The sequence below is a fragment of the Haliotis rubra genome, unplaced genomic scaffold (assembly GCF_003918875.1).
Source record: "Haliotis rubra isolate DU_JTF1 unplaced genomic scaffold, ASM391887v1 Scf314, whole genome shotgun sequence".
Taxonomy (NCBI): domain Eukaryota; kingdom Metazoa; phylum Mollusca; class Gastropoda; order Lepetellida; family Haliotidae; genus Haliotis; species Haliotis rubra.
Genome location: NW_025766985.1, coordinates 379,748 through 451,836, shown reverse-complemented (window position 1 = coordinate 451,836; position 72,089 = coordinate 379,748). Strand labels below are relative to the sequence as shown.

General features: G+C 39.3%; 2 protein-coding genes across 7 annotated transcripts; both read right to left on the bottom strand.

The window, feature by feature from the left end:
* Positions 1 to 28,360: 28,360 nt before the first annotated feature.
* On the bottom strand, positions 28,361 to 35,791 carry LOC124283381. 3 transcript variants are annotated; one of them, XM_046719430.1, is made up of 6 exons: positions 35,525 to 35,791; positions 32,776 to 32,813; positions 32,150 to 32,270; positions 31,108 to 31,870; positions 30,459 to 30,589; positions 28,361 to 28,440 (listed from the first exon to the last, which is right to left on the bottom strand). In XM_046719430.1, the coding sequence occupies exons 2-6, from the start codon at positions 32,788 to 32,790 to the stop codon at positions 28,430 to 28,432; spliced, it is 1,041 nt and encodes a 346-aa protein (XP_046575386.1). In that variant the 5' UTR covers positions 32,791 to 32,813; positions 35,525 to 35,791; the 3' UTR covers positions 28,361 to 28,429. The 3 variants fall into 3 exon arrangements, with proteins under 3 accessions (XP_046575386.1, XP_046575387.1, XP_046575388.1); XM_046719431.1 differs by having other exon boundaries at positions 32,150 to 32,264; XM_046719432.1 differs by having other exon boundaries at positions 32,150 to 32,258.
* A 5,974-nt stretch (positions 35,792 to 41,765) lies between these two features.
* LOC124283380 lies at positions 41,766 to 71,858 on the bottom strand. 4 transcript variants are annotated; one of them, XM_046719426.1, is made up of 27 exons: positions 71,635 to 71,853; positions 63,548 to 63,644; positions 61,925 to 63,254; positions 61,330 to 61,368; positions 58,032 to 58,152; positions 56,751 to 57,525; positions 56,229 to 56,359; positions 55,764 to 55,810; positions 55,172 to 55,214; positions 54,952 to 55,049; positions 54,127 to 54,193; positions 52,879 to 52,970; positions 52,640 to 52,703; positions 52,382 to 52,434; positions 51,110 to 51,155; positions 50,406 to 50,515; positions 49,982 to 50,063; positions 49,605 to 49,654; positions 49,395 to 49,437; positions 48,688 to 48,773; positions 48,317 to 48,383; positions 47,126 to 47,187; positions 46,154 to 46,202; positions 45,634 to 45,743; positions 44,761 to 44,824; positions 44,360 to 44,422; positions 41,766 to 44,117 (listed from the first exon to the last, which is right to left on the bottom strand). In XM_046719426.1, exons 3-27 carry the CDS (start codon positions 61,940 to 61,942, stop codon positions 43,435 to 43,437), a joined length of 3,063 nt encoding a protein of 1,020 aa, XP_046575382.1. In that variant the 5' UTR covers positions 61,943 to 63,254; positions 63,548 to 63,644; positions 71,635 to 71,853; the 3' UTR covers positions 41,766 to 43,434. The 4 variants fall into 4 exon arrangements, with proteins under 4 accessions (XP_046575382.1, XP_046575383.1, XP_046575384.1 ...); XM_046719427.1 differs by having other exon boundaries at positions 54,967 to 55,049; positions 71,635 to 71,851; XM_046719428.1 differs by lacking the exon at positions 61,330 to 61,368 and having other exon boundaries at positions 71,635 to 71,854.
* Between the last annotated feature and the right edge of the window lie 231 nt (positions 71,859 to 72,089).

The following is a 72,089-nucleotide window of genomic DNA, read 5'->3' as shown; positions in this document are numbered from 1 at the left end:
AACATGTCTAAATTCCGCCCCCTAATTTGCATTACACTAATGAGTTCGCTTGTTCCTCCAAGAATATATATTGCTGAATAGTGATAAATGTAGGGAATACGTGCTAAGATAATTAACTTGTGATATGTAAACTATTGTGTTCAGTGTAATTCGCTTGAAATTAAGACTTCTATGCTTCGCGTCTAGCTCATAGCAAACGTCAGCCATATTGTCATTACAAAGTACTTGCTCCTGATTGGTCAGTTCCTGGGGAGGACCGCCCTTTTAACCTCTGACCCGATATTCCTTGCATATTAATTAGCTAGCTGACGTTTACTAATGGCTAGACTTGGCATTGGTTTCTGAAGCCGCGAAACTTATACTTTCCAAAACTCCGAAACGTTTGGAACAACAACTAGAAACTTTGTATAAAAACGTACAAGATGTATTTCAACAACAAGAATAATTTATTAATACTGTAACATACCTACACTTAAAAAGACACTTAGAAAAAGACTCAAAGTCGGTGCATCCCGATCGTGACTATCTACATAGTACCAACTGACTGTTAATCCTAATTAGAAATTCCCCAAATTCATTATAAGTCCTGGTTGACATTTACAAATTACTTATATAAAATATACTGAGTCCTGGTGACTGTTCTGCCATCCTCACCTCTTTACTTGTTATCAAGTCCTGCGTATTAGGTGAAAAGCTGCTTATGCTTCCAAGAAAATGCAGGCAGTTTTACGGTAGCGTCTCACTTTTATACCTAATTACAATGACGTCACAATCGAAATGCACCCGCTGCAGTGACCTCGTGACCATGCGAGAGATTCGTAAACAAAGATGGCGGCACCCATAAAACAACCTGTCATCCCTACGCTGTTTGACGATTCTAACAACTATAGGGCTTACGCACATATGGTATTCTGACAGTAAGGTAATAAATGTATTCTCTATATACTTGAGAAATAGTTTAACGATGTACAATCGCTTCCTAAAGTCATAATCTAACCTAGGACTCTACCGGAAGTATGAAGGACATTCGATTCGACAGTTACGTGCAGAATGACGTTATGACCAGTACGTTTTAAAATAATCTAATGATACCCTATTGCGCTTCAACATGTTAAAATATACATGTATGCTCATGTACTACCGTTGGTGGCGTTGATGAGTGAGAATAAAATGATGAATGAATTAAACGTGGATAAACATCCGGAATAATGAGACTGGTTGCAAAAATGCTCATTCTCTTGCGGAAGGACGAAGTCTATAAGCAGGATGGGAAAGCAGAAACCACTTACCTTCAATCTCATCGTTTTAACAAGGTTGTGTCTGCTGTATGCTCCTGTGCCCATCAGCTGTCCGATGATGTTCTGGATTTGAAGGCTCCCTCAAACTGCATCAAGTTAGGGTATTAATTGTAGAGACTTGTATGTGTGAAGCAAGCATGTGCCATAAAGAGAGAGAAATGTGCACAGGCGGGAAGAATTTAGAGGCTTCTTTCACCTCATGAACACTGATGGAGTAACAAATGCAGCTCGTCTCCTACTCAATGAAAGAAGAATTTAACTGAATCCAAAGACCTGCAAAAACTGAACTGCTACCTGAAAACAGAACTAAGGGACTTGCTTTTGGATGAAGCAAACCCAACATTTGATGTATATAGAGAGGCTGGCACACTTGTTGAAGCAAAACATATTTCCTACTAGAGGAGGAGATCAGGCGAGGTGCAAGCAATCAAGTAAGTTGTATACGTAATTCAGCATTTGAAATTGATAATATTTTCAGTGTTGCTTTGGATAGCCTTCGATATGCACATACGAGTACAAGAAAACGTGAAATTGAATATACAGCTAATTACCTCTTGTCACTTTTCACTCGTGAGTATAGTATATTATGCCATCAGGTATCACCATTTCAGTTCCTGCTTGTATGTTTAGCCATCATCCCCGTGCTCTGATCTTTCTTTAAATATACATCTAAACGTTAATTAAGCACCACCCACTTTTTCAGAAAAGTTCAACATTCAAATCATGGAAAGTGCAAATTCATGTCTGACTCAATGTAAAGAGGATTGATTTTGCTGAAGGGATGTCCTGCACTATCACTACACAGAAAACGAAGCCGATGATTATCTTTGATACCAATTTATTGGAGTTATGCGAATAAGCGTCAAAACGACCATTTCATTAGGCCTGAAAAGTATCACTGTCCAGTCCATACTGGTATCTGCAATGTCAAACGTTCAACTTAAATATGCTTGTTGTCATCATGTCTATCTCTAGAAACTGTTTAGTCAGTATCAGGAGTATCCACCTCTAACACGAATCACATTTTCAAGACGCCTTCTCATGCTTGAAATGAGACGTCTGATTCTAAGCATCGGGATTCTCTGCCACTCCTCGTGAAGAGCCTTTTGCAGTTCATCCATATTCTGCACAAGAGGATCTCTGGCTCTCATTTGGCGCCCAAGATAATCCCATAAATGCTCTATGGGATTAAGATCCGGGCTTTTGGCTGGCCACGGAATAGTGTCAATAGCATTGTTCCTCAAATGATCGACTACTGCTCTGGCACGATGAGGCCTGGCGTTATCATCCATGAACAGGGGACGACTGGCAAATGTGTGATTGTCAAAATGGGGTATTACGGCAACATCCAAGATGTCACGTTGATAACGTTGTCCGTTTAACGTTCCCGGTACTGTGATTAGGTCCAGCTTGCAGTCGTAGGACACACAACCCCACACCATCACTGAGCCACCGCCAAAGGGGCCCGTTGGTTCAATCATTTCCGGGTTATAAGCTTCATTGCGGCGGCGCCAGACACGGCTGCGGCCGTCAGTGAAAAGGTAACGACTTTCGTCCGACCAGTGGACGGAGTATCGGAGATTGTGGTTTTGCCTTAACCTGCACCACGCCAGGCGTTCTTGCATGTGTCTGTCAGTGAGAAATGGACGTCTGACTGGTCTACGTGCACGCAATCCTGCAGCTCTTAACCTCTTTCGGACGGTATTCGTGGACAGTCTGACGCCCACTCGCCATTGTCTACGGAGGTCTTCAGCATGGGTCTTTGGATTGCGTCTGGCTAAGCGAATTAAGGCCCTGTCATCACGAGCACTAGTTTTTCTTGGACGTCCAGGTCTGGGTCGGTCTTTGACGTCTCCAGTTTGCACGTGCTTTCGTATCAGTCAGCTAACAATGGTGTGATTGAGATTCAAATTGATACCAATGTGACGGCATGATAAACCGGTTTCATGCATGCCAATGATTCTCCATCGTAGGTTCTCGGATAGCCTACGTCTCGGCATGTTGTATTGGAACAGTACAATAACATCTGTTGCTTCAACGTTCAAATTTCAGTCACCAAGTATCAAACAACAATACTGTGTTTTCAGTTGAAAGACCCCGTGCATGTGTATCGAGCACGTGCATCTTCTGTATTGCGCAGTTTATGTCTGCGATACGTGTGATGCACGGGCAATACAGGCATATAGCATACTGTGAAATTTCATTATCCTTACTTGACACTAATTGATAATATTTATTTTTGAATTTGGTGGTGCTTAATTAACGTTTAGCTGTATATATTATATATTTTTTTAGATATTTACTGCCAAATTCAACGAGCGTCTGAACTGGGGTGGACTGGAACCCGTCATCGCCATGTAGGTTATACATAGACCATAGATCTACACGCACGTCATATATATAAATAGAGAAAAGTAGCAGCTGCTGCCATCTTGGATTGTCGTGCCGAGATCGACTCGTTCCGATTTCAGGCCGAAATTTACGCTAAGAATTGGGTGACATTCAAAACTGTACACACGTACCTCTCAATCATACATTTCGCCACACATCCTGCCTGATTTCCACGACATGTCACCCTGACCGATTTTATTAACATTAATACGTCCTCAAACTCGCAAATCGAACGTTATCCCACACTCGCTACCTCTTGAGTGATTTGATTGGTCCGCTGAGTGGAAATATTTTTTTAAATAATCGCGCAAAATTTAAAAATTGTTTTTTATTGAAGCATAACATTTTTCAAGCCAACATAAGAATATGGATTCGAAGGATTATTTATTTTGGTAGGTATGGATATGTTTGCTCTATATTTCATGACTAACCATGTTGAGACAGCTACAGTATGCCTATTGAACAATATAGATTCAATAATTATATCTTTTGATTTCATTTTCCTTTAAGCAAAATTATCATTAGCACAGATTCGTGATTTTTTTCACAAATATTGAAACAAAATTTAATACACCTTTGATTTCTATGAGTGTGACAAAAGATAAAGTGAGTGGGTGTGGTTTTACGACACTTTTTTAAAACCTTTTTTTCACAAATACATTCTAAGTATATGATAATTGTTATTTTAGGCTGCAATTCAAAATGGTGCTGATGGGGTGGTTGACATTCATTTTCATGGACTTTCTTCTGATGTGTTTGCAATATTAAGCTGGAATAAATACATGGAGAAAAAACAATGCAGCTTAATATTACATCTGAATAATGCCAGCAACTATTTTACAACATTAAAATAACTATGAACATACTAAACTATGCAAGCAATTGTGGTTTGTTTTCAAATGGATATCAATGTATAAGCAAAATATATATTAAAAACAAGAACAAATTGTGCTACTGACAATACAGGGAGAAGAAAATAAATTTGATGTACCAAACTTCAGCTCTGTAAGAAAAACAGGCAGAATATCTGAATTATATGATCTTCTAATAGGTATGCAATAAGTATTTTATTATGATATATATTGAAAGTTCTATTTAGGAGATTCAAATGAAATTTAGAGACTATCAATTCGGTCCAACATTCATCTAATTTCCAAACACAGTATGTTTATCTCCATTCTACCATAACCGATTTAACATCGAACTTCCTCGTCCTGCAGAAGACACTGCGTAATCCCGCATGGGACGAGAGGCGAATTGAACTCGTCTATGAAGGGAGTGGTATGTGCCGTTCGTATTGTTTTTTTAACATTGCAACATAAAAAAGAAGTCTGTGCAAAGAAAGCAAACTACTGTTTATTCAATGCAATAATGTGTCACCTAAGAGCTTGGTCTTTATAATCATAACTCCAAACGACCGAAACCAGCCTGTTTTGTGTGTCGAGTTACTGTACCCCCCCTGGCCACACTATGAGGGAATCGTCTGACCTACTTATTTTCTTGGAAGTAGACAGTTACGCAGCAGTTTGAAATGGCGGACGAGCCAATGTTTACATTTTGCGAGAGGTTGAAATTCGAAGTGACGGTGGAAAATACTTGACTGACTGTAGAATCTGAACCCTGCAGAATCGAAGAATGCATCCTTTTTTGATCGACCTATGACCTGTAACTCATCAAAGACTGTTGATTTTTTATGACTGGCGAGTGTCGATCATGATTTCACGTACGTGCCTCCACCCCGGCATGCGACGAAAGAGTGACAGTGCTGCTTTGTGTACATGCCAGGGCTCCAGATAATTTTTCAACATCAGGAGTACGTACTCCTTATTTTTTTCAATATAGGAGTACTGGATAAACTTAAGAGTACATTTTGAGTACTGAATGGAATTAAATGGCGTATTAGGAATCTTGTGTTTCGTTTCATATATGCACCACAACATTGCTAGTCTTGTGTAAACAGGTCAATAAACAATAAATCAATACTTTTTCAGATAAATACCCAAGACTGTACGCCATTGCTGTGGTGCGTATGTGTTACGTTTTCTAAATTATTTCCTACCGCATCGTGCATATTACTCCAAGATGTGAAAATTACTGTATAAGTATAAATATGTCGCTATACCTACTTGGGTTGTAAGTCAAGCCGTGATGAGGTAATTTTACCACGATGTCGTATTGGCCACATGTGTGTCTCTTGCGATGAGGTTTTCACCATTAAGCATATAAGTCATTCCACAAATAGAGACCCAAACACAGTCCATGGTGTTAAGCACTATGTAAAAATTTAATAATTTATAAAAAAGTGATGTTTCGGCTGAAATGAAAGATGTTTATACATCCTTCAGTATGATATATACAAAAGGTAATTGAGAATAAGTTTTAAAATGATATAGTTTGAAAATTATTGATTGAAGTATGTATAATTTCTCATGTCCCAAGCACAGATCAAGCATTTTCACAAGTCCATAAATTCAACATATCAAGTTAAAGAATTTAAAAAGTGATATATGGACATTTCTGTATACCCAGTTTATGCACTGACTGGTTTATAGGTGTAGAAAAAAACAAATTTAATTTAAGAATTTACATTTTCACAGTTTAAAATTAATGTCCTGAGAAACCCTGTCATTACCATCACAACATCTAAAAATAGAAATTCCTGACACAAGGGAGGTCAATCTCACTGGCCTCCTCATCCTCTGGAAAAGCAACATGGCTACTATCATGACAAGACAATCTTAGAGGGTAAGGTTTTTGTCTAAATAGCAACAAATATAAAATGCATTGCACATATATGGCGAGTATTTTTTATTCCATGTCATTACCAAACGCTACTTATTGACAAAAGTAACTACTATTTTGCAAAAATAATGGTATATGTCAGTAAAACCACATCTTCATTTGCCATGTGCTCATGAGACACACCGATTTTGAATTTATATTTTACTGTAGCTTCTTTTCAAATATTGAAATGTCACTACCGTCACAGGTCATTACTGTCACATGAAGAAAGTGATGGTAATGACACGTTGTGACGGTAGTGACATTTCTTTACAAGGAAGTTTTAAAATCCACATTAAATAAACATTTTCATATTATGTGTGATAAAACCAATAATGATAATAACAGTGTGTTTACGACAATGATGTGTTGTAAAGTCTATATGGTTCTAGGTCGTATTTCTTTCTTTATTGATCTTCAGATGCGAGAACTGAATCATGAAAAAAGACTTTTATTGGTCCTAGAAAAAGACCTGACTGAAACTAGAGAGAGGTTTGACTATTTCCTACATTTCCATCCAAGAGATAGTGCTGTGCGTGGGCTAAAAGAATTGTAGATTTGTATGAAAAAAAACAAATTACTAAGGAAAGAATTCATCAGATTATGAAAGAACAAAGGAAGGACAGAGAAAATGGCTATGAATGCAGCAGAAAGGGCGAGGAAGTATAGAGAAAGGATAAATGGTGACCCCGAAAAGAGAGCAGCCTATCTAAACAAAGAAAAGTTAAGAGAAAGAAAATGGCATAATCAAACCAATATCTGAACATTCATCACGGAGTCAACGTAATCAAAGAAGGAGATGGAGGGAAAATCAACAAAAAGTGAGAGAAAAACAGCGGAAACAGAAGAGACTCACACAGAACCTGTTGACACCGCCTGGGTCTCCCGTGGAAGAAGCTGTAGGCAGAGCTGGATGTGATCAGGATGGACGAACGACACGTGGTCGTAAGAAGGTGCATAGAATGAGGAGTGCAGCTTACAGAGAGATTTTGAAACTGAAAGTACAGTTATCAAATACCAGGAGTCAAAAGGAAAAATACAGGAAACAGATTTACAGGCTTAAAACAGCAGCAAAACATAACGACTCGCCACAGAAGAAAATTATAAGAACTCCTTAAAGGCCAGAAAGTTTCAAGTAGAGTACAAGTCCTGAAAAGTAGAAGCAATTGTTTTCACAAATGTTTTCTGAAGCAATTCTCAATAAATACAGGTTCAAATCAAATGCTGCAGCATCTCTTTCATTCTCAAGCAAAAGTTTCAAAAACAATAGGACAAAAGGACCAATAAAATACAACAGCCACCATCTTACAGTTCTTTGTGCGGGATGACAACAGCAGGCCAACATCCGGGAAGGACACGATAACCAAGCTCAAAGGTAAACGTCAAAAGAGATACCTGAATGATACTCTAAAAAACCTTCACTCAAAATTCCTGTCAAAAAAACCCTAAAGTAAAGGTATCCTATTCACTCTTTGCCAACCTAAGACCATTTTATGTGCTAATACCTAGAGCATGAGACAGGGAAACATGCATTTGTATAATACGTGATAACCTGCAATTGAAGGCAGATACACTGTGTCAGCTTGGCGTTTTAGGAACATGTGATCTTGTGAAGATTGCTGCAGAAATCTGTTGTTCAGTTGAAGATAAGAAATATGTGTTTAGGGAATGCTATGAATGCTGCAGAAAGTAAATCCAGAAACACAGTTTTGATGAGGGAAGTCAGACCTTTTGGTATGAGTGGCAGAGGAGTTTGAGAGAAGGTAACTGCTGGCAAGCAAGAGACCATAAATGTTCAACTCACAAGAAAAGAAAAAGTAATGGGAACTGTGGCATCCTTAGTGGATGACTTTGAGGAGAGTCTGAAAGTGTCTTGCAGACATCTTTATACTGTATTGCACCAGTACCTTGCCATCCACAAATTGAAAAAGAACCTAAACATGAATGACTGCATCTTTTACTTGGACTTCTCAGAAAATTATGCCTGTAAATGTGCCTCAAGCTTCTCTTCACACAGGTCTTGTCTATACCCATGAAAAGTATGACAATCTGCCTTTCTGTACCATTTCGCCATCATTCAGACATGATCCTCCTGCTATATGGGCTCATATGAGGCCATTCTTCATGCATATCAAGGGTAAATACCCAGACATTGACACTGTCCACTTCGTAAGTGATGGGCCTACTACTCAGTATAAGCAGAAGAAAAAATTCTCAATGTTTGTGAACAGACTGGATGCATATGGATTTGTAAAATCAACATGGAACTTTCTGGCTGCCGGACACGGCAAAGGACCAGCTGATGGCAAAGGTGCTGTTTTGAAAAGGACAGCTGACAGACTGGTAGCTCATGGTAAGGATATTCCAGATGCCAAAACTCTATTTGACACCTTACATGGAGAGACCTCAGTTTGTATTTTCTTCACCTCACCCACATATTGAGGGGGAAGACAAATATATTCCTCCAGACATAACAGTCATACCTGGGACAATAAAGATCCATCAAATGTCAACCAATGAGAAGGGGACATTAAGCTACAGACTACTCAGCTGTTTCTGTTCCTATCCTGATCAATGTGTATGATGGGTTGCCTTATCCAGGAATTATCCAAGATACAGGCGAAAATGAAATTGAAGTCATGGTCATGCACAGAGTTGGAGACAATCGTTTCTTCTGGCCATCTTTGATGGATGATATCCTCTGGTACAGACGTGATGATGTAATAACTCTCATCTCACCACCAAAACCAGTAACCAAGCGTCATCACCAGATTGACAAAATTATTTCGAAAGCTATCACTGAGAAACTGTATCTCTAAGGATCCTTACACATCAACAAAACTTTAATCAGTGACATTTCATGTTAGCTATTAATGAGTTAGATGTTACTGTTTAACCTATCCGTGAGAGACAGTGTTGAATTGTTTCAAGTCTGTAGTCAGCACATATCAATTTCCTTCAGGCTTTATTTTGAGAGTTTGTGTTAGGTTTGGACAGTATATATTTGAAGTTGGTTTGACTTTAACTGTTCACTTCATAGTTGCTGTTAGAATAAATGTTATAGGTTTCAGGGTTCATACTACCTGGTAAATATGTTTTGAACGATGTTTAGGGAGATAGCCATCAACCTTTCATTAAATGATTAAGATTGATGACTGACGTTTCTTAGTTTGTTCAGAAACATGAAAGTGTAATAAATAACGCTAAAATGATAAAGATGTCATAACAAATTGTCATTACCATATCAGTCTGTCATTACCGTAACATGCCAAGATATTGTTAAAAAAATATGATAGATTATCAGGTTATTGAAAAGACCTTAAATGTACTAAAAGAAAGGTAACAGTCTTATTAGTTAACAGAATTAACTTTCGAATACACTTTGTTTTAATGATTGTGCTATTAACTTCATAATTACTGAAAGTCACATTTTATGGACAAAGTCAATGTCACAAATGAATTTCATAGACTTGGACCTATAAATGAAAATGGTAATGTATTATTTTGTTGACACACTTTTGTCATTGAAGACCTATGACGTTAATAAGAAGGATTTGGTTTAACTGAAGTATTTATGTTGTTAATGGACAAAAGGTTTGTGTGACGGTAATGACACATTATAAAGAGGACATACATTTCTTAATTGAAGATACAGAGTATAAAAATGCGTCAAGAATACGACCACTACTTGTTCTGATAATATTAAACACTTAAAAATGATAATATTGCCAAAAAGATTCCACAACTGAATGTTTAATTTTCAACATTGCTAAAAAGTTCGTTGGGCCTCTATTTGTGGAATTACCCATATTCTGCTTGACTGTGTGGACTTGTCGTCTGCAAGGGACTCACATTATGATGCAACAAATCTGAAAGATCTGTTCTCCCGCGTGAGCGTACATCTGATAGTGAACTACCTGAGGGAAGTTGATCTGTATCATAAATTGTAACTGTGTAATGTGACTTACGAATTGCCTGCTTTTAAATTTGGTGCTATGACTTTTTCTGTTTATAAATGACAATGTAATGAATATATGTTTTTGAAATAAAACGCATTCTGGCTCTGTACTTACAATGTTTATTTATGCAAACTTGTTCTCGTCACTATATGGCTGGAATAATGCTGATGTGACGTAAAGCCCAACTCAACTCAACTCTTTGTCCTTTAGGTACGCGATCAGATCTAGTTTGTTTTTTAGAATAATCAATCATTGGCATTTTTCTTTTTCACAACTGGTGTAGATGTCTGTGTTTCTGATGATTTCAGTATGCTTGTGAGGAAGATTGACTTGGTTTAGGAGAAGTCAGATCATGAACGCGCATAGGTTTCTGTGCATACATCCATGTAAGGTCGCAGGAAGCAAATGTACTGTAAGTCCCCATGGTCACAAGTATGGTCTGTTGGCGATATATAGCCTATTTTTATATTGTGTTGTCACCTATAGTTCATATATTTTAGATTTAATTACTAGTTTTACATGTCTCACTGTGATATTCTAGTTGTTTTATTGTCCTTCGTCGGCAGTTTTTTATGATATAGATGTATTTCGTTTCAATATCAAATGTTCTCGTCACGATATGGCTGAAATATTGCCGATGTGACGTTAAATATTAACTCTCTCACTCACTCACTCCATGTCAGGTCAGTCTGACATTCAATGGACTTCATGGATGGTTTCAGGACGTCATCGTATGTTGATTTACTTCTCAAGGAAGCGTTGCCAGAAGTTGAAGTTGAAGCAGCCAATTTCTTTTCCTCTGAAAAAGGGATATTCTTCTCCGTTTTGATACGCTGAGCAGACATATCAAATTGCGAAATCGGACATTCTTTAAAGGAGACAATGTGCGGACCAGAACAATTCACACATTTTGGTTCAGATGAACATGTATTAGAGTCGTGATCGTCGACACCACAACGATATTGGGGCAGCTTTGGAATATCAAAAGTCAGTAAAGACTGACTGAGTTTGGTTTTATGCCGCTTTTAGCAATATTCCAGCAACATCAAGGCGGGGGACACCAGAAATGGGCTTCACACATTGTACCCATGTGGGGATTCGAACCCGGGTCTTCGGCGTGACGAGCCAACGCTTTCACCACTAGGCTACCCCACCGCCCCAAGTCAGTAAAGAGGTGTTAGAAGGTGAATAGACACCATCTTTCTCAAAGGTGAAACGCTTAGCCTCAACTACTCCCTGCATTTGTAACTGACTTACGATGTCATAGGTGGAGAGATCAGCAAGACTTCTGTCTCTGTCAGGAATAATATCTTTGCTAAAGTTCAGTGTTTTGTGTGGATAACATTTGACAGAAACATTTGCAAAGGATTTTGCTTCCAGGAGATTAGCTGCGCGATCCCTCTTTATACATTCTATTTGAAGTGAGCCAGTGCTAGTTTTGGTCCCATTTTTAACGGTTCCAGCAATACCTTGAATAGTTTTTTTGCCAACAGAAAAGGAGAACAAGAAGTTACTTTTTTCTCCTAGATTCTGTAATAATGAAGTGGGGCCAGGTTTCACGTTAAGAATAACACAATCTGGTAATTGTGTCTTCCTCATCATTAGAGTCAACTGCATGATAACGTTTTTGTTTTTGGGGATTTGGGTTAGCCATGGTAGTATATTTGTTTTTCACCCTCCTGGCACCCCACCCACCATGGAGTGTCAACCAGGACGATGCCTAATGCCAGTGGGTCTACAACAGGCGGCACGAAGGATACGAAGAGGGTACAGCTGCATAACAAAAGTCAGTTACATTCGTTAATCAGGCTTTATTACTGGCAAGCAGGTACATATTTTGGCAGTTATAAGAAACATCAGTGGTGTACAGTTTAATCCTATAACCATGTTAATAAGGAGTATTGCCACCCCTGGACTCGATGACAGCTTTTATTCGTCGGGGCATACTTTGGTATAATGCTCGGAGGGTATCATTTGTCAGAGAGTATCAATGTTTTTAAATCGATTCCCAAAGCTCTGAGCTTGATGTAGGCATGTCTGTGGCAACGTTTTTACCAATGATATCCAAGAGGGACTCAATTGGGCTCATGTCAGGAGAATTTCCGGGCCAGACAAGCACTGGTACCCTTTGAGTCGCCAAAAAATGTCTTGTGGATTTCGAATTATGGGCAGGGGCGTTACATTGCTGGAATACAAATTTATTTTGAGGGAAAACGAGACATTCACGGTGTTGCTTGATATCATTTATAATTATTTACTGGTACCTCAAACTGTTCAGAGTACCAGGTACCTTTTTCAGGATACCCGGGTCATTAGGTGACATGAGGCCCCACACATGGACTTGGGGTGGGTGCTTTAACGTGCGCTGAGAGCAGCAGTGACGATACCTCTCAGTTGAAAAACGCCTAACTTTCATTCAGCGTCTATTACTGAAGCATCTAAATATTGATTCGTCGGAGAATATGACCTGGTTCCAATCCTGCACACCAAAATGCTTCTGTTTCTTGGCCAAGAGAAGTCTCTCTTTTCCGTTGACGACTGTTCAAAGATGGTTTCCGGCTTGGTAGGTAGCATTTGAGGCCAAATTCATGTAAACGCCTTGAAACACACATATGACTGATGCGTCGGCCTAAAATACCTCGGGGTGTACCTCTTAAAATGTTCAGAGTCATAAACCTGTCTCTCAGGCACAATCTTCGTATTTTTCTGTTTTCACGCTTAGTTGTACATCGGGGCCTGCCGGATCTTTTACGATCAGTTACACTACCAGTTGCCTTGTATTTCTGGCAGAGCTTGATCATACCATGAATGGAAGCAGTGCATTTGAATGTTGAAGCCATGATCTGTTGCACATTCTTCCAAGCCATTCCCGACTCTCTCAGGCTAATTATTTGACCCCTTTCAACTTCTGTCCAATGTCGCCATCTAGCCATGCTTTCTGAGGAACAGATGCCTTGAAAACAAGATACTCATTATTTAGAACAGAACGGGGTCTTATTTCCATGGACAATTTGGTGTAAAGTGACTGTATGTCTTAATGTTAATGATTAGGCATGAAATTTAACTATTTCGGAAATCATTGTCGAATTACATCAGCCCAATTCATAAACTTTTATTTTGATAATTTAAACTAGTAACTAGTTTCATTACAGTAAAACATTATGATTGTAAGCATGGTCAAAGTGCAAAATGGCGCTTGAGCTTACTTACCTCCTTTCCTGGTACTGCATAGAAAATTGAAATGGGTAGGATAGATCAAAGCACTGAAAGCGTACTTATACCATACAATTTCACTTTCTTGCCAATGGCTACATAATATTTGCATATTAGGTGTATCATATCAACACTTATTGATACGTGTACAACAAACTTACCCGAACGATGGTATGATATGTGGAACATTGAACTTAAATTTGGGAATGTAACGGACTTTTGTTATGCATCTGTATACTCACGCAGTAGGAACTTTGGAAATCAAGTTAAGCTTGATGAACAAACTGGGCCAAGACCTAAAATGAAACAACAATTCTGAAATATACATATGGACATACACAATTATACTTTGCATGACCAGCCGGTTGATAGAACCAGGCCCATTCTACCACCCGTCTAGGTGAAGTCAGGGCCGAAGTGGTGTGTTTGGCAAACGAACGCTGTTCCTGGAACCAGTGCCGTCAACCACCAGAATCCCTTTCCTCACCGACACAGGGGCGCAACCCACGGCAAACAGGTTGCCCAATTCGGTCTTATGACCAGCAGTGGGGTGCTGTGGACCAAATATGCCCCCGGGTCCACACGGAAGGTTGAAGAGTTCTTAGCGTTACCCAGCACCCACCACGAGGAGGTGGCTCTTCACGGGTGCCTCATCAAGAAGGAACTTCGCCAGGGCTGACTGGTCATTATATGAGGCTCTGAGTGTTGAGCGTATTTGCGAACAGCGAAGATCCTGTACAGCTGTTTTCCGATATACTCAATGACATTGCTGACCAAATGATACCAAAATCTTCTGCAATTCCACATTTTCGTAAACAATGGTTTAGTAATGACTGTAAACAGGCCAGAAAGAGTAGGAAGAAAAATGAAACATATTTTCGCTGACATTCTACAGTGCATAATTTAGATAAAGTAAAATTTTAAATGCCAAGGCTCGACGCGCATCTAAAACTAATTGTATACATTGCTGCTGTAAATACAAACCGAATAAAGACCCTGAACTATTTCTAAATAGCACACACATCAACGTCGTTAAGGAGGCCAAGTTCTTGGGTCTTATTTTCCATTCCAATTTTACCTTCCTGCCACATATTAAATTCCTTAAAGCTAAATGACTGATAGCCGATTTGTTAAAGGATGTTGCCAATTCAAAGTGGGGAGGGGATCAAACAACCCTCCTTCACTTATATAGATCACTGGTGCGATCTAAACTTGATTATGGCTCCATTGTATATGGTGGAGCCTGCAAAAGCAACATAAAACTACTTCATTCTGTACACCACCAATGCCTAAAACTTTGTCTCGGGTCTTCTAGAACTTCTCCTGTTGACAGTCTCTATGTCGAGGCAGATGAGCCTTCTCTTACCCAACGCCGTATAAAATTATCTTTACAATGTATTACAAGACTTTATTCATAACAAGCCTAACCCTGCATTTAACTGTGTCTTTAATCTTCTTTATGAGTACAGTATTTGTACAACAAAAAGTCTTCTCTTGTTCCGCCTCTTGGTTTAAATTAAACCATTCATCGCTGCTGGCAGCATTCAACTGGAAAATAAATTAGTGGTAATTATTGAGGCAATTAGTGAGGCCATAGCTTGACCTAACACTGACAAAGTTTAAGAAATCAGAAACTAATGAATAACAATATAAACAAAAATAAAATCAATTAAAAAGTAATATAATACATACATATCCTGATGGGTCCAAGAATGGTGGTGCTGTGGCTGTTTCCACTGTCATTGGATCCAGAACAATATCTTCTAGAATACCGGATAGCAGCTCTATTTTTACAGCAGAAGCTAACGCAATATCAACGGTTCTTAAATATATTGAAAGACACCCTAAACATAAACAATATATAATCTGTTCAGACTCTATCTTGCCTTCAGGCTATTAAAATTATATCTTGTAACATCCACTTTTAATTCAAATAATTTGATCATATAATGATCTTGCAACAATTCGACATTGTCCTCTGTTGGTTACCCAGCCATGTTGGAATCTCTGGTAACAAAATGGCGATTTTGCTGCCAAGTCAGCACTCAACAAATCTGTGACACCACTTCTTATTCCATACTCTTATTACAAAGCTACCATTAGATCCTACTTCCGTGATCTGATGAAGATCTATGAAGGATCTTTTTTAAAAACATCATTTCTCATTTAGTTATTTTATTTGAAAAGAAATAAATTCGTAAATAGATAAATATTTTATGATTGGAAGTTTCAATTAGTAACTCAGATAGTGGCTGTATCCTCAAAGGTTGTTAAAGTACTGTAAAAATTTTGTCCTCCTGAGACGGTTCGTAAGTCCCAAAACCATCGAAGGAAATTTCAACATACCAAACGTAGACTGTTTGTTATTTTAAATTATGGCTTAATTTCCCTACAATCGCCAGGAGTGAGTGAGTGAGTTATAATGTATCGTCACATCGGCAATATTTCAGCCATATTGTGACGAGAACATTTTATTGTTAGGTTTTATAATTTACCATAAATTACTATGTACATCATCAAAGGAAAGTCAAACCGACTACAATATCACAATATCAAGAAATAAAACTAGCATATATCTCTAAACGAGGATTTTAGATTAGGACAATACAAATATAAAAAAGCTGAGGATCGCCAACAACCGAAGGTAGACAACCACTCTAGGGACCATGAGCTGAAGGGATGGTGTAAATCCAGCTATGGTCAATGCAGGAGTTTGGTTGTAGTTTGGAAAGTATTACATTGCTAGTCTCACGAAATTTCGTAGGCGACATTTGTATCCAACCTGGCTGTCTCCATAGTAACTAACGAATGCTCAGGTAAGATAATTGTGTTCTATTTGTGACGTTACAGCGATTTTACGTATTGTTATGAAGTGTGCACCGTTAGGTATCTAGTACTTGCTGAGGGCCAGTTAGTTGACGTTGCAGCTGTGTGCGCACGTATTTTGACAGCTGTAAGCCTGTACAAAATAAATAGCCACAATTCTTCAAGACGAAGTTATTCCTTCTCGGATCTAACACAGGCAGCAAAAGTACTGTAAGTCCCCATGGTCCTTAGTTTGGTAATCGACCTTCAGCTGTTGGCGATCTATAGCCTGTTTTTATATTGTCTTGTCATGTATGGTTACAATGTTTTAACTTTAATGGCTAGTTATAAAATGTATATCTGTGATAGTCTGGTTGTTCTCTTGTCCTTCTTTGACAGGCTTTTATACTTTACCTATAATTATAATTAATATATCTGGATATAGTCACGATATGGCTAAAATACTGCCGATGTGACATAAAATCTGAACTCACTCACTAAAACAGTACGAATATCCCTGTATATGCATTTTTTTGCTATCCAGATATTGGCGAAACCATTTGGTCAATAGCTGGACCCGGCAAGATAGCCCATATCTTCCCTGCTCCCTGCAACGTGGCACTTTGAAATGACGTCATATGTTCCATGACATCATGAACATGACGTCAGAGTTAATTGCGGCAACATTTGATGAAAATGGCAAGTGATTTCGTTCAATAAATGTTTGTGGATGCCACAATAAATTTGGTAGAGGCGCTTTTTGAGTGTTTGATTGAAATATTTCGGTAGAGTGTAATGTTGCTGAAGCAAATATATTGTTAGGAGAGTGTGTTTGTTATAATTTATATGATCATTGATTAAGTGATAGTTATTATGGGTCACAATGTTAAAGTTTTGAGTGTGGGTTATGGGTCACATTTCGCATCATGTATGTTCAATGGCAATACTATTTTAGCGGTACGCATTTTATTGGTAGCGCAAGAGTTGCCTCCCTTGAGGCAATCTTTTGTTTAACTATCTGTTTTGACCGGTGGTAAACACAAGGCCCATCGGGAAAGTTCTAAGAGAATAATGATACAGCCACGTTTTGCTGGAATGTTCAAGAATCTGTGTCAGTAAATTTATAGGCTGGTTGTTGTGAAGTGCCACACGGAATCACGGGCGGACACACATGAACTTACACAGGACTTTTCATAGCACTGGAGTTGTGCCTACCGTCTGTCTGCCTTCGTCTAGCTGACCTACATTCAAGAGTGACTGCCTGACTACTGCTGTCATTATAAACAAGCTTCATTTAGAATATCTGCTCTCACTGTAATTACCAAGGTTTGTGGTGAGTTGATATTTTATATTCGTGACCAAAAACTTTAGATTTGTGACTCAGTTGCATTGTACTATAAATCCGTATTGTAATTTATTGTAGCTTGCTCATTGTTTGCTCAATATCTTATAGAATATTTTAGACTGGTCTGTATTATATTTTGCTGGTTCAAAGGGGATTCTTAAACATTTTGTCACGGCAATTATTTTACCGTAACAAAATGCTCATGATATGGTCACAATTGTATAATCGACTTATGAATATGGAAACGGTTTGTCGCTTCTATTCACTTGCTTCACTTTGAAATTAATAACCTGTGGGCGTCTCGGGGGTTAAATAATAAATTAATATAATAGCTTCATAGCGGGTGGGGTAGGATAGGTAGTTGGGTGGGCGGCTGACGTAGTACCTACCTTTGTAGTCCAAAATGTAGAAGCTTAGGCCCATGCGGACCTCGTGGCCGGGGAGACAGGACAATGTCGCGCTTCTTGCATGCTCTGCCATTTTGAGGGTCAGAGAGGCAAGTAGCGTGCGCATTGGCTGAATTCCGGATTTCCCCAGTCATGTGGTCCGATGTCGGCTATATAAACCTACCCTAGGTAGGGAATCGTCAGTCGTCCAATACCCGCATCGAGTAAGTTTTCTGCGACCGCGAGTCTTGTATCAAGACCAGATTAAGTTTCCACTTATTGTTTATAGGGAATGTCGTGTTGATTAAGTGATAGTTTGGAGAGGGGGAGAAATAGCATAAGAATAAGTAGGTTTTATCTTGTTATTTTCGGGAGTAGGCATAAGGGGTGGACATAATCAAAGGTTTATTGTATGTTGAGTAGGATTTAGGTAGGTTGGGAGGGGGAGAAATACGTAGGATTGTTTGTTCTGAATATTGGCCTTGATATAACTTTCTCATTCATTTATTTTTCCAATAAACAAGAAGGGAAACATAATACTCTTTTGTTGTGACTTTCATTGAGTTGAAGTTGGGAAAACCTGTCAGGAATCACTCACACAGAACCCGCAGACAAGATGTACTGACCACGCCAAGAGACCAATTCTAAAAACACAACGCAAAGCATAACATCTCAGTAGCCAACCGACACTTGTCTCATATATGCAACGTTCTGCTGTCACTGAGTGTCTATTTTACACACTCACGCGCTAGGCGCCTATTGCAAACCAAACAGGGTTGAAGGGGTCGTTTTCGGCATGGATACTACAGCCCTGAGAGTCCATGGTGCATTGCATGGTTTTCTTGATCGAAACTGAGATACTGTTGTTTGAGACGCATTTGGTTGCGTTGTATAAGAAATGAGCAAATGAAATGACGAATAATTCGCGATGCCCAGTGTTACTTGTATTCAGGCGATCGAGAAACACTACATAGGGTAACTTCTTTGAGAGGCATTTAGAAGTTGGGGCAGTAAAGAAGGATAACACTATATGGATGAACAACTTCTTTATTGCTGTGAGAGTGACGTTTCGGTGTAGGTTCTAACACCGTTATCAAGCAAGTGATGAACAGCATAAAGATGAAGGAGCATATATACAAGTTTCAGCAGATGTTTGTACAGTACAATGGAGATTAGGAAGTCAGACAACAGTAACAAGACAATGGGATTTAGAAGTTGGGGCAGTAAGGAAGGATAACAATATATGAATGAACAACAATGGGGGCGAGCTGGCTAAGGCGCAAGGCTACTGCTGCGGCGAGGTTTAGGTGTCGGGATCGAGCCCACCTGTGACCGTGTGTAAAAACCTTGGAGTCAACTTTGTGTGCAGACTCTTTCAGTGTTGTCAGAACCCCTAGTGTACAGAACACAACCCTGTGCACTTAAAACAACCCACGAATCCGTTGGTATATGACCAGATGGTGGCCACATGAATACGGACAAGTTGGACAAGTACTGTGACTATGTACTACAGTCCACCCAGCTGTGAATGGGTACCTCGTTAGGATGAAAAAAAACACAATAACTCGGTGCGCCTAGTGGCTGCAAGAGTTGTATACTTCCAAGGGAGTTGAGATTGATGTGCCGTTGAGATTGACATCCAATGATAGAGGGAAAAAAATACCAGCGTTTTGAGCATGCACTAGTTGCCTGGATATGTGTGCTATATAAATATCCTATAAGAATAAGAACGTCTTTATAGTTATGAGAGTGACGTTTCGGTGTAGGTTCCAACACCGTTATCAAGCAAGTGATGAACAGCATAAGGATGAAGGAGCATATATACAAGTTTGAGCAGATGTTTGCACAGCTTCCTAATCCCCATTGTACTGTGCAAACATCTGCTCAAACTTGTATATATGCTCCTTCGTCCGTATGCTGTTCATCACATGCTTGATAACGGTGTTAAAACGTACACCGAAACCTCGCTCTCACAGCAATAAAGAAGTTGTTCATCCATATACTGTTATCCTCCCTTGTTACATACGGTGTTGGTTGAATAACTTGCCTATAGGGTACCCGGAACGTTTCTGTATTTTGACTTTGCTTGGGGTGCATTTCTGTATACAGCAACGGGTCTGTGGTACATATTCGTAGTACATATTCGTAGTACCCCTGCGGACAACGACCCTCTAGCCCAAATAAGAATATTGGGATTTCATTTTTCGCTGTGCAGTTGGGCAAGTGTATATAAGGTCGCGGTGTATCTGATCTATAGTGACACCATATACACACAATGTAATCCTATAATGTTTCTTATGCTACTTTACCTATTTGGATATAGAATAGATGTACAGTGCACAACTGTGATACTGCACAACTGTGATACTGCTGTAAAAAATATATACTCGTGAAAAAGTCACAATTGTACAATCGACTCTGCTTTTTTACTCTGATTTCTTTTGGATGTGGAAAGGGTTTTGTTGCTTCTATTTTAAACATTTTCAATTTTACAATCAATGTGTCTGTCTCAGTGAAGGTGAATCATGCAACGATGTTGCTGGTGTGTCCTTTTTGCTTTTGTTGACATCTCAGAAAATAAACTTGAGAGATTAATTACATTCATCAACTTCAAAGGAATGCAAGCTGAACCAACCAATAAAAGACAGAGTCCTGTTAAATCACAGTAGGAGACAATTTTCGAAATAACAGGGCGATTTACCTTTTTTAATTTGGTACTTGTCTGTAAAATAAAAAATACCATATTTCGTGACCATCATTAGATAATGATGCTCTGAAATGGGGACGTAATCATGAGCTCGCTGAGAGGAGAAAATACACAAAGCTGCTTCAAACACGTAAACTGAAGGCAAATGTTTTTACACGTTGTCAGTCTGTGCAGTATATTAATCTTGGATCCAGTCCTGATGACACTGTTGACATCGAAATGGAACTGTCTTCTTCAAATTAAATGTACCTACATTTGGCGACTTTCCACAGTACGTGAGGCAGCAGAAGGTCCTCACTTGTGTTATTTACTCCAGGAAGGAGAAAACATATTGAAACTAAGCCACACTACCACTATTAAAATTCCCAGATTAATTTGTGTTATTTGTCAGACAACCACTCTACACACTGCAAACACTTGACAGAGGTCTGAGTACTTGAATGATAGGAGTACATTTTGTCCGACATCTAGATGTAGCATTTATTGGTAAGTGAGTATGAATATTACGTGTATACATGCCTTGAAGCAGACTCCTAACCAGGTATTACATGCGGCTTAAACGGGACATATATGTCTTGCAAGTGGCGAAAATTCCGGTCGTAAAAATGAAAAACATAGCTTTCGGTATCTTTGTTTTCGACCTTACACACCACATATATTTGTGAACCATAAACTCCAACAGAGGGGTTTTCTTCGTCAAACTGATTATTAGCACAGATATTCAGTCAACGTTGCTTTTCGGATGTCGTGTTATAGACTATAAAGTCTACAGCAATATTGCTCCAGAATATTATCATGTCCGTTACCAGACAAATACTGTCGGTACAATCTGGATCAATTCCTTCCTGTTGGATTTTGAAATATTTCCTGCCGGACAAAAGTTCTGATTTATTGTATGTTGCTACACTGAACACATACTGGGTGACATTAGCATCTAGTTCGATATGATTTGAAACACACAGCATCATATGTGATTCAATATTTCCTGTGCAACAATCAGAAGCAATGTTTGATGCAATCACAGACTTCTCAGATTCGGTGATGCTGAAAGTGTGTATTTGGTTTTTTTGAATGTAATATAGATGTTTAGTTGTTTTATCATAGTGAATTAAATATGGTTCTACACTCGTATTTAGTAGAGTTCTTATAAATTCTCCACTGAAGAGACAGTGTTGATTGCGTCTGAACATTTCGGTGCCATATAAACTAATGCATACAGATATAAGAAGCCAACAGCACTCAGAATCCACTAACTAACCATCGTTCTTTGGTGATGTATACATTTCTGTAAAAGCTTGTGTGCTATTGTTAAGATAGTGCATTACATCATCGTCTGATTCTGCAAAGAGGATATCGTCGTTGTGTTGAGCCTGTCTTGAAAAGTTGCATGAACACGTCTGTGGAATGTCCAGTGTGCTTTGTCCTGTATCATCTCTTGACGTATTATAGCTTGATGCATCCTGTCTCGTAGCATCTTCTCTTGATTTGTCCACAACAAGAACACAGGATACACCAAAGGCATTCTCCACGCACTGCCATTCGTTATTGCCTTTTTCATATAGAACTGCATCTTCATCACGCCCCGATGACCTCTTCCAGGTTACATAAGTTGGTTGATTTGATTGGCAAGTATGAAATAAGATAAAACACAATATTAGTATTCGAAACATTGTACTTGACTAAGGTTTTTACAATGTACCTTACAAGGCCGAGAAGCGTACGCGTTATGTTTTAAATTTGCTCATGCACAAAATATACTAAACCCTTTATAATATTTATGTATTCAGCTACCAATGAATCATTTGATATCTATGTGTGATCGCAGTGATATAGATCAAATATTAGGCTGATAAGAGAAGGATGATGAATATTCTGAACTAAAATCTGAATTTGGAAATAGTTTTTTTAACATACTGATTTGAAATATTTTATTCAGATGTTTGTAGATTGAAAGAAAATGAAATATGTTTTCCATTAATTTATGACTTGTAGCCACATTCCATCATGTCTTTGTGCCTGACAGTCAAATGATGTATGAAAAGTAACGTAAAATTATTGTCCTCCTGAGAGGGTACGTAAGTCCCAAAACTTTCAATGTTAAATTTTTGCTTACTCGATTTTTAAACGTAGTATATTTGTTCCTTTAAATTTCGGCTAATCTTGTCCTACAATCGCCAGCGGCTGAAGGGATGGTGTAAATCCAACTAAGGTCCATGCAGGTAGCAAAGGCACTGTAAGTCCCCATGGTCCCTAGTATGGTGATCTACCTTTAGTTGTTGGCGATCTATAGCCCATTTTTACATTATAATGTCCAGAAGTAATTTTCTACTTTTAAGGATATATGCTAGCTAGTTTTAACTCAATCCGCGATCATCTAGTGGTTTTACTGTGCTTCGTTGACAGGGTTGTATATATTATATGTATGTGTTATGGATTTAGAACTAGTTTTAGTCACGATATGGCTGAAATATTGCCGATGCGACTTTAAATCTTAACTCACTCACTCACTCACTCACTCACTCACTTTGACACCACATCTCTTCAAGAACGTGTCACGATGCCTAGGATCAAATCATACAGGTTTCGATGTTCTGTCACCAGGTAAACATTGATTAAGGAAAACAACACAAATTATGTTATTGTCATTTTGCTTTTAAAATGGCATAACAACATATAATGCTCAGTTACTTTATTCCAGTAGTATATATGGCATCAATGTTAGTTATGTTCACACGAGGGACGAAAAACGTTTCTCTTCGTGACAGAAAGGGATCATAGTATAAAAATAGTCAATATATGATGCACATCCCAGAATATGTTGCATACGTGAAGCATAAAATATAATGTTACAATATTTAAACTAAATATACCTGAACCCGTGATAACATTAACACAAAGCAAAGTTGGTCCACCGTTTCAGTTAAATCTGAAAACGCATGTGACAGAGTCTGAAGATAAGACAAATATGACGTACCCGACATGATTCAAATGAACAACAGCCCTGTGGTGAGAAATGCAAACAAGCATAAATACACATTGTAACCATAACTTGTCTCATCCCGAGTGTTACATGCAAATACATAGGACCTTCCTTATGTACCCTTGGAACCAATGGTAGGCAGAGCTTGACCAACCACACGCTTGAAGGCCGTTAAGGTATCGGCACAGCCATAGTTTGGATCGAACTGTCTATAGTTGTATCGTGAAATACAAAATGAATGACCAAATCAAAGAGACATGATTTGTTGGTATTTCCAACAAAGGTAAGCATGTCCTACCAGTAGAAGTAGCTACTCACACATGTTGTATCAAAATATTTAAAACCAGCAATGGATGGGAGAGCAGTCTTCAGAAGAACAATGCCTTTGCTTTGCGATCAGGACACCTCAACACCGCCAAGCTTCTACATGTTAATGACAAACTCCACTGACTACTAATCCAAAAAGGACATCGAAAGTTGTAACATGGAGGCAGCAAATGCTGGAAAGGGACATCGAAAGCAGTGATATGTAGGCAGCATACCTGACTGAGGATGTTGAGGTTCTTTATGTTTGTCCTGATGATGAGTACCTACTTTGTTCAAGGATTAGAAATATATTGAGGTAAGCTAGAATACGGTTACAATATGTTGGTATAAATGTGTAAAAGCATCTGTAAACAGTGTGTTTTGACTGTGTGTTTGTCTTTTTGAAATAGCTATTTTGATATTTGTAAGTTTCCAAAAATAAAATTATATTTACTGGTGTTTATAAATATGTAAGTTGCAGAAGATCTTAGCAGAGAAGGTTATCTTTTAATTTTCTTTTTATCTATTTGGCAGTTTTCGAGAATATTCATAAATATATAAGAGAAACTCAATAATACAGAATATGGCTCTGATAGTATATCATCTACACAGTGACATTAAAATTTTAAAATCACAACTTTCAAAGTTGATATCTGCGTAAATATCGGATGATAGTCTATGTCATGTGTATTTGTGTAGTTGAACTGCTAATTGTTGACGTATGTTTATTGGCTGTGATATCTTAGTTAATGTCTTGAAAGATTATCTTCAGTCATGTGGTCCTGATCTTTTAGTTTGTGTTTTCATATAGTTTAATGTGGTGATTACATTAGATACGTGAATGTTTGAGTGAGTTTAGTTTTTCGCCGCTATTAGCCCTATTCCAGCAATATCACAGCTGGGGACATCAGGCTTAACACATTGTACCCTTGTGGTGACCACGAACCTGGGTCTTCGACGTGACGAGCAAACGCCTTAACCACTAGGCTACCCCACCGCCTCAAAAAGATCTGAAGTTTGATGGGAATGTGTAGATAATGGTGATGATTCATAGCAATGTTGAAGGTTCTGGCGGCCGATCAGATAATGTTGTCCGAGGCGGTGATTATAGTGTTAAGGCTTCATTTTAAAATATATTCTAATGGAAAAAGTAACTGCATGATTTTAAAATATATACTAATGGAAAAAAGTAACTGTGCATTACAAAAAACTGCATAAATAAAAGTTATTTGAAAACTTTGAAATATAACCCTAAATAAACATGCAGCAAAGCAATTTGCGTGAAATTTGATATCATGTATATGAGCGTCTCCGCGCTGTGGGTATGCTAGATACTGAAATGGTCCAAAATGAAGTGGGCTGACATATTGGTGTCCATCAAAACACTGTCTCTTCTCCATGGAGACGTTTTCAACATAATGGGAACACGAGATATTTACCTATTATGCAGATCCCAGAAATGTTGCATAAATGAAGTATAATGTTACAATGGCATATTTTAAACTAAATATACCTGGACCCGTGATAACATTAACACAAAGAAAGCAAAGTTCAATTGATCCACAGTATCAGTTAAATCTGAAAGCACATGTGACAGAGTCTGAAGATGACCTACCTGACATGAATCAAATGATGTCATGAACAACAGCCCTGTGTGGTGAGAAATTTAAACAGACATAAATACACTTTGTCAGGCAAGCACATATGACATTCCTTGTGTGCCCTCAGAACCTATAGTAGGCGGTGTTGCCTACTAACCTATTTGCATATGGAAACAACTTTTTGGCGCCCTTCTGTGACACACACCTGATGTTCTTAGACTTCAAATAGTTCTTTTAGTCAGCATCAATAATTTACTATCACTGCCAGAGTGAACAGTAATGTCAATGTCAACACAACCCACAGACTCTGGAATGACTTCACTGCCATCACCATTGCCCCTGTCCATGCTGTGCACGTTGCTTCTCATACGGGAAGCATAACCTTGGCCTTCATTATCTTCATCATCACTGCTATCACTGTCCATTTTCACAGTTTCACATCACCACTTCCATGTCATTTCCTTTTAGTTTTCTTGCCACTGTAACAACTTCAATCTATCTTTTTTTGAGACGTGATTATCGTATTTATTCTCACTACACATAATATCCAGTCTGTTCTAGCATCCGTCCATGTGTTAATATATATACGTGTATCCATGCGGGAATGGAGGGACCTTCTTTCTAGGGAACAGGACCTGTCTCTGTGTTGAAGGCTTCACTGGAGATTACTGTCACAGGCGCTACAGGGATTGAGTCTTTATGTCCTTTGTATTTGTCTGCTTTTATGTAATGATGGGAATTATTTGAAATGATATACATAGAATACACAGTGCTAGCAGGCTCAAAATCTCATCAGTTTTTAATAGGTGCCATTTAGACGCCCTATTCAGAAATATATTTCAGCTACATGGCAGCGGTTTGTAAAAAAATCGAGTCTGGACCAGACAATTCAGTGATCAACAACATGCTACGCAACTTGGATACGATGACATGTATCACATGTATGTACAAGTCAGCTATCTATCGTGACCTCCCGATCCCGTTAGTTGCTTCTTTCGATAAGCTAACGACAAGTCCCAATGGTCCACAGTATGGTGATCTACATGTACCTTCAGTTGGTGGCAGTCTCTAGTCTGGAGTGTGATCTATTGTAGAGTAAAATATGTTCAGATAAACATGCTTGTTTTACATCTATATTTGTGATATTCTGTGTGATATAGCACAATATTGTTTGCGTGTGTTTTTTCTTGCGTGAAAAACGAGGGTTTCTGCGTTAACGCGAACACTGTTATTATTCAGTACTGTATCTTTTACTATGTCTGGAGTGAGGAAGTGTTTTGCTCAATATCATGACGGAGGACGTCAGAAATTTATGGGTATAACAAGGACCGGTCTGCTCTGAGTCAGTATATTCTGAGTGAGGTATTCATGCTCAACCGCGGCATGGTATCTCAGTGAGCTAGCACTGTAAAACTAGTCTTGGCTAGGACATGCAGCTACACATACACACGCATGCACGTCGTCATATGAGCGAAATATTCTTAATTACGAAGTTAAATCCCATTGCACCTCACCTCACCTCACCTCAGGCACTTAACTCATCGTATTGCGTTTTCCCTCGAACCATATATATATATATATATATATATATATATATAAGAGTTTCTGAAATAATCACACTACACAGATCTTCTCCAACATGTTTCCTAATCTTCACGACACAGATCTTCTCCAACATGTTTCACTTTTTGTCTTCAGGGAGAAGTGATTACATTTAAACGGATTATGTTATGATGTCACTTTGTCATGACGTCACAATGCAACTGCATACAAATGTTGTGATATATATATATGTATATATATATATATATATATACGCACAGAGACAGAAAGAGGTAGATTGATATGAGGCATTTTGATCAGACTAATGAAAAGAAGCATGCAAGACGTCATCTTCTGGAAGATCCAAGTGATTTGTTTCTGTGTCACAGACATGCGGTTACTTCTGAGATTACAACTAAAATATTAAATCACTATTAGACTTGATGAACAATACACGACACTCTATTTCGATATCGCAGTCACTTTTCGGTCAGTTGGTAGCAAATGTGATATTATTTATTTGTGAAGCAGCGACCATAAACGTGTGTAATACCACCCGACGAAGCCGCATTCAATGTAGTCAAGTCACCGTCCTTGACTTAAATCAGTGCATGTCTAATATGTGCTCTTTGAAACGATGAAGTCCCATATTGATGACTGTAACGTAAAGAACGAACCGACTGTCTTTTGCCGTTTGTTTACTGTCCAGTACTAGAAGTACAACGTCTCACACATCCACTCTGCAGTCTTCAGAGATGGTCAGGCTTGCTGACTATCACAATTACGTAGATTTATAATGTTGATCACTGGATTGTCTGGTCCAGACTCGATTTTTTTACAGATCACCGCCATATAACTGGAACATTGCTGAGTGCGGCATTATACAACAAAAATAACACACCAGGAGCAGAGTTGATCCCAGGGCCCAACTTCTTGAACTGGCGTCATAGATCTCACTCCATAACATTAGCCCTAAAATCTGTATAGACCAGCGTGGAGGGATGTCTAGCTTCAGTTGGAGGAAGGTGACGCAGGAAGGAGGAAGATGACATGAGGCCGACACAGATGTTTTTTTGCGATAAGCATTCTAGCAACTGCTACTGTCTCTTCTTGCTTCAAGTGGATTCTAGATAACAGAAAACAAATTTATCAAGAAACAAAAACCAGAGACATTTTTACCTGGTTACAATCGTAGTTTATTATACGCATTTTGGCCAAAAATACAACAAATACCCGGGGCCGAAAACAACAGTATATTATATACTCCAGTTCGTTCGAAGCGTGTTCAGAAGCAGATTATACACATTATTAGTCAGTATACTCCTGTAATATCACTGCAGTGACACCAGAAATGGGTGATACCCATTGCACCCATGTGGGGAATTCAAACCGGGTGTTCGGAGTGATGAGAGAACGTATTAACCGCTAGGCTACCCCACCGATCCCCGTATCGTACTTATACTCAAAACTGAAACATACAACTTTATGGATGACAACTTCTTGTTGAATGCATAGGGCGACGTTTCGATGTAGATTCTTACACCGTTGTCCATAAAGTTGTATGTTCCATTTTTGATTCGCCAACTCCTAGAATGCCGATCAAACAATAAGTATTTATAATCATAAGAAATAATGCATTGCGTGTGTTGGGTTGGACAGTATTTCAGTGTTTCATTATGCGTGCCTGAGACAAACAATCCCGTTGTGATGACGTCACTGTCTTCGTGAAATGATGAGCACAGATACAGAGCAGGCAGGATAAGAATCAACCCCGTCATTGTCGCAACTAAGGGGAGCAACTCTGCACAGACTAATTATTTGACAATCGAATATGATTTTGTACTGTAAGTCGCCATGGTCCCTAGTATGGAGATCTACCTTGAGTTGTTGGCAATCTATGCCTGTTTTTATATTGTGCTGTCCTCGGCAGTTAAAATGTTTTAGATTTAATTACTAGTTTAGACTGTCTCACAGTCCCTTAACCATATTATCCCCCCTACAGTCTAGCCCTCCCTGCAGTGCTAAAGCCCTAAATGAAGCAAGTCTAGATTTCTCCAGGTTCTGAATCTCCGGTCTCCCTGGGGCGACTTATCAATTTAAATGAGTTTATTTGTTACAGTCAAAATAATATATATATTCAGAGACTAAGCGTTGGTCTATTACTAGTTTAACATTTAAATCTGTGATATTCTAGTTGTTTAACTGTCCTTCATTGTCAGGTTTTTTTTTTATAAATAACCTTTTTATTTTTATTCATCTATAACTTGATTTAGTCACGATATGGCTGAAATATTTCCAAAGTGATTTTAAATTTTAAGTCACTTACTCACTCGGATATGATCACGTGTTTTGATTTGGCATATCCATTTGTTCCATTCAATGTTAAAATAGACATAAATTCATTGTTCGTACATAATGAAAGTCATTCAGTTCTAGACATGTCCGTGTGAGTGTTCACATCCACTTGTGGCACACCTCTACAGTTTCCACACTATTTACATGTACACATTTATAACTGTTAAAACACAGGACGTTTTTTAAAGCGCTCATAAAATATAACAGAGGGCTGGGGTAGAGGCGCTCACGTGAAATTCGATTCGTTCGATGCCTTTTATCCAAGATTAGAAAATATATTTTGATACTCGAAGATCCTCGAAAAGTTAACTTATCTATTATGCAAATACTGCGTACATAAGAGGTTGTGTTACACTGTTTTCACAGATACGGAAATTGTAATTTTGTATATGATTGACACGCACATTCGCTCTATGACTGAGGTTGACATTTAAAATAAGGTAAGCTGGAGTGAGTGAGTGAGTTTAGTTTTACACCGCTTGTAGCAATATTCCAGCAATATCACGGCAGGGGACACCAGAAATGGGCTTCACACCTTGCGCCCATGTGGGGAATCGAACCCGGGTCTTCGGCGTGGTAATAAACCACTACTGAACACAATGGTCATGGCTCTTACAGTTTGATATACTACGATTGTATGTAAAGATTCTTATGAATGAATTTTAATGTCTCCAAAGAAGCTATATAACATCTGATACCAAGTTACTAAAGATATGTCTTTGAATGACATTTAGTCAAATCTCTGGTGACATAAGAATAAATGTGACGGGTGCATTGTCTCGCGCTCACCTCTCAGGAACTGCCAGTGACGACCTCGTTGTTGGTAAAGTATATCATCAGTGTCGTGGACAATATTCTCGAACTTTGACAGATCCAAGTATCCAACATCGCACATCGATACAGTTGATGGGTGCATCAAACTGGAAACGTCATGGAACACCCAAAGTAATCAATATGATATGAACCCGCGAAGATACGGTTAAGAATGGATCTTCAGCAGCCCATGTTTACGTTAAGAGGCGACTAACGGGACAGGTGGGTCAGGTGCGCTGACGTCATTAACCACGTCATCGTTGCCTTGTTGCGTTGATCGATGCGCAGGCTGTCAATCAGTGTTCTTTTTGGTCCAGACTCGATTATTTACAGACTAAGATCATATAGATGCAACGTTGCTGAGTGCAGCGTTAAACAAACAAACAAACACTATGATACCATGACGCTTGTTAGAATGAATGTTTCAACTATTGATCAGACTACCAAGTATCTACGACATCAGCAAAATCAGCAAATAACAAACTCAAGAAAAGAATTCATACTCCCGATCGGAAAATAACACATATCTTCAACACAAACCTTTTTGCCTCAGAATGATTGGTCACATACATACGGGCCTGTTCATACTCTCAGTCATTGCTTACAAACGTACAGAGTAATTTACCTGAGTCTGTCCGTCTCCTCCCTTGACCTACACACCAGGAGAGTTTCCCCCAGCCTGCTCAGTCTCCTGGTCACCTCCAGCATCAGAGTCGTAGCTCCACTTCCGGGTTCACATCTCACCTGGACATGTTTAGAGTTCATGTTCTCCACCAAGACGACACACTGTTCTTTTGTAAGAAACCTGATACTCGTATCTATCTCTGCCAGCACAGCCCTGGTTTGAGCCATTGCTGCCCAAACAGCTGTTAGAACACGGCTGTACTTTGGTTCACTCGTGGAGAAAGTAGACTTTGGAAGGAACAACGACGATAGAGCTGCGTGAAGGAGTAACTTTCTGTGGAACGTTCGACTATCTTTCAAATCCCTTCTGCAGATAACACCATGCACGATGTTAACACTCTCACTTGTAAACGCCCGCAGTTTTGATGTCACTTCTCTGGCCACAGAAGCATTATAGTCTCTCTCTGCTCCCGTCGCAGTCGAATCATCAGCAACTGTTAGTATAATAAGGGGTTGCTTGGGCATTGCTATGAATATATCACATTTGTGTTCGAACGGTGGTGGTGACGCAGAGATATTGAATGTTGTTGCTAAGGATTCTGACAAAAACACAAGGCAAGAAGCGTCTGTGCACGTGCCAGAACATGCTCCTTTCACTATATTGTCACCTGATAAGACACAATCTTCCTGTAATAGCGACAACAAATCCGCGTCAATATCCTCCAGGTCCTTCTTGGGTCCGTCAGGCATCATGTTTATGACACCTGCAATGTAACGATTGACAGTTAAAACAGAGACGACAAAATCTCACTCTGTGTAAAAGCAGAGTCAATTGTACAATGATGACTATATCATGAGAATGTGTTTGTTGTACGCCGCATTCAGCAGTATTACATCTGAAGCTCTACGGTTCATCACAAAACAGTATCGGAGATGGCTGTCTTTTCCTTCACCAACTACTAACTACTTTGGGAAATACTTTTGAGTTCCTTTACAATGCTAGTCGTAAGGATCCTTCTTGTTTGAGTGCAGTATATTTATACCTTTCTTTTCAAAATAACTTCTGATGTCCGCTATGCTGTTTCCTATTTGTTTCAAAGGCGGACGAAGGAAATCCTTGGTGTTCAAATGGTACACTCTTTCCTCGCCCGGCTGCACCTTTCCCTAAAACAGAATATCAAGGGTTTTACTGATGTTCTGCAAAATCAAGTTCATTTGTAAAGACCGCCTCCGTGGTGTAGGGGTTAGAGCGTCCGGTCGCGGATTCGATCCCCGACCGCGTCATACCAAAAGACGTTAAAATATTGTACTTGTTGGTCCCTGCCTGGCGCTCGGCATTAATGGGTACATCAAGGACTGGTCGGCTCGGAGTCAGTATAATGTGTCTGAGTGGGGTATTCATGCTTCACTGCGGCATGGTATCTCAGTGGGCTAGCACTATAAAACCAGCTTCAGTCTGGGCTAGTACAAGCAGTCGCACATACACATACACACGCATGCACGTCGTCATATGAGCGAAATATTCTCAAGCACGACGTTAAACCCAATTTCACCTCACCTAACCTCATTTGAAAAATATCGGATGACAGACATGAAACTCAGCCACAACATCAACGCTATATGTTAAGTAATGTTGACTTATTTCTGAATGCAGTTGTAAACTACGTACCTGCAGCAACACCATCTTTGTGCAGTTCTTTGTCGGATCTGAAAACAGAATCATGCTCACTGGTTTCACAATATTTTCACAGGTAAAGCTGTCTCGAATATCAATTGCGTAGATCGATGCTTATGGTGTTGATAACTGTATTATAAGGCCCAGACTCGTTTATTTACATACCGCTGCCATATAGCTGCAATATTGCTGAGTATGGCGTTACACAACAAACAAACAAATCACAGCAAGCATCTAATGTGTAAGATTCCCTTTCTTTGCCTGTGTTTTACTGGTGTGTCATGTCTCTCGTTTACTGGTTATTCTGGCTTCGATGTATCTGCGAGTTATGCATCGAATTAAATGTGCACAATTTATGCCATCAATGAGTAGAGAGAACAACGGTGAGACTGATTCCAACTTTTACGTACATCGAAGTGCAAAGACTTTCTGAGAAACCAATGACATGTTCTTCAGTCAAACAGAGGTATAAATGATTTCATACGAGGAAACCCTAAGTGATGTTTTGATTACAACGTAATAGCATCTTTGCGCATAACTACCAGTCTCACTCTTCCTCAGCATGAGCTGATGCTGTGTTAGGGTAAGTGAGCAGTATTCCAGCTATATGGGGGCGGTCTGTAAATAATCAAGTCTGGACCAGACAATCCAGTGATCAACAGCATGAGCATCGATCTACGCCACTGGCGTGTGTCAACCACCACCCGGTCCCGTTAGTCGCCTCTCACGACAAGCATGGGCTACTGAAGATCAACTCTAATTCGGGTCTTCACGGGTGATACTGTGAAGGGGTAATACTAGCAGATACATGTCACTTCCTGGTATGGCGAGTGCTTCTGTGGTATGAGTCTTGCATTGTTACAGGGAACACGTCCTCATATACACGGTTGGAGATTGTTTAAACATGTCAGTTACGTGTTATGTAGATCAGGAACAGTGGTAGACCTAGTGGTTAAAACGCACCTTTGGTTCGTTATATGGGTACACTGTGTGAATCCCACTCTTAGGTTTTTCAGGATAGTCCTTTTGTGTATTCGATATTCTCTGTTTATTACGCACTATAGACCATGCTCCTGTTGTCCATTTACATAAACAGGTCCACGGAGGACATTACAGAGCTTCTAGTGAGTTTAGTTTTACACCGCTATTAGCAATATTAGCAAAATATGGCGTATGTGTAATATATAACGATAACTTCCATTCAAAAGCATGTTTAAAGGCATATAAAGAGTGAGTGAGTGAGTGTATGTTTACGCCGCCTTTAGCAATATTCCAGCAATATCACAGCGGAGGACATCAGAAATAGCGTTCACACATAGCACCCATGTTGGGAATCGAACCCTGGTCTTCGGCGTGACAAGCGAACGCCTTATCCTCTAGGCTTCCCCACCGCCCCACAGAGCTTCTAACATTCATGGCAAGGGATATAAATAGTGATAGGTATTACATGGCTTGATCATGTAATGATGACAACAAAATGTTAAACTTACACACGTAAAATGGACATGGTATTTACTATTTCAGTCTTTTATGTATTGTACAAATTCATATTTGTTTTCTTTTTCGATACGTCTTGTGTTACAGTGGTGACAGAATTATTAGTTTCGTGTGATTTGATATCTGACCACAGCAACATGGAGTTATGAGATGTTCGACGATAATGGGAGTATGCAGTCGGGCAGTGACCGATTCCTTGTTGATAGGTGTTATTCACAAAATTATCAGTTGTCTTACAGGTAAATAAATACGCAATGAAATAAGCACATATATTTATGTATATGCTAAAAAATATCATTGAGATATCTCAGGCCCTAACTATATTTCCCGTGTAAAAGTCTTGTGACATAAATACGCATAACATATATACACACATCCTCTGTGGGGCGGTGGGGTAGCCTAGTGGATAAGGCGTTCGCTTGTCACGCCGAGCCCAGGTTCGATTCCCTACATGCAACGATGTGGTATTGACTAAAGTAAGAATTACGCACTTCACTTCATAAGCTCCGTGAGAGGTGTGGTCGGTGTTCCATTGTACGGACATTAGAGGTGGGATGGGTGATATCTTAGTGGTGTCTCTTATATGAATATGAGTACAGAAGTTTAAATACGCTTTCTGATGAATGTTTTGTAACGCACGGTGACCTATTAAATGTGTCATATATCTACTCCGGGCAAGCTAGTTGTTGTCCCCATGAGGAGCGATCCCCGGCCTCGGGTCAAAATGATATACATGAACTTGTTCGTACTCAATGAACTCGGCCCGCACTCCAATTGCCGTCTCTTATAACAAGCACTGTGTACGTTCGCCCGTTGTGACTCAGTTATAGCTGTGATAACACTGAATGGGCATGACCTGTCAATGATGAATCTTAAAACAAAAACCGACGAATTTAACACAGGCCTTTAAGAGCGAGGGAGTTGAACAAATTGACCCATTCCAACAATGACAAAGCTATAAAGTGTCTACCCTGACGCAGTCATATAATATATATTACGCCACGGTGTCAACACCGACGTATTTGACTATTATCAGAGACTGGGCAGTTAAATCACTCATTCATTCATCTGTTCTGTACACCAGGTCAGTGTAACATAAACCACAGTAATATCAGATTGGATATTAATACACCTCATACACAGATTTGGTTCCACCAAGAAATGACAATATTTATTCATGTGTCCTATTGGACATAAAATGAAACTTATACCAAGTATATATAGATACGAATGTAGATATACTCACACTGGGGCCTGCGATTATATCGTCCGCTGTGTTACGTGGTTGTGGTAGATAAAGTTCCCTTTCTTCACAAACATGAACCAGTTATGACCTCTTGTCCACGATTCACGAACGCAGGTAATAATTAATGATAGTTCATGCCTAAAGTCTCTGTCGACAAAAAAGATATGGGAAATATTTCTCACTAAATATATTCTCAATGGGTATTCAACTCAACTAACATTTAATTACTGGGCAACACACACATCGGCCTCGAGGAACTAATGTGATGCAGATACGGATATGTGTTGTGATTCAATACCCTTCTATTCATGGGAGTGGGGAACATATCCTGTTAAATTGTATACGAGGTTGTGTATGCTGAACTCGTATTTGCGTCACTGTCATTAAATCACGTCCCTTGAGGAAGTGCGTGTTATCGCCAGGAACGTCAGTATGCACGTGAACGTCTGTAAAATAGGTTACATTTGGGATTACGCTTTCTTTTTATCCGGGTACGGCCAACTTATCGCCGGAACAGGTGCCTGACTCTGAGAGTGCGGTTTGAATCCTAGATGGGAATCAACTTAACAAAAGTACTAGAATGGGTACTTTACTGAGAAAGTGTAGTTCCCAATGTAGCATATGTTACATGTGATTACTTTCTAAATGGCGTTGTATATTTATGTACATGTGGTATTTTAGTGGAGCTATGGAGGAGAACTGTGACTGATCAGAAGAATGCTGAATGCTATGAAGGGATGGCTGTAATCACAAATGTGATCCGCGTATGAACCTTGATCTAGTCTGTGAAGTGTTATCCCTCTCTTTATCTAGTTATACTCAGCCCACCCAGTGCGTTGTCATTTAAACAAATTATCAACTTCAAGTGGACTTGTTGTTGTTGTTGTTATCCCCCGCAACGCGTTTTGCGGTGGGTATTAAAATGGGACTCCGTCCGTCCGTCCTTCCATCCGTGCACATTTGTCTTTTCCGGAGCAGATCTCTAAAACCGTTCAATATTTCTTCACCAAACTTGGCGCATACATGGATCTGGTGGTGTACTTGTGCCTTTTGGTATTTTTGGAATTCTGAATAAAATATGTTTGGCGCTTCCATGGCAACAAGTTCGACTTAGACTAATATTAGTGGTAGTGCTCTTTTCCGGAGCAGAACTCTAAAACCGTTCACTATTTCTTCACCAAACTTGGCACATACATAGATCTGCTGGTGTACTGGTGCCTTGTGGTAGTTTCGGATTTCTGAATAAAATATTTTTGGCATTTCCATGGCAACAAGTTCGACTTAGACTGAAATTGGTGATAGTGCACCTTTCTGGAGCAGAACTTTGAAACCTTTCAGTACTCACCTTCCACTTTTCTATATACACACCTAAATATTTGACATTATCATAACTCGTAGACATAATCATGAAGAGTATTTCGCCATTGCGGGGGATATTGATGACTTTGTCTTCTTGTTACCATTATCAAATCCTTAATGGTCCTATTGTAAGTGTTACCGTTGTCATCTGCTTCATGACCCTACACTAAGTGTTACCATTGCCAACACCTTGATTGCCTTATTGTTATTGTTACCATTGTCAACTCCTTTATGATCCTATTGTAAGTGTTACTGTTGTCATCTCCTTCATGACCCTACTCTTAGTGTTACCATCGTCAACACCTTGATTGACATATTGTTATTGTTACCATTGTCAACTCCTTAATGGTCCTATTGTAAGTGTTACCGTTGTCATCTGCTTCATGACCCTACACTAAGTGTTACCATTGTCAACACCTTGATTGCCATATTGTTATTGTTACCATTGTCAACTCCTTAATGGTCCTATTGTAAGTGTTACCGTTGTCATCTGCTTCATGACCCTACTCTTAGTGTTGCCATTGTGAACACATTGATTGCCCTGCTCTTAGTGTTATCACTGTCAGCTCCTTGATTTCTGTATTGGTAGTGTTACCACTGTCAGTTCCTTAATTGCCCTGTTGATAGTGTTACCACTGTCAGTTCTTTAATTGCCCTATTGTTAGTGTTACCACTGTCAACTCTTTCATTGCCCTATTGTAAGTGTTACCATTGTCAACTCCTTCATTGCCTTACTGTTAGTGTTACCACTGTCAACTCCTTCATTGCCCTATTGTTAGTGTTACCACTGTCAACTCCTTCATTGCCCTGTTGTATGTGTTACCACTGTCAACTCCTTCATTGCCCTACTGTTAGTGTTACCACTGTCAGCTCCTTCATTGCCCTGTTGTTAGTGTTACCACTGTCAGCTCCTTCATTGCCCTGTTGTTAGTGTTACCACTGTCAGCTCCTTCATTGCCCTGTTGTTAGTGTTACCACTGTCAGCTCCTTATAGTCCCTATTGTTAGTGTTACCACTGTCAACTCCTTCATTGCCCTATTGTTAGTGTTACCACTGTCAGCTCCTTTATTGTCCTATTGTTAGTGTTACCACTGTCAGCTCCCTTTTGCCCTGTTGTTAGTGTTACCACTGTCAGCTCCTTCATTGCCCTATTGTTAGTGTTACCACTGTCAACTCCTTCATTGCCCTGTTGTTAGTGTTACCACTGTCAGCTCCTTCATTGCCCTGTTGTTAGTGTTACCACTGTCAGCTCCTTCATTGCCCTATTGTTAGTGTTACCACTGTCAACTCCTTCATTGCCCTATTGTTAGTGTTACCACTGTCAGCTCCTTCATTGCCCTGTTGTTAGTGTTACCACTGTCAACCCTTTCATTGTCCTATTGTTAGTGTTACCACTGTCAACTCCTTCATTGCCCTATTGTTAGTGTTACCACTGTCAGCTCCTTTATTGCCCTATTGTTAGTGTTACCACTGTCAGCTCCTTCATTGCCCTGTTGTTAGTGTTACCACTGTCAGCTCCTTCATTGCCCTGTTGTTAGTGTTACCACTGTCAACTCCTTCATTGCCCTGTTGTTAGTGTTACCACTGTCAGCTCCTCTTTGCCCTATTGTTAGTGTTACCACTGTCAGCTCCTTCATTGCCCTGTTGTTAGTGTTACCACTGTCAGCTCCTTCATTGCCCTATTGTTAGTGTTACCACTGTCAGCTTCTTCATTGCCCTATTGTTAGTGTTACCACTGTCAACTCCTTCATTGCCCTATTGTTAGTGTTACCACTGTCAGCTCCTTTATTGCCCTATTGTTAGTGTTAACACTGTCAGCTCCTTCATTGCCCCGTTGTTAGTGTTGCCAATGTCAGCTCCTTTATTCCCCAATTGTTAGTGTTACCACTGTCAACTCCTTCATTGCCCTATTGTTAATGTTACCACTGTCAACTCCTTTATTGCCCTATTGTTAGTGTTGCCACTGTCAGCTCCTTTATTCCCCAATTGTTAGTGTTACCACTGTCAACTCCTTCATTGCCCCATTGTTAGTGTTACCACTGTCAACTCCTTCATTGCCCTATTGTTAATGTTACCACTGTCAGCTCCTTTATTGCCCTGTTGTTAGTGTTAACACTGTGAGCTCCTTCATTGCCCTGTTGTTAGTGTTGCCACTGTCAGCTCCTTTATTCCCCAATTGTTAGTGTTACCACTGTCAGCTCCTTCATTGCCCTATTGTTATTGTTACAACTGTCAGCTCCTTCATTGCCCTATTGTTAGTGTTGCCACTGTCAGCTCCTTCACTGCCGTATTGTTAGTGTTACCACTGTCAGCTCCTTCATTGCCCTATTGTTAAGTGTTACAACTGTCAGATCCTTCATTGCCCTATTGTTAGTGTTACCACTGTCAGCTCCTTCTTTGCACTATTGTTATTGTTACAACTGTCAGCTCCTTCATTGCCCTATTGTTAGTGTTACCACTGTCATCTCCTTCACTGCCGTATTGTTAGTGTTACCACTGTCAGCTCCTTCATTGCCCTATTGTTAGTGTTACCACTGTCAGCTCCTTCATTGCCCTATTGTTAGTGTTACCACTGTCAGCTCCTTCTTTGCCCTATTGTTATTGTTACCACTGTCAGCTCCTTCATTGCACTATTGTTAGTGTTACCACTGTCAGCTCCTTCATTGCCCTATTGTTAGTGTTACCACTGTCAGCTCCTTCATTGCACCGTTGTTAGTGTGACCAGTGTCAACTCCTTCATTGCCCTATTGTTAGTGTTACCACTGTCAACTCCATCATTGCCCTATTGTTAGTGTTACCACTGTCAGCTCCTTCATTGCCCTATTGTTAGTGTGACCAGTGTCAACTCCTTCATTGCCCTATTGTTAGTGTTACCAGTGTCAGCTCCTTATGATATAAATAATATTTTGAATAGGGACATAAGTATTGAAGAGGTGGAGTTTGCTCTTGGTAGTTTACGACCTTGTAAAAGTCCTGGTCCAGATGGTATTCCACCTGAGATGTTAAGAGCTAACAAATTGTTTTGCAGTCATATTTATGTACTTCAGATCGGTGGTCACTAAGTATTATATTTCCATTGCATAAAAAAAGAAGCATTCATGAAGTAAATACTTATCGTGGTATCTCTCTTATGGATATCTGTGGCAAAGTTCTTACTTCCATTTTGAACAGGCGTTTGAAAGAGGTTGAAGTGTTAGGTCTGTACCCTTAGTGTCAATGTGGCTTCCGTAAAGGCTATTCTACGGTCGATAACATTTTTACACTTCAAAGTGTTATACAGAAATATTTGTCAAAAACAGGAGGCAGATTTTATTGTTTAGTTGTTGATCTCCGTAAGGCGTTCGATTCAGTTAATAGAGATCTTCTTTGGTTTGTTCTGTTATGTAAAAGTGTCCATGGTTCTATGTTCAATATCATTAGAGATAATATTCAAAGACAAAGGCTAGTGTTAAGCTAAACAATTTAAATGTTTCGGAATATTTTGATTCTTTCAGAGGGGTTCGGCAAGGTTGTATTTTAAGTCCTCTTCTATTTGCGTTGTTTGTTAACCAGTTGTATACGGAAATAATTACTTGTGGTGACAGGGGTGTATCTATTGACCCAGAGTTTATGGAATTGTATTTGCTACTGTATGCAATTGATTAATGGCAGAATCTGCAAACAAACATAAGTCTTCAGAGGAAGATCAACGTATTACTACAGTTTTGTAAAAAATGGGGCTTGTCTGTAATTTTGAGAAAACGGAGGTGTTAGTTTTTAGAAATGGTGGTAAATTAAGGCGGTATGAATCGTGGTACTTTGGGGATCATAAGTCAAACGTTTCTACATATTATAATTATTTGTGTTTATTGTTTTCAAATAGACTTTCGTGGTCTAAATCGGTTCAAAATCTGGTAAATAAAGCGAATAACGCCTTGTGCTGAGTTAAGGTTTTTTGGTAGGAGTCTTAAAAATAATTTTCTCCAACTATTTTGTTCAAAATCTTTGACGTCCAGACAAATCCGTTAAATTTGTACGCTTCGGAAATATTGGGTTTTCTGAAATGGCATGTTATTGAACAGTTTCACATTAGATGTTGTAAGTATGTGTTGGGCGTAAGTTATAAATGCTCTAACGCTGCTCTGTTGGCGGAATGTGGTAGAAATTATATTTATGTTGATAGTATTACGTGTTTTGAAGTATTGGTTCAAACTTTAACGCTTACCAAGGGATAGAAATCCAAAGCAGTGTTATATTATGTTGCACAATTTAGACAAAGTTGGTAGGAAAACGTGGGTATATTTTGTCCGAAATACGTTGTTCAATTATGGTTTTGGTTTTGTGTGGGAAGCTCAAGGCGTTGGCAACGAGGAACAGTTTTTGAAAGCTTTTTATGTAAGAGTTGGTGATTGTCAAAAAGCAATTCATATTTTCAGAAATGCACAAATGTTCATCGCTTGATGTCTATTCCAGTATCAAAAGTGTATTTTGCATTGAACCATATTTAACTTTATTGAAATCTGAAGATGCAAGGCGTCGAAAAACAATGTTACGAATCGGTGCACTTCAAATATATAAACATACTGGTAGATTTGATGGAGTTCCGAGGCACCAAAGACTTTGTAATATTTGTAATGATAATTTTGTAGAAAATGAATTTCATTTCCTATTTGAATGTAAAGTTTATCATGATTTGCGCTGTAAATATTTTAAGGCATTACCAAATTACATAGATCAACAATACTTTCTGAACAAATTATCTTGTACCAAGTTTTCAACACTAACATATTGTTCTTCTTACATTACCACTGTCAGCTCCTTCATTGCCCTATTGTTATATGGATATAAAATAGAGAAACGTAAAACCTTACTCACTCAGTCAAGTAATTAGTACACGCATGCGCATTCATAAACACGCTTTATTCAGCAAACCTATATACAATCTAGATAATCTTTACTCAAACAAAACATCATTTTAACAAATGAATTCACTTGACGTTTACAAACTGTGCAGTCAGCATGAAAACAGGAATGAAAATAAGCACAACTGCATAAAACATGTACAGTGGGAAACAAGTATTCTATTTTCATTTCATTTTTTGTGTTCTGTCACGTTTTGAATTGTACTGTGGGTGAAACGTTGAAAATCAATCTATGTAGTGTTACTTTATTTGTTTCCCTCAGCATATTTGTATTCAAAAGAAGTGGGACACCCATGTCTATAGATAACTAGCACACTTGCCAACGGCTGAAGGGATGGTGTAAATCCGGATAGGGTGCATGCAGGAAGCAAGGTATGGTTAGTCCCCATGGTTCTTTGCATAATCTAAATCTGTGATATTACTGTCCTTCGTGTTTATATTCTTACTTTATGTGCTATGAATGTATAACTTGTTTAGTCACTATATGACTGAAATACTGACAATATAACTGGCAATCTTAACTCACTCAACCACACTGCACTATAATCAACAGAATAGAAATGCAACACCTGAACCACTGCAGGTAGAGCAATATAACATCTTTAAACATGGATACATTAAATAGATAACAGATCTTGAGAATGAAAGGATTTCACAGCGTGAATTAACTTGTTGTCCCAATAAATGTTAAACGTACATTAAGCTGAACTAGAAAGACGATTTCATCGCAAAACCAACACTTTCAAAAAGATATTTGAAACAAAACCAAGCAAGGAATGGCAATGATAAGTAACATTGTATCCATCTGTCTTTCCATCCAATAAGCCATCAATCAGAATCATTCTATAGTGTATTACAGAAAACACACTTCTTCATTCTCTGGACATAGTATGCAGCTCAATGAAAATGTGTTACAGACACAAGCCATTATAAGTTGTTCACTGGTCACGAGGGGGACATGGTTTTATGTACCTTCTATGTTTGTATATGTAAACATAAACAAACATAGAGGGTACATCACCTGATGGTACATTGATTGGCACAGTCAATCAGAAAACGACATTTAGGTGTGAGGTTAGATAATAACAGATATAGTCAATAGTCAATAGGCACGAATGACCCAGTGGTCAAAGGCGCTGTAATTCACTGTGAATAGTTGCGTCCCTTGGACACTCCTGAAACCTTGTCCTCGTGGATTTGAATTCCGTGTTGCCCCGATTATGTCTTGGTTTCAGCCTCGAGGATGTTATTAAAGTCTCTTATCGTGTGAGGTTTCAGTTAGATGCCTATGCTGTTGTCAAACAAGAGGGATTTTATCTTCCAGAATGTCAATGAAACATATCAAAGTACCAAACGACAATGACCCGTTTTACTTCTGGAGTTTTCCCACAATAAGCCGTGATGTAAGTGGCTCTCACTTTACTGTTTTTACTGAAAAAAACCGGTTAGATGACAAGGTCGTTGATCCGTGTGGCGGGTGGTACCAGTAGGGCAGGACATTCTCTTTTCATGGACACCTGGTCTTTGGGAAGGTATTAAGGCATCAGTTCATATAATAGCCTTTATTTTGTACATCCGATGGTGTGGTTTGCATATATTTTGATAGCATTGCCTTCAGTAAACAATCAGTTCATCTGAGTGATTTCTCTACTATTTGAGACTTTGGCATAAAAGTGCTCTTTTGGTGTCAGTCATTGTGATGTCCACCCCATTGATCAGCGTCATCTCCACTGAGAAATCCTCTGACCTCCGCCAGACACCAAACATTGGGAAAAGGGTCTCCTTAAACTGAACATCATACCTAGCCAAAACAACCTTCCTGTTCAGATCAATAAAGGCGACCCTCCCTCTCACCACATCCAGAACAACGCCATAGCAGAGGGTGGCCTTTGTTCCAGGAATGTCTGACATGGTGTCGATCATACAGTCTCCCCAATCCCCTTCCTTGTACGCACGGGTACAGATCTTCCCACCGTGTTTCTTACACCTCCATACAGTGACGCACCAGGAGCGAGGCTGATTACAAATCCAGGTCCTGCTGTCAACCAGTCCTGCCTCGGAGAGTCCCATCTCTAGGATGGGCGGCCATCCCTGACCCCCGACAACACCTACATCTGTATGTGTCTCCCAGTATTGAACTGGGAGGCTGCCAGAGTCGCCTGTCAGATGTTCGGGAAGTAGAATAGGAACATGACTGCAGGTGCCACTATACTCCTCCAATCCTGTATCATCCTTGGCTTTTGTTGCTGGTGGCGAATTCACTAACTTTCCATCTGCAGTGACGTGACACCTTCTTTGGTTGGCTCGTTTGGCGTCAAGTAAAAGTGTAGGACCTGAAACGAAAAACGTATATTTCTTGTACTGAATGTATGTATCAGCTTCCATATATTTGTTTGCCAGTGGTAAATATCAAACTAAGAACTACAATTAAATACCATAGACGTTGATGATATTTCAAAATAGTTTCAGACCGCAGATTATTTCTTCATCCAATGTAGGTATATGTTAGTTTAAAGTCGTACTTAATCATTTGATTTTTCCATATGATTCCAATAGTGTTATTTGACCCCCTTACATGACACGGGATGACATCGGGATGAATCCAGTTCTCCCACAACGTGAAGAGGACAACCAAAGGCTGAAATGACATAATGATTATATTTAGTAACTGTGACATCGGTAGATTTCTATTAAGACTCATCCAATTACTTAGTGCCCAGTAACGATATTTAAAATTCGTGAATAGCTTATTGTTTCTGTGTTACATGTTGTGTTATAATTGAATCACCATTGCAAACACAATACAATTTTAACGCTAATACAACATCTTCAATATTATACTCGGGTTATTGTGGTGTCGTTTGCTCGCACATCACAGACTTCTAATAGAACGACGCGCTCGTAACTGTCCCCAGAGAATACATGTATATATCTCAGTTGTCAAATAGCAGCTGATAATGATAATTATGAACCAACCTTTCTCCATATGTCCACATTTGTCTTGCAGATCACCAATGTTCTCATTATCCGCGACTGCTATCTAATAAATATAAAATACCTAATTAGTGTGGTGATATATCACAGTTTTCGCTGACATGTAACCAATGCATATGTGCGCATTCTCACAATGATACATGGTGATGATGTGCTATTGTAATCACTATGTTCCGTGTTTCTTAAGAGTAGATTTGTGTCCTCGTTAATGTCGAACTGTTCATAGTATTTTTATAGCACAATGTAAATTGTAAATAACACTGAAATGTGAAAATGTGTGCATTAAAATGCGTGTGTATATAACGGACTTGCGTATATATGTTGAGTTGTGTGTAAAATGTTGCTCTTCCATGTACATGGAACTGTGAGTGGAGTTGTGAGTTCAATGGCCTTCTTGTGCAAGAAGGGTGGTGGGGTGGCCTAGTGGTTAAAGCGTTTGCTCGTGACGCCGAAGGCCCGGGTTCGATTCCCCACATGGGTACAATGTGTGAAGCCCATTCCTGGTGTCCCCCACCCTGATGTTGCCGGAATATTGCTAAAAGCGGCGTAAAACTGTATTCACTCACTCACTTCTCTGTAAGAAGTAAAATGTTCCTATTTTATGTACATGGAACTGTGATTCCAATGGCCTTCTTGTGCAAGAAGTAGATTGACCGTCGTGTACATAGTGCTGTACATGAAGGTGCGAATTGTTTTCCTCGTATACATAGAACCGTGGGTAAAAGTGTCCTCTTATACACGGAGCTGTCAGTAAAGTGTTCCTTGTATACGGGGTGAGTACAGTGAGTGAAGTAATCTTCGTGAACATACAGTTGGGAGTAGATTTTTCTCTGTATGTGTTCTATTTAAACTTACCTGTCCGAGCATTCCATAGATGCACATCACATTTAGCCTTCCCAACTGAAAATTCCTCAATTGATAGACAGGACTTTCTTGTTTGCAGCGACTTTTCCCGATAGGATGTGCTGGAGAAGAAAATGGAAGAATAGGAAGGACGGTCAGTATAAAGAAACATTGATTCTCATTACAATGGTACTAATTATGCTAGGTAGCAATACCATGTCATAAACAGTAACTTCACATGACACCCAATAACAGGAGACAAAAATTTGCAGAAAATGAATCGATGGGAATTCATACAATTTACTGAACATTTAGATGAAGATATAGCTTAAAATATCAGCATTTTGTTTGTTTTGGGCTCTGCGATGATTTAAGGTTACAACTATGTGCTGATCGGTGTTCATCCAACGCTAAAAGTATTGTATTTAATGACAACTTTGTTGACACAGCTGTGTTCAATGCACAGAAAACTTTGACAAAAATGTTTTTTTTATGCAAGCAATATCTTCTGGAGTCAGTATACCACACTCACAAATGGAAAGTGCTCTTGTACTGTCCACATCCTTTGCAACAGAAGCCACCTGAAAGTTAAATACTAGACACTGGAATGAAACTTATAATATGCCCTCAAGAAATGCCCTAAACTAACATATTTAATTTATAAATCAGTGTAAAATGACGATGGCGAGGTGATCAGACAGGTGTAGTCAGGCAAGGACACATATAGTTCATGGGTGAATGTTGTTCAACTTTACAGTAAGTGTTCCAGCTACATCAAGACTCCCTGGAGTTAATCTGTTATTCACCACACAAACGTGCTGATGATATATGTAATCGACCCCCTTTGCCGTCAGGACATTATGATACACCATCGACCAGGTTATCGACAACCCCATCTATTTCAGTCGCGTTTACGACCAGCATGGATAACTGGGGCTCAGATCGAACCCGGATTCCCCACGGGTATCATCCATAGAACGAATGCTACAACACTACAAAGCGGAACTGGTTTTGTAGTTGTTGAACTTGGATTTGAATTACTTTAATAATGTCAGTATTACATGTGTAGCATATGATAATTTATAGCTACCTCTATATTTAAGTCTGGGCTAGTACAAGCAGACACACATACACACGCATGCACGTTTGTCATCTGAGCGAAATAGTATAAAGTCCCACGTTAAACCCATTCACATCACCTCACTACATTTAACACCATGGCCGAGCCTTTTTCTTCATGTTCTGCGACCTAGTTATGTGCAGGGCGGCAGGGTAGCACAGAGGTTGAATCGTTCGCTTGTCACGCCGATGTCCCGGGTTAGATTCCTCACATGGGCACAGTGAGTGAAACCTATTTCTAGTGTCTCCATTGTGATATTGCTGGAATATTGCTAAAAGCGGAGTAAAACTAAACTCACTCCCTAGTAATGAGTAACTGTCACACATGGTCAATATTCTTTTAATGTACGTCTGAAATAGTTTACCAAAATATCATAAATCCTACCTCATCTGTGCCTACATCACCACTTTTCTGGCTTTTTGTGTCAGTTTGGTCACCTCTCTGATCTGAAATGGAGCAACATTCTATCTAAATCTGTGCTATGTTTTCGTACAAAGCAAATCTTTTATTGGAATACTCAGAACCTGGAATCAACAATTTGTTTTTCAGAACTGGTTTGTTTCTTTTCAAAATGGGTTTTATAACTTACTTTATCTTGCCTCACACATAAATGTCGTTTTGTGATCGGCTGAGCGCTCTTCTATTATTTTCAATGTACTCCGCTTACAAGCGAGCAACATGTTCTATGTACCCCGCTAGAAAGGCCGAACTCATTTGGTACTTCGTAGCAGTGATTCTGTTTAACTCGAATAACATTGAATCACGTATGATGTACGGAAATTACCGATGTTTTGCAAATGCAAATCGATGGAAGGTAGATAACTCTAAATTTGTTTTTCTTGTCGTCTTGTCGTCTGGTACTCCATACTATGATCCGATACCCGTGCTTCAAACAGTTCAAAATTGCCATTGAGGTGTTCGGTAAGATAATGATGCACCAAGGCTCCTCTTGTGTAGCCTTCTGCAACATTGTACATAAATCATGTGTGCTCTGCTTTAGTCTTGTAGATGAATAGTGTGTAGTGGTCTTCAGCGTTCTACGTCATTCTTGTGTCTTGTTCTTCAACCTTATTATATTGTCTTGTTCTTCAACCTTAATATATTGTCTTGTTTTTAAACCTGAATATATTGTCTTGTTCATCAATCTTAATATATTGTCTTGTTCTTCAACCTGAAAATATTGTCTTGTTCTTCAACCTGAATATATTGCCTTGTTCTTCATTTTTATACTTTAATCTTGTCTTTTGTTCTTCAACCTTATACTTCGGGCTCAGGGAACATAAACAAACATCGAGGGTACATCAGCCCACGTCCCCATCGAGACCAGTAAACAACTTATAATATTTGGTAGCTTAGCGGTGTCTCTTTTCATACCAGTACTAAGATTAATGCGTACTGATTAAGAACAAAACTATCAACGTATAAGGTTGAATATGATACAATATTCTCTGAGAATTCCTTTGTCAAGCTAGGTTATTGGAGAAACACAGAGACGTTTGTGTAAACACTGAACATATTGCGAGATAAGAAACTGCATAGATCGTTACTCGCATACTTATTACCCTATAGAATTACCTTCACAGATACCTTCCTGGCGAGAATGTGTTTCGTGCACAAACGGGTCGTGTCGCTCTCGTTGATCCTAAAACGAAACAAGAGAACTTATGAGTACATTTATTTGACACTTACACTTGGGGGTTACTTCAAGTAATTTGCTGTCATCTCTGAATGTGACGTTAGCAACTAAAGTACATAACATCAATGGGCGTTTACACATTACCAAATGTGTCTTTGCTTGTTATTGCACCTACTGCTTTTATTTGATATGAATGCCCTGTTCGTCATAATGTTATATATTGAGGGTAATTATTTTATAGAGTAAAGTAAATATAACTCATTGTCATCATGCAGATTTGTGCATCAGCAATGAAGATGAGAATACTTACATAATGGAATCCTCTCGTATCCTCTCCAAACCAGGAGAGTGTGGCTGTATGTCTCTTCAAGTAGTTCAACGTGTTTTGCCACTCAACTGGGAAACAATAACTACGAGTGAACAATTTATCTTTAATAAGATACAAAGTTTATATTGAGTGTCTGAAAAGTATGTTGAATAAAACTGAAGGAGCGGTCACTCGTCAGAGTATGAGATCTAGACTACCAGTTGTCAGACTGACATTTTTAAGGAAGCCGTGGTGGCTGAGTGAGTTAGATCGCTGACTGTGGGTGTGGAGATTAGATGCCTTACTCTGAGAGCGTGGGCTCTAGTCCCGAGTGAGATTCAACAACCAAAAGGCACTAGGTTCTATACTTAAACGAGAAAGTGAAGTCCCAAATATAGGATGATCAGGCCACTGTTGTACGGTGTAATGTACCTTCCTGAATGTTGAAATGCAAACAAATTGTAATTAAATTTAGCCCAGTTTTGTAGTTGGAAGAGGATGAGTGTCGAACGAAGGGAATTATGTTTATTTTCTTACCAGTATCATCTTAACTTAAACTAAGGCACATTTGTGTTGTCTGTAGTTGGTTACGGTACATGTCAGTGCATAGAAATGCACCTGTGGATTCATACTTGTCGTTGCCTGGAACACTCCGCCAGAACATTTTGTATGAGTCCTTCTGTCAGCTGAATATCAGGTAGTTTACTTACCAGTGAGAAGTGGAATCAGCTGCCGTATGTTTTCATCTCTTGCCTAAAACAGAACAAATCCTTTATAATTAAAAAAACAATTTTCATTTTCTCAAAGACGATGAGAGATATTTTAAATATTATTCTATTAACGGAAGTTCTTTTGAGCATAGGATCTGTTTGTGTCTTGCAATAAATGCAGTGCAACATTATATAAATGTGAAGTGGTACCTTCTCAAAAGTTTCCAATCTGTCTTGGAGTTTCCCAGTTCCTTCAAATGCTGAAGGGGAAAAGTGCAAATCTATCAGGATAGACACATAATGGACACATTTCGTTTCGATGATACTTGAATGTGTAAATCCTCGTACCATTTCAACGAAATATTGAATAATCATTACTATTTACGTTGTTAAAAGCTTTTGCGACATCAATATGTGAAACCGTTTTAGTTACACACATAATATTGGGATCGCCAGAGCACGAATTCCGTTGGGGAAGTTAAGAGAATATTGTAAATATTAGAAGTAGAGAAAATGATTATGGGACTGGCAGTGAAAACTGCGAAGAGTGCAAATTCGTCAGTGACCAAAAGCATTGTTTTACTTACTCCACTGTGTTTCTTCAGATTTTGGGTTGGGAGGTTGAGCCTGGGTTTCAGGGATTGCCGATGGATGCTGTTTGGATATGTACTGAAAAGAAAACACATGAACGGATTGTACACAGTCGGCATTAATGGGTACAACAAGGACTGATCAGCTCGGAGTCAGTATAATGTGTCTGAGTGGGTTATTCATGCTTAACTGCGGCATGGTATCTCAGTGAACTAGCACTATAAAACCAGCTTAAGTCTGGGCTAGTATGCACGTCGTCATTTGAATGAAATATTCTTACGTGCAACATTAAACCGCATTTCTCCTCACCTCACCTACAGGTATATTGGTATAGATTCACGTATAGTATGAAGGGATCACGATTCTACCAGTTCTCTTGCACAGAAGGAATCATGGTGAATTGTGACAAACTAAACTTACTCTAACTACACTATCTTCATTGTCTTCTTTGGAGCTGCGTCTGTGCCTCAGCTTCCCGGAATATTTCCTCTTGAGCTTCTTTTTTTGTCTATGTTTCTCTCTCATCTCAGCTGGAGGATGAAAAATAACATTAGAGTGCTGCCTCACCCACACACTCTGTATGGGTACAATGTGTGAAGCCGATTTCTGGTGTTTCCCGCCATGATATTGCTGGAATATTGCTAAAAGTGGCGTAAAACCACCACTCACTCACTCACAATCTGTAACTTAAAAATTCTACTACCTCTGGGTTCATTCTCATCCGGAATTCGAACCCTCACTCTCAGAATGAGGCACCAAATCGCAAGCACACAAACTCGGCGACCTAAACCACGGCTTTAGTGTAGTTAGTGAGTGAAGTTTTACGTCCCTTTTAGCAATATCACGGCGGGGGGACATCAGAAATGGGCTTCACATATTGTACCCATGTGGGGAATCGATCTAGGGACTTCGGCGTGACGATCGAATATCAAGTGTAATCCCTGACATATTATGTTAGTTGCCAAACTTCCTAACTGACATTGTGTATTCATAACCTTACTTTTACAGTTGGCTTAATTGTAAACATATTTTGCTGAAATGCATTTAATAACAACAAACTGAAATTACATTTAGTTCAGAAACCCAAATAAACAACTTGAAAAACTTCATTGACGACTACAAACCTTTCCCGGGGTTCAGACACTGTTCGTTTCTGTTATGTTTTCCCTCCTAAAATTGAATAGTATATTTGTGCGAGTGAATAGTAATTGATTGCTTTTAAGAACATCACACGGATATAAGCCACCTGAATACGGGGAGTTGTATTTGACACATACAAAGACAAACGAATTGTTCACCTGAATACGGGGAGTTGTATTAGACACATGCAAAGACAAGCCAGTTGTTCTCCTGAATACGGGAAGATGTATTTGACACATGCAAAGACAAACCAGTTGTTCACCTGAATACGGGGAGTTGTATTTGACACATGCAAAGACAAGCCAGTTGTTCACCTGAATACGGGAAGATGTATTTGACACATGCAAAGACAAGCCAGTTGTTCTCCTGAATACGGGGAGATGTATTTGACACATGCAAAGACAAGCCAGTTGTTCTCCTGAATACGGGAAGATGTATTTGACACATGCAAAGACAAGCCAGTTGTTCTCCTGAATACGGGGAGATGTATTTGACACATGCAAAGACAAACGAATTGTTCACCTGAATACGGGGAGTTGTATTTGACACATGCAAAGACAAGCCAGTTGTTCTCCTGAATACGAGGAGTTGTATTTGACACATGCAAAGACAAACGAATTGTTCACCTGAATACGGAGAGTTGTATTTGACACATGCAAAGACAAACCAATTGTTCACCTGAATACGGGGAGTTGTATTTGACACATGCAAAGACAAACGAATTGTTCACCTGAATACGGAGAGTTGTATTTGACACATGCAAAGACAAACCAATTGTTCACCTGAATACGGGGAATTGTATTTGACACATGCAAAGACAAACCAGTTGTTCACCTGAATACGGGGAGTTGTATTTGACACATGCAGAGACAAACCAATTGTTCACCTGAATACGGGGAGTTGTATTTGACACATGCAGAGACAAACCAATTGTTCACCTGATTACGGGGAGTTGTATTTGACACATGCAGAGACAAACCAATTGTTCACCTGAATACGGGAAGTTGTATTTGACACATGCAAAGACAAACCAATTGTTCACCTGAATACGGGGAGTTGTATTTGACATCATTTTGTTACTGATGTGTCCTATTTGGAAATGGTTTCAAGATGTGCATTAAATATAAACGTGTACAATCTGAACGTATCAGGCCTTGGAATGGCATTTAGAAGTGATACACAGACTGAAGAGAGTTTTGTTCCTCATAATAGAGAAGTTGGCATCCATAAAACTCTCTTCCTTAATCTGAACATACCTGCAGCGTGCCCTGCTCGTTCCTAGGATCTTTGTCCTCAGAACCCTTGGTAGCTGAAACAGAATGTTTGAACATCAATAGATGACCATACACCATTATCATTTTTGGGTTTAAACATAATACAATACAATTTTCTCCTTTCTTGACAATATATGAAATATTCATAATTTCACAAATAGTTGTATACTCCACGCATTCCATTTCATTTAACCGATCTCATGCTGACGAAGTTACTTAGCTACACCAATAATTACATACCTTTTTCCAAGAATGTCATTTTAGCTCTCAGGTACATCAGCTCAGCCTTCCTTTCCATGATAAACTTTAAAAAAATAATGAACTGGATAAACATCCATATAAAGTAAAACAAAATTTTATGATTGCATTTTTGAAAGATTTTTAAGTGAAATATGGAACTTTCTATTTTCGAAATAGAACAAATAAAAGTGAATACTGATCATAGGCATGTACAATGTATCTTGAATGTTATTTCGTACCGTTGCCAGAGTGGGAAAAGGGTCCTTTCGGTCTTCTATTCTTTCCATTAACTTCCCCATGTGAGGTTCCACCCCACCAGACTCCCGTGATGCTGAAAAATGTATTATTACCAGTGAGTAAACTGTTTCTGACATTTTCGGCAGTTGAAAGGCAATCGAGAGAAATACTACTGTTTATACTGAAAAAAGAACAGTGTTATTGTGAATGTGTTTATATATCTATTAATATATTAATCGATGGTTACTTTAAGTGAGTGAGTACATGTAAGTGAGTGAGTTTAGGTTTGATCCGCTTTTATCAATATTCCAGCAATATCACGGCGGGGGACACCAAAAATGGGTTTCGCACATTGTACCAATGTGGGGATCAAACCCGGGCTTTACGCTTTAACCACTAGAACATGAATACATGACAAGTTTTATGGATAACAACTTCTTTCTTATTCTTTTCACGACATTCACCTGATGAAGGAGCAAGAATTAGCTCTGGAACGTCATGAAAAGAATACAAAAGAAGTGTTATCCATAAAATGTGTCATGTATTCATGGACTAGACAAGAGTCGGACAAGTTCAACTAGACTAGACTGAATTCCATTGTGCTTTGTTTATTTGCCGTTTAACGCCACAGTCAGCAATATTCCAACTGTATGTGGGCTGTCTGTAATTATTCCAATGTTGGACCAGACAATAAAGTGATCAACAGCATGAGTATCGATCTACGAAATTGGGATACGATGACATATGTCAGCAATATTCCAGCTATATGTGGGCTGTTTGTAATTAATCCAATGTTGGACCAGACAATAAAGTGATCAACAGCATGGGCATCGATCTACGCAATTGGGATACGATGACACATGTCAGCAATATTCCAGCTATATGTGGGCTGTTTGTAATTAATCCAATGTTGGACCAGACAATAAAGTGATCAACAGCAAGAGCATCGATCTACGCAATTGGGATACGATGACATATGTCAGCAATATTCCTGCTATATGTGGGCTGTTTGTAATTAATCCAGTGTTGGACCAGACAATAAAGTGATCAACAGCATGAGCATCGATCTACGCAATTGGGATACGATGACATATGTCAACCAAGACAGCGAACCTGACCACCCAATCCCGTTAATCGCCTCCTATAACAAGCATGGGTTACTGAAGATCACTTCTAACCCGGATCTTCACGGTTATTCATTGTGAATTAATATGATGTTAGTGTATATTCTTGAAACACGTCATACTTACAAAGTGAAATGTCATCGCTTAAACATTTCCTTGGGAGAATGTCCGTTTTGTGACTGATAGTGTTCAGCTGGAAAGAGAAGGATTAGTTAATACCTGGCAGTCGTTAATGTATACCTTACACTGTGTCAAGTTAACGACAGAAATCAGTTACACAATATTTATGTATAATGGCGTCAAAACCCGTTCCAAAAGAAGGTTAAATCTGATCTAAAAGAAGTTAAAAGTTTGCGTCACATCGGCAATATTTTAACCATATCGTGACTACACAAAGTCATCATTTAGAATATATATATGTATGCTTTATAAAAGCTGTCATGGAAAGACAGTGTAACTACTAGATTATCACACATATATACTGAGGGGAAAAAATAAGGGATCACATGAAAGCACAAGTGTTCCTTTATTTTTTTTTCCAGGTTTCTTCATAAGTTGTGCAATACAAGGTTTGTGAAGAAACCTGGGAAAAAATAAAGCAACTCTTGTGCTTTCATGTGATCCCTTATTTTTTCCCTCAGTATATTATCAAAACTAGTTTGAGAACATTAAAATATGAAACTATTCATCGACAAACACAGTATAAAAGTGGGCTAGAGATCGCCAGCAACTAAAGTAACGCCGCCATACTAGGGACCGTGGGGACTTACCATACTTCTGCTTCATTCACGATCCCTCAGCAGTATCTATCCCATCCCTTCAGCGGCTAGTGATTGTTTTCAATGTCAGTCTAAACCAGACGTGACAATAGTTAGGAAATGTGTACTTGATCGGTTGTAGAGACTGATAAAGGCATCAAGGACCAGAATGAGTTATATTTTGCCACCTCACCTGAACACAACTTACAGCATGAGACCCAGCTAGTTGATGAAATAACTTGAGTACATCCATTTCCGACTGCATGTACTTCATCCTCTGTTTCCAGTTTTCTGAAACCAAATAATGATACAATCAGGAAATTAGATATCGAGGTCGAAATCATTTATTCATGGTAAAGGATCGTTGTTATACGTCCTGATTGTATTGACTGAAGCATCCCAGAAAGACATACCACATTTCATTGCCTCCAGTTGATTGTCCATTGCAATTACAACCTGAAACATATGAAACAGATTTATCACAAACGTGATCTCTAACCACAATGTTAGGGAGATTAATGCCTTTGCGGATTTTTGTTTCCTTATGTACATTTTAATACAGAAATAATGCCCTTTGCGTTGTCCCGTTTCTGTCGAAGGTAATCTGAAACAGGAATTCCCTTGCCAAAAATACCATGTTTAACCAATGTCTCGATTCCGTATTTGAATATGACAATATTAATTATGTATTGAACGAGTGGTTCCAGTTTCGGTGTAGATACAATACACTATGCTCATTTCGTAATAATTGGTTGGATGGTTTGTTGTTTAGATATCAGAAATATTCCAGCTATATGGCGGTGTCTGTAAATATTCGAGTCAGACAACCCAGTGATCAACAGCGTGAGCATCCATCTACGCATTTTGGATACGATGAAATGTGTCAACCAAATCTGACCACACGATCCTGTAACTTGCCTTTTACGACAAGCATGGTTTGCTTAAAACCAATTCTTACCCGTATCTTCACGGCTAAGTTTCATAATGAACAATAGTTGAATTTACCATTTCAACAGCAGTGACTCTTTTCCTCAGGTCTGCCGTGCTTGTCTCTGTGGAAAGAAATCAATTACAATTCCCTTTTCAATACCAATGATAAAACGCCCCTTTTCTCGGACATTTGAAGAGACGTAAACCCCGTAGAAAATGAAACTAAGAAATCACCATCCTTCACACATACATCTAATATTACCCTCATGCATTACACCATACTTTGCTAATGTCTTACATTTGACGTTTGAATGAAAAGGTGAGTGAGTGTGTGAATATGGTTTTACGCTGCTTTTAGCAATATTCCAGCAACATCACGGCGGGGGACACCAGAAATTAGCTTCACACATTGTACCCATGTGGGGAATCGAACCCGGGTCTTCGGCGTGATGAGTGGACGCTTTAACCACTAGGCTACCCAACCGCTACTTGGAAGAAAGAAAACAATGTGGCTGAACGTATGTCTAGGCTAACACTCGCCTCTCAGAAACTGCCAGTGACGACCATTTGTTCCATGCAGTACTGCATGCGTGTCGTGGACAACGTTCTCAAACTTGCACAGATCACGATTACCAACTTCGTGGAGCGATATTATGGATGGGTACAGGGGCCTGGAAATAAATCAATACATAACTCCGGAGAAATGGATTTATTTTCCAGGTCGGAAAACAGCATAGTATTCAAACACATCCTGTTTTAACTCGTAGAGTGATATGTTTTTTAGCAGAGTGATATGTTGTTTGTCATTCATTTGTTCATACTCTCAGTTATTGCGTGTTAGAATTGATGTTTCGAACCGTTTTATCAAACAACACAAATTCTACATCAGCAAAATCAGTAAATAACAAACTCAAGAAACGAATTCATACTCCAGATCGGAAAATAACACAGGTCTTCAAACACAAATCTTTTTGCCTCAGAATGATTGGTCACATACATACGCCGTTGGGCCTGTTCATACTCTCAGTTATTGCTTACAAATAAACGTACAGAGTAATTTACCTGAGTCTGTCCGTCTCCTCCCTTGACCTACACACCAGGAGAGTCTCCCCCAGCCTGCTCAGTCTCCTGGTCACCTCCAGCATCAGAGTCGTAGCTCCACTTCCGGGTTTACATCTCACCTGGACATGCTTAGAGTTCATGTTCTCAACCAAGACGACACACTGTTCTTTTGTGAGAAACTGTATATCCATGCGATTAACATCACCTTTTTCTGTCACCACGGACTTTGTTTCAGCAACAACCGCCCAGAAGGCTGTCATAACTTGATCATATTTCATTTGGTTCATCGAGAATGATGACTTCGGTGGGAATATTGAAGATAATGATGCATGTACTCGCAACCTGGCCTGGAACAATCTTGCATCTTTCAGATCATTTCTACTGATAATCCCACGTACAAAGTTAACACTCTCACTAGTAAACAACCGCAATTTAGTTGTCATTTCTCTGGCCAAATGTGCGTTGTAATCCTTTGCATTCTTTGTCTCCGGAAAAGCATCAATAACTGTGAGCAACATGGGGGGTTGCTGGGGCAGTGCCAAGAAAATGTCACATAGTTGTTGCACTGTTTGTGGCAACGTCGGCAGGTTGAATGTTGGTCCAAAGGAATTCGTCAGCAGAACAAGGCCAGGCGTGTTTTCACATAGCTCAGAACTTGCACCTTTCACTATGTTTTCCTTGAATAGAAATCCATCCCCTGTAATTCGCGACATCAAATCATCATTTATGTCTTGTAGATCATTGTTCGGTCTTGATGGTACAATTCTGATGACCCCTGCAAAATGTGGCGTATGTGTAACATATAACGATAACTTCTCATGAAATACGAACATTTGAATTGGGAGGCGATTAGTTGTGTGTCTTGGTTAAATGAAAATATACCACAGATTCCACGGGCTTCCAATCAGAGGCATGTTTAAAGGCATTTAAAGAGTGAGTGGTTTTCGGCGTGCCGGGCGAACGCTTTAACCACGAGGCTTCCCCACCGCCCCGTCATGTAAAGATATTTAAAGAGATGTCATCGTGTAAACTAGTTGTTATTTGAAGAGTGATAGTGATAATGACAACATGTGCTGCAGAAGTGTCTCACTTCTAAGAGGCTTGGGAAGAAGTGAAGCATCCATTTTGTAACAGCTTTCGTCAAAAGTAGTTTCAATTCATTTTTATAAATCTGGTCATCTCCTCGGTGATGAGCAAATGATAACAGTTAGCTGCAGAGTATATTTGGCCCAGAATATGTACAACGAGTAATTGATGATATGCATAAAAGGCGTTGTGTACCTGGTTCCTGAAAGTAGCGTTTGATTTCAGCGATGCTATTTCCTATTTGCTTCAATGAAGGACGAAGAAAATCTTTAGTCTTCAAATGGAATTCGTTTTCCGCCTCTGGGTTCACTTTTCCCTGAAATGTTGTGGAATATTTTTCAGTTATACAGTGAATACTAACACATAAATAAGAATACATATAGAGTGCTTGAATCAATATGGTCAAAGCTGTTGCTATTATGCAATCAATACTAACACATTTAAATATGTAAATAGAACAGTGGAATCAATATGATTGATCTCTTACAGTTACACAATCAACATAATTATTAGTCTGAATATATATGGAGCATTGGAATCAATGGTATTATTATCCTTGGTTATCCTGTGTATCATATGTCTGTTCTTATGACACAGTTAAACACCGTTGTGTCGAAGTTCAAAAGACCTACCTCTAAATATCCGAGGTTCGACACAAGCGATATGAATATGAATAAGGAGTGAGTGAGTTGGGATTTACGCCTCTTTAGCAATAGTCCTGCAATATCACGGCGGGGGACACCAGAAATGGGCTTCACACATTGAACCCATGTGGGGAATCGAACCCGGTCCTTCGGCTTGACGAGCGAACGCTTTAACCACTAGGCTGCCCCACCGCCCCATATGAATTAAGAAAAAACACCAGAGAACCCAGCTTTAACTTGGAGACAACCGTACACTCGACACAACGTTCGACACAGCGATGTTAGACTGCATCTACACTGGACCTATTCGACTCAGCAGTGTTAGACTGCATATACACTGGACCTATTCGACACAACGGTGTTTGACTGCATATACACTGGACCTATTCGACACAACAGTGTTTGCATATACACTGGACCTATTCGACACAAGTGTTTGACTGCATATGCAAGGGACTTATTCGACACAGCGCTTTTTTACTGCATATACACTGGGCCTATTCTACACATCGGTGTTTGACTGCATATACACTTGACCTATTCGACACAACGGTGTTTGACTATATATACACTGGACCTATTCGACCCAACGGTATTTGACTGCATATACACTGGACCTGTTCGCACAACGGTGTTTGACTGCATATACACTGGACCTATTCGACACAGCGGTGTTTGACTGGACCTAATCGCAACTATCGCATCCTTTCGCATACTGTCGCAAATATAATATGAACGTCTTGTAGTGAACCGACTTACAGGCCCCTGTCTCAGTACTCAGGGAAACACTTTCCAGCTAAAACGATATAAGATTCGTGTAAATTCACCTTGTGTTCGCTTGAAGGAGGCCTCCAGTTTTAGTGTCGATCTATGGTAAGCTCGGGTTCACAAGAGGCAGTGTTACAGTACAACCAGAAATTATTGAGAATTTCAAGATTGTAATTTTTTAATTTTTTTTCACTCATTACTCACGTATTAAATGTGAATATTAGCAGAACATAACTCCAGATTCAAAGACAGGTGAACAGTTAGTATCTTGTCAAGTCACCATGGGCAGCAATGCAGGCTTCAATGCGGCGAGGCATACTACTGATCAAAGAAGTTAGAAAGTTGTGGTCCATGCTGTCCCAATATCGGACCACCTCTTCCTTCATTTCAGCAATTTCAGATTTTTCGTATTGACACTTTCCTTCATAAGTCCCCAAACATTTTCTATTGGATTTAGGTCAGGGCTATAGCTTGGCCAATCTAACATAATGTCATATTTTGGGTTCGAAACCAGGCCTGTGAATGTTTTTGGTCGTTGTCCTGCTGGAAAATCCAAAACTTTCCATAGAACACATGAGCAGATGGAAGTAAATGACCCTCGAGAATATCTGTGTACCGCTCACTGTTCATATTCCCTTCAAATACACAGAGGGACGTTGCCCCTAACACAGATATGCCACCCCACACGTTAAATTTCGGACTGAACTTTGGACGCTGATACAAAGCTTTTTCAGTTTGTTTGGTCCAGAATTTCAGTGTATTAGGAAACAGCCACACAGAACTTTCATTTGAGAAAATCACATTGTCCCAGTAAAATATTTTAAGCTGTAAGCACCAGTTCAACCTTCGCTCCTTTTGTTCAGGTTTCATGATCGGTGATGGAATTCCTCGACTTTTCTGCCAACCCTTTGCATGCAGCTCAGTTCTAATTGTCTCCTTACATACAGCCACAGTTCCTCTATCAATCATATCCAGCCTTAAGTTTTCTAAACTCCTTCGTTTGTTTTTAGAAACAAGAATACCAAGCCGCCTCCTGTCACCAACAGTCTATTTTCTGGGCCTACCTGCGCCTCCTGGTGCTCAATGACATATCCATTTGCAATATGTTTCAAAACACGATAAACAGTGGACAAAGGGATGCCTGTTCTACTTGAAATCACTTTAGCTGATCTGATGTCCTTGTTGTAATACTCTAAAATCAACTTCCTCTTCCCTAAATCATCCATACTGAGGATCACTGAAAATGTCGTCTGCTAGCAAGTCAACAAAGGGGGATAACTCTTCACAAACTAATGAAAAAGGATTAACGGAGTTGTCTCTCTTGAATGAAACCAAGCATTTGATAGCTGGTCAAGGCTGTTTATACTAGAAATCCAAATAAACATATTCCTAAAATTCTCAATAATTTCTGGTCATACTATAGTTTCAAGCTCATAAGCAGTAGTTCTGTGCAAAGATAGTGATAGGATAGACGGAGTTGGAGACATCACTTCCAAAGCGATGGAATGGTGGCAAATTGATCCAGGTATCATTATGATAGAATGGACGTATGATACACTGTATGCTCGAGGATAAATACTTTATGTCCTTCCGAAAATCACCGGGGCGGCGGGGTAGGCTAGTGGTAAAGCGTTCGCTCTTCACCTCGAAGACCAGGGTTTCATTCCCCACATGGGTACGATGTGTGATGCCCATTGCTGGTGTCCCCCGCCGTGATGTTGCTGGAATATTGCTAAAAACGTCGTAAAACTAAACTCACTCACTCCGAAAATCCCATTATGTCAGACACTGTAGTATCATCTCAACATAAGTTGATGTGCAAAAGAAACTACACATGCTTTGTAAAGGACATGTGGTGTTTCCACAACACACACGATAATTGTCACTTTAAGTTGCAATCAAAACACTTACCCAAACAATTTCGTTTTGGAAATAATCCACAAACAAAATGTGTGTACTTTCTTTTGTATGTCAGTTTACATGTTGTGTGCATTAAGGCATCACATGCCCCTGCATTTGGATTGAGATAATTTGATTTCAGCAAATGATGAAAAGCTAATGACTAAAAATATTTTATATACCTCGAGTTTCGCCATTGCCTGTCTAGCTGACTTGCTGATCTGAAACAACACGATCGTTTTGTTGACTAAATTTGTTTTACATGTATGGTCCTATTGTATGACAGTAGAGTGAGCTTCAAAAGTTAGCATGGTGAATTTATAACTTGTTTTCGTCACGATATGGCTAAATATTGCCGATGTGACTATAAATCGTAACTCACTCACTCAGTGTTAGCACTCGGGTAAATAGAAAATGCAATTTGGAAAGTATGTAAAGTGTATAATATGTTAAATCTAGGATTACAGAGGCACCAATTCCCCAGCATACAAGGTCAGCGATCGAACCCGCTCAGCCATCGCTGGCTACCGCCAAAACATATGCTAAATTGCACTCATATATCACAAACAGTAAAACGAATGGTAAAATATTATTATCATTATTTGTGTGGTATATTGTATATCATATACTAGTATTGCACTTTATACATTGTACTTTGCATTGTATAACCCATATTGTTGTTCTGGTGTGTCCAAGGGACGTAATTCTGAACAGCCGACGCAATTTAATGACATAAAGGAGACATGGTGACGTGATATTGTAAATATATATACTTACTTCTGGTGAAATGGTCATGAATATGTTCCTACTTCCTCTGCATTATAGTTATGGAGCTAAATTCTTGGATGACAAAGTGATTGCCCGGAACCACTCCTTCACAGTGTATGTTGTGACAGCGTTGTTGACTATTCGATAGGCCAATGGTCCTTGACTGTCATAGAACACTATTCCACTAATTGGTTTGATGTGTACATGTATTACAAAATGTCCACCTGGTGAACTGTTTGGTGAACCGTTTGCTGCGCTGCCTGTGAGTGAGTGCAGGAATTCAACCTTCACTAAATCCAGATCATGTCTTTTGTTCCCATTATAGTCACATACCAATGCTGTTTCTTCAAATGTTCTTTTAATGTCAGTCGCAAGCTGTTCACAACTTATGACTGCCACCGGTTGGTTTTTATAAACCTTTGACCTGTACAAGTTGCTTGCAAAGTACAAATCACTCTCTGCTACTCCAACGAAATACGACCCACCTCGATCGTTCTTTGTAAATGCGCTTGCGTATTCCAGAAGCTTGTGCTCCTTGAACATGAAATCTAAAATATCTCGATCACTGCTGTTTGGCGTGGGGTAGTATCCTTTGAATTGAATGGACCTGCTCTCTTGCAGGTTTTGTATAACCCAATTCACTTCCGGACAGTGGAATACTTCACGAAACTGTTTCTTCTTCCTCAGACAAGTAAGTACAGTCTGGTCCGAGGGGTTGATGATTCGATCGTCCAAGGCTATCTTGGTCTTAAAGTCGGTTGTTGTCAGATAGTCTCCACCTTCTACAGAGAGAACTATAATGTCAGTAAAGCTCAGAAACTGTGCCACTTCCTCTTGTTGTAGCTTCTGTTCTATAGCTTCCAGCTCTAGTTTGCTTTGTTCTATCAAGGTCTCTAGCTGATCAATGTCTTCCTGCTGGCTTTCTCTCAGCGCACGAAGCTCCTCTTCTTTCTCGAGTTTCACCTGCTGCAGGACTTTGCCATATGCACACATGGGCTGTTTCGTGTAAACATCAGTGAAAAGACTTCCATCGTGGATTAAACCCAAAAACTTTTCATCAACGAATTCGTCAAATGCACCGGAGAAAGTATCCTGCTGGTCACGACCTACAAGATGTATCAAGATCTGACCAGAGGTTGAATTGCGGAGTGCCGTCACTTCTTTCAATAACTCTTTCACTTTGTGATCTCTCTTAACCCTTTTCTGTTTCCTTTGCTCGGCGTTTTCACCTTTTAGTCCGTTCAAATAGCTGATGTGTATAGCCGTCAGAAATACATTAGATTGTGAAGAATCCTTTCTGAAGAGTGCCAGAGCACGTTCTCCTCTGGGGATATGGTGACTGAAATACAAAATAAATATGAAAAGTCAATTCGAAAGAATTGAAACGGAATCGATTAGGCGTAATGGATAAAGTAGAAGTGATAATCATATGATTAAACCACTGAGACCCAACCTTTGTAACGTAGCTCCAGGCTGTACAAATATTTGGTAAGGTCGGAATGCAATGACCCCTGTCATCATATGTGATGATTTCCCTTGGGTACAATGCGAATTTTTGCTAAATATATATTGTTACGGTATAATATCTAAAACGAAAACCAATGCTTAGGGAAAATATTGAAGTGTACTTACTTGAAACAATCTTGATGGAATATCTTATCTGATTGTTTACGACCATTTGTCGTCGCAGGGATGTCATCGCCACAGTAATCACATAGTATCATCTCATCTGAAACGTAAAAACAGCTGGACATTTGATCATGATGAGGAAGTGTACCGTGGATACGCAGCATGTAATGAAACACTCAAATAGTTCCGTGGCTTTCATTCTCGTATTGTAAACACACCTATGTCATCATGACAGACAACATCGAACATGCTGTGGCCATACAGGTTACACTCACTAGTATTTATTGAAAGGTGAAGATCATTTTACATCCCTTGTGATGAAAGAGTCACGGTCAAGCAGTGTCCTACTTGACTGTCTTGATTTTTCCATCACAAGGGTAAATATTTCAATGCCAAAACAGTTAAGGGCCTTTTTAATCATGGAAGTTATCATTTAATAATTGGATTTTTAAAGGAAATTTACTTACTTGATAAATTTTGATTTTGTTCTCCAATTAGTATATGAATTTTAATTTGTGAGAATGACTAAATAATATTGATTGTAGTGGCAATACCTTCAAAGGGGGTTGACCTAGCGTAAAATGACTGACCTCTAAAAGTGCATGTTAGTCCCATTTCATTCAAGGTAGGCATTTTTGTCACAATCTCCAACGGCTGAGGGAATGGTCAAAATCCAGCTAAGGTCCATGTAGGTAGCACAAGTACTGTAAATCCCCATGGACCCTTGTATGGTGATCTACCTTCAGTTGTTGGCATTATCAAGCCCGTGTATGTCTTGTTCTCTTTAATGATATCTTTTTCCCCCTTACTGTCTGTGATGTTCTAGTACTGGCCATCGACGACAGGTTTTAACCATCAAAATGCATTCATCTTTAATTTTTAATTGTTCTCGTCACGATATGGCTGAAATATGTATAGGCTGATGTGAAGATAAATACTCACCCCTCACCCACTCGTGTTCTCATAAGTACAACATGAACTTGGTCATGATGTATTGTGCACATTTGGCCCATACCATTTCCTTCCCTGTGTACATGGGCTTCACGACCGTATCACATGATGACACAAAGACAGTTAGTCATCACTGGGAACTGATACAAAGGACAATGTTAACAACTAGTCACTTAAGTCATTTCCCCTTTCAGCGACGGTGAGTAAACACTTGTACAAGGACGTTCCGAGAAAAGATTAATTTTAGAGAAGAGCATTAAATGATTAGAAATAACATCCTTGTTGAGCATTTAAGAATTATATAGTTTCCGTGTGGAATCTCTTTGGGCGTGGAGTTAAATTATTGGCTAATAGTCGGAAGTGACTGATGGAAATTCTTTCTCTTGCGTGAAATATATCCTTCCTGATAACATGGTACAATTTGTTAAATATTTTATTTGTTATTTTGGAAAGAATAGAAATAATAGAGAGTAGATAGCTAAAGTAACCTTAAAGTATAACCACATGTATTGGGTTGTAACTACATGTAATGTCATATAACTAGTTGAGTGAATAATGCAATGCAACGATTATTGCACCTGTAAGGTGAAATCACTGAAGCATCTGTCTTTCAAATGCCAGTATACCCACTTGGACTATTTAGAAGAAATACAAGCATGTTTTGGAGATTCTTTTCCAATGAGGCCGCCTCGTCTGTTTCACTATATAACAAAGGGAAAGACCTTTTCCTTTTCAGGAACAATTGAGTATGCTCCATCTACGAAGATATCGATACCTTTTTGAGAGTGGACGAAGGGCATGCGTGTTCCATCGGTGTAACCGATAACGAATTGTCAGCCAACTCACTCAATCACGCTGTAGCTATGTCAAGTTCATCATAGTTTGAAAGGCGCTTTAACCACCGTCTCGTAACACAGTCGTTCTGATAAAACCAGTGCACCAGTTGTTACCATAGGTCGACCAGATCGATGTCTGTCGTCAGCGTTATGGATCTGTCGATATATCGTGATTGCTATCTGCAAATTACTGACCGAGAAACGTTAAGGGCGTGTGTCTCAATGTTCCAATGTCCAACCTACCAACATTCCCATTACACATAGCCGTTCCTGACGGATGTCAAAATCTAAATAAGAACTTTCAGTCTGTTTATGGTCACAGAAACACACGCAGCAATACACTGACACGTTTCACTGTAAATTTCAAAGTTTACCCCGACTATGTTCACCTACATGTATAGGAATTCGTAGTCTGTGTCAAACCTTCATTTTAAATGAATAAAACGCGTGATACATGTATATGATAAATAAATGAATGAATGAATGAATGAACGGAAATCACCCCTTTTTATACTATAGTAGACATGGATCACGCATCCAAATGTGACGCATCAATATCAAACGTTAGGCCATATGCAGTTCTATGTTTGATACTTCTACTATATGTTCTGGTGTTTTTATGCAGGAGAATCTTTTCATGAACACCTGGTATCATCTGTACCTGATTCCACAACAGATGGTACTTTACCCTACATAGATGATACTTTACCCTGCATAGATGATACTTTACATAACATAGATAACAGTTTACCCGACATACATAAGATAGATGATACTTTACCCTACAAAGATGATACCTAACCCTGCATACATGATACATTCAGCTACAAAGATGATACATTCAGGTACTTAGATGATACTTCACCATACTTAGATGATACTTTACCCTATTTAGATGATTCTTTACCCTACTTGGGTGATACTTTACCCTACATAGATGAAACATTCAGTACACATATGATGGTACTTTACCCTACATAGATGAAACATTCCAATACATAGTTGATGCTATACCCTACATAGATGATACATTACACTACTTAGGTTATACTTTACCCTGTATAGATGACACATTTAGTACATAGATGATACTGTACCCTACATAAATGAAACATTCAGTACATAGATGATACTGTACCCTACATAAATGAAACATTCAGTACATAGATGATACTGTACCCTACATAAATGAAACATTCAGATGGTACATAGATGATACACAGATGTAATTTACCCTACATATGAAACATTCAGTACATAGATGGTACTTTACCCTACATAAATGAAACATTCAGTACATAGATGATACTTTTTACCCTGTATAGATGAAACATTCAGTACATAGATGATACTTTACCCTACATCAATGAAACATTCAATACATAGATGGTACTTTACCCTACATAGATGATACATTTTACATAGATGATACTTTACCCTACATAAATGAAACATTCAGTACATAGATGAATACTTTACCCTGCATATAGATGAAACATTCAGTACATAGATGATACTTTACCCTGTATAGATCAAACATTCAGTACACATAGATGATACTTTACCCTACATAGATGAACTTTACCCTACATGAAACATTCAGTACATAGATGGTACTTTACCCTACATAAATGAAACATTCAGTACATAGATGGTACTTTACCCTGTATAGATGAAACATTCAGTACATAGATGGTACTTTACCCTACATAGATGAAACATTCAGTACATAGATGGTACTTTACCCTGTATAGATGAAACATTCAGTACACAGATGGTACTTTACCCTGCATAAATGAAACATTCAGTACATAGATGTAGTACTTTACCCTGCATATGTGTGGAAACATTCAGTGGTGGGGTAGATGTGTGGTGGTATGTGTGGGTTAGTATGTGTGGTGGTATGTGTGGTGGGTATGCGTGTGTGGTATGTGTGGTGGTATGTGCGTGAATGTGTGGTGGTATGTGTGGTGGTATGTGCTGGTTGGTGTATGTGTGGTGGTGGTATGTGTGTGGTGGTATGTGTGGCATGTGTGGTGGTGTGTGTGGTGGTGTGTATGGTATGTGTGTGTGGTTATGTGTGTGGTGGCATGTGTGTGGTGGATATGTGTGCGTGTGGTGGCATGTGTGTGTATGTGCGGGTGGGTATGTGGTATGTGGTGGCATGTGTGGTGGCATGTGTGTGTGGTGGGTATGTGGTGTATGTGTGTGTGGTATGTGTGTGTGGTGGTTATGTGTGTGTTGGTATGTGTGTGTGGTGCGTATGTTTGTGGTGGGTATGTGTGTGGTGGTGGGTATGTGTGTGGTGGGTACGTGTGGTGGGTACGTGTGTGGTAGTTATGTGTGTGTTGGTATGTGTGTGTTGGTATGTGTGTGTTGGTATGTGTGTGGTGGCTTTTTCCAGTTCGCACTTCGAAGTTTCTTTATGGTTGCTAAAAGCTATATCAGATATGATTGAATGGGTTATTATTTTGGCAATGGGCACAGTTAAAATCATTGTTTTTCTCATGGTAAGTGAACCTATTTTGCTATACAAATATTCTACGTGGATAACAGACAGACAGACAGATTATTTATTTGAGTATCACGTGACTTGTAAAATACAAGACATATATAAGCTATAATACAGAATAAAAGTGAGCCACCCGTTTAGGGTTATGAGAGACTATTGTAGACTTTAAGAACCAACATAAATATACACCATGAGTGAGTGTGTGAGTTAAAATTTAAAGTCACTTTGGCATTATTTCAGCCATATCGTGGCTAAAACTAGTTTTAACTTCATCAACATACATGTAAATCACTAAAAGCCTGTCAACGAAGGACAGTTTAACCAACTAGAATATCACAGACGACATTCGGGAGCCTATGATAAATGATGGAGTCACGACAGGTCGTAACGTTACGAACGCTTTGTGGATCAGGGCTCCAGAGAAGAATTGCTGCAGAATACTGTTCCTCCGGGTTTTCAATATCCCATTACTTTAGTTGTCATTTCACAGACATCCAAAAGCATCATGTTATTCCATCACAAGCTTTGCATGCAAAATAAGAAAAGAGAAACTCGTTTTCTGCGATTTTGGATAACTGAATTTCCAACGTCAGTACAAAGTAAGACTAAAACAAACTAAACAATTTTTCCATCTAATATATAAATTGATAAAATATAATTTACTGACTCTGGGGTGGACAGAAGTCACTGATGGGAGTATTTATGTGTATGCTGATGGACACATAGCTCATGTAGATCAGGGGAGGTGGGGTAGCCTGGTGGGTAAAGGTTCAATTCTCCACATGGGTACAATTTGTGAAGCCCATTTCAGGTGACCCCCGCCGTGATATTGCTGGAAACCTGCTAAACGCGGCGTTAAACAAAACTCACTCACTCATTCATGTAGATCATGTCCTTGTTACAAAATATTTGTTTATAATGCAACTATCTAGACATATGTTATGTGAAAAAGTTCCATACATAGCCCTCTTATGTCTATGAATTTAATGTACACAAACGTTGTGTAGATATTATAGTTTCACGTCATATTGACATCCATTGCACTGTGGCCCCCATAAGCCCTTGCTAGTTTAAAGACCGATGGCAATTTAATGAAGTACAGCGCCGACCTCTGGATTATTAAATACTCGGCACGCATAGGAAACGGTCTGTGCTAAAGTGGATCCTTAGGTCATGTGTTAACAACCATTTAATTACGTCACTGAAGGGGCTGCTGCACTCTAACCAGCCAAGAACCTGTTTTATCATCCAACAAATGAAATATATGTTCATTTCTGTCAATACAGTACTCTTCCATTTAGCTTTGACCAAACATTTAGGCTTAAGAAACATAGAGTATATCTAAACATTATCATACACGATTATAAAGCATTAAATTAAGATCGTCAATGAACAACATTTACAGTTAATGCATGACCACCGACTGTTCAAATTGTTCATTGTATTGTACGCCCTGAGTGATAAATGCAATTTGGTCGACAAATGAAACGTACATATCAAGCGTCGGTTAAACGTTGGTGGATGGCGCGTTTATATCCTTGCATCCACACATTGGGGAATATGCTACGTTAGTACTGGCCGTCGTCACGACAGAGAGGTTTTGCTGTATATGCAAAGAATAAGGTGCCTACAACTCACATTTATCTCCATATAATGTTCGTTTTTACTTACTTACTTACCTACTTACTTACGTCAGATGAGATATTATTGGCAACTTTAGAAGACACAAGCACCGTAATACACGTACCTGAGTTCAAAAGGCTATTCTAATGCATATTTATTCTGTTAGTGAGGTTTTATTTTAGAAGTATGATATTATGGACTTAGATATATTTTAAATTCAACTCTGACGTAGACAGTTGTTCACTCTCAGATTCACGCAGATTCTGCACTAAACCATAAAAAGGTTTAAAATAGAAACTTCAAACATAACTTTAAGTAATCAAGAATTGTACTCAGTAAATCACGATCACTGCGCTTCAGTCGACATACCTAGATTAAGTAGTGCATTGTACAACATCGACTTGGTATAGAACTTGCTATAGGTAATATCCATTTCAATGATATACTTGTTGTGGATATAATGTTTAAAGTGATGAAAAAGTAGGGTTGTATTCTATGTATTCCTTCAGACCAAACGTTAAAGTTCACATTTCATATTATGGATATGTGGGCACGTTTCATAAAGTACGCTCCCATTCAGAGAGAACACATTCCTCCTACTTACCAGCTGATAGAAGTTTCCTGACAACATGATTATCATGACCTTTCTTTATAGCCTGGATTAACCCTTGATAATGAAGGAAGTCAATTCATGGCAACACTATATACCCCAAAATTTGAAGGATTCAGGTCTGTGCCCACATACGTAGGATCTTGTCGGCACTGGTCGGAGGTTATTGAGGCGTATTTGGATGCTATCCCACATGTGTTCTGTTGGATTGAAATACGAACGGCCAATCCTTGGGGATGATATTAATTGTGCTGTAGAATACCTCTGGTGGCTTTCGGGCGGTTGGGTAGCCTCGTTCACTGATAGTCATCTACATAAATAAGTAAAGGGATGTAACGCACACAAAGTTGACAAACACCCCCTCTCGTTTCTGGGTGAATAATGGGGGTGGAAATGCATGGAATTATACGAATCCAGGCTGTGTATTCCGTAATTTTCCACCCAGAAGCCGCCTCTCTGATTGGCTAAAAATAGAATACCTGTGAATACAAAATACAGGTATTTTATTTCCTGCCAACAAGAGAGCAGCTCGTCGTTGGCGCGAGCCTATTGCGGGTGAAGGAAAAACACGGTGGACTCGATCACTCGATACAGCTATATTTCTAATAAACGAGTGTGTGGCACGAAACCATAACAATAAAACACGCTATTTTGTCAATTTAATGCATGTGAGAGGTGGGTTATAAATAAAGTACCACACTCGGTCTCATTACATACGAATTATACGAAACGAGTGCCCTTCCTATGGCATCTGACCGAGCGAAAGCGAGTCAGAAACCGAAGGAAGGTCACGAATTTAGTATAATTCGTATGTAATGGGACCTCGTGTAGTATTCTCTATTTAAGCACCTCTGTCATATGTGTTCAGTCTTCCAAATACTCTTTTATTTCGTGACCTGTGTACTAAAAGATAATTTGGCGGCCAATGAAACAAGAATCCCAATCGTTGGCCATACAGACATGTTCACAGGTTCAATATCCTGCATTGATCCATCATGTGATATCACCATATTCTAAGTAACAGTGCCCAAGGCGCGGTCACAACAACCCTGCTGGGTCATAGCATACCCTCTGGGTCAAAGCACTATGTTGCGGGTAACGGCAGCCCATGTGAGCAAACAGATGAATATCGGAAAGTCACACTGTAACACACAACAGGTGGAAAGTTGACGTCACAATACCGCTTGCAGATTCCAGAAAATATACAATACGTACATAGTGGGAGGTCACAATACCTGGTGTAGATTCCAGATAACAGACAATACGTGTGAGTGAGTGAGTTGGATTTTTACGTTGCTTTTAGCAATATTCCAGCAATATCACGACGGGGGACACCAGAAATGGGCTTCACACATTGTGCCCATGTGGGGAATCGAACCCGGGTCTTCGGCGTGACGAGCCACCGCTTTAACCATTAGGCTACCCCACCGCCCACACAGACAATACGTACTTGTTGAGGGTCACAATGCTTGGTGCCGATTATACAGAGCTAACACCTCGTTAACAATTAAGTCTAAGCAAGTGTTCCTTCGTTCATACATTAAAAACCTATACTTACCGACGTCCTGAGAGTGGCTGTCTGTTGTTAAAAACACAATGCATCAAAACGTTTACCCCACTACGTCCGTATACAGGGAAGACGTCCTTTCATTTTCCGCGGTAATCCCATTCCTAGTTTATATGACGAGACTGTAAATGTGTACATTGGCAAGATGAAGGACATTCACAACAGTCTGTTTCGCCCTAACCATGAGTCACATATGAACGCCCCCTGCGGTGAACATTGAATAACGTCACATGTGCAGTCTTGCACATCTCCGAACCAGCTATCATTTACAATCACGAACGGTCAGCGGACATCGAACATATTCACTGCTTTCGGCAGACTTTATCCTATTGGATTTCAACAAACATGTCGTCCACGAAAAGAAAAGAACTATAATTGGTTGACAAGAATCTTGATATCACTGATGCCTAGCTCCGTAGCATAAAGCATTGCAGGTAGACTGTCAT

Excerpts from the sequence above, each read along its gene's own strand:
- LOC124283381 (XM_046719430.1), bottom strand. Across the intron at positions 31,871-32,149 it reads AAGTTATTTTGAAAAGAAAG|GTGTCATAAACATGATGCCT; the intron begins GTATAAATATAC and ends GTTACATTGCAG. Across the intron at positions 30,590-31,107 it reads GAGGAGACGGACAGACTCAG|TTTGATGCACCCATCAACTG; the intron begins GTAAATTACTCT and ends TGACGTTTCCAG.
- LOC124283380 (XM_046719426.1), bottom strand. Across the intron at positions 55,050-55,171 it reads ACTGGAGGCAATGAAATGTG|AAAACTGGAAACAGAGGATG; the intron begins GTATGTCTTTCT and ends ATTTGGTTTCAG. Across the intron at positions 45,744-46,153 it reads TACAAGAGCACTTTCCATTT|CACATCCTATCGGGAAAAGT; the intron begins GTGAGTGTGGTA and ends TTTCTTCTCCAG.